Source organism: Trichosurus vulpecula, chromosome 6, assembly GCF_011100635.1.
Source record: "Trichosurus vulpecula isolate mTriVul1 chromosome 6, mTriVul1.pri, whole genome shotgun sequence".
Taxonomy (NCBI): domain Eukaryota; kingdom Metazoa; phylum Chordata; class Mammalia; order Diprotodontia; family Phalangeridae; genus Trichosurus; species Trichosurus vulpecula.
In genome coordinates this window covers 258,009,221-258,068,371 of record NC_050578.1, presented here as the reverse complement: position 1 = coordinate 258,068,371, position 59,151 = coordinate 258,009,221, and the positions used below count along the sequence as shown (strand labels likewise).

The 59,151-nt window shown below is 54.7% G+C and overlaps 3 protein-coding genes across 7 annotated transcripts; 1 reads left to right on the top strand and 2 right to left on the bottom strand.

Annotated features, from left to right (window-relative positions):
* Positions 1 to 4,976: 4,976 nt before the first annotated feature.
* On the top strand, positions 4,977 to 6,447 carry CHRM4 (cholinergic receptor muscarinic 4). Its single transcript, XM_036764784.1, has one exon. It carries the CDS (start codon positions 4,999 to 5,001, stop codon positions 6,445 to 6,447), a length of 1,449 nt encoding a protein of 482 aa, XP_036620679.1. The 5' UTR covers positions 4,977 to 4,998.
* Positions 6,448 to 8,698: 2,251 nt separating this feature from the next.
* On the bottom strand, positions 8,699 to 11,207 carry MDK (midkine). Of its 2 annotated transcripts, none has more exons than XM_036764470.1 (5): positions 10,430 to 10,536; positions 9,956 to 10,035; positions 9,682 to 9,843; positions 9,397 to 9,558; positions 8,699 to 9,107 (listed from the first exon to the last, which is right to left on the bottom strand). In XM_036764470.1, the coding sequence occupies exons 2-5, from the start codon at positions 10,032 to 10,034 to the stop codon at positions 9,082 to 9,084; spliced, it is 429 nt and encodes a 142-aa protein (XP_036620365.1). In that variant the 5' UTR covers position 10,035; positions 10,430 to 10,536; the 3' UTR covers positions 8,699 to 9,081. The 2 variants fall into 2 exon arrangements, with proteins under 2 accessions (XP_036620365.1, XP_036620366.1); XM_036764471.1 differs by lacking the exon at positions 10,430 to 10,536 and adding an exon at positions 11,119 to 11,207 and having other exon boundaries at positions 8,751 to 9,107.
* Positions 11,208 to 11,894: 687 nt separating this feature from the next.
* On the bottom strand, positions 11,895 to 58,399 carry DGKZ (diacylglycerol kinase zeta). Of its 4 annotated transcripts, XM_036762916.1 has the most exons (32): positions 32,669 to 33,493; positions 26,835 to 27,564; positions 26,536 to 26,644; positions 26,005 to 26,100; positions 23,314 to 23,391; positions 22,642 to 22,698; positions 21,998 to 22,066; positions 21,272 to 21,343; positions 21,067 to 21,183; positions 20,911 to 20,982; positions 20,574 to 20,669; positions 20,249 to 20,331; positions 20,068 to 20,128; positions 19,841 to 19,954; positions 19,585 to 19,725; positions 19,232 to 19,310; positions 18,974 to 19,029; positions 18,428 to 18,490; positions 18,213 to 18,286; positions 18,023 to 18,134; positions 17,618 to 17,817; positions 17,361 to 17,461; positions 17,182 to 17,264; positions 17,015 to 17,084; positions 16,857 to 16,897; positions 14,801 to 14,946; positions 14,645 to 14,676; positions 14,111 to 14,154; positions 13,717 to 13,837; positions 13,412 to 13,445; positions 13,156 to 13,255; positions 11,895 to 12,889 (listed from the first exon to the last, which is right to left on the bottom strand). In XM_036762916.1, exons 1-32 carry the CDS (start codon positions 32,733 to 32,735, stop codon positions 12,773 to 12,775), a joined length of 3,435 nt encoding a protein of 1,144 aa, XP_036618811.1. In that variant the 5' UTR covers positions 32,736 to 33,493; the 3' UTR covers positions 11,895 to 12,772. The 4 variants fall into 4 exon arrangements, with proteins under 4 accessions (XP_036618811.1, XP_036618813.1, XP_036618812.1 ...); XM_036762918.1 differs by lacking the exons at positions 26,835 to 27,564; positions 32,669 to 33,493 and adding an exon at positions 58,265 to 58,399; XM_036762917.1 differs by lacking the exons at positions 26,835 to 27,564; positions 32,669 to 33,493 and adding an exon at positions 48,597 to 48,801.
* Between the last annotated feature and the right edge of the window lie 752 nt (positions 58,400 to 59,151).

Sequence of the window (59,151 nt, the reverse complement as noted above, 5' to 3'; positions counted from 1 at the left end):
ACTGAGGCACAGAGGAGGAAGGCAGGAATGGAATGATTACCCACTGAGCACAGATGAGTTATTTTTAGCCTTAAGCCCCTTCCAAGGGGTGAGAAATGGGGAGGGGGCAGGCAGGCAAAGGGAAGCTGGTTCTGCTGCCTCATCCCCGCCCTGAAGCTTCTTGGTGACCCTCATTCCTACTGGCATTTGATCTGAGCAACAGCTCCTGCTTGATGGGAATCCCTGCCCAGTGGAGAAGAGAAGCAGGGTGGGCAGGTAGGCAGGCCCAGGTAGGCCCCTGAGCAGTGACAGGGAGCCAGGGGTTAGAAGCTAAGAAGAGTTGACTTGTGTCCACTTTGCATCGCCTCCTAGGCACATCTCCCTTCTTGTTCTCATCTTCCTCCTTCTCCCACGCTTCAGCCTCTATTCCTCCAGGCTTGGGGTCCCTTTGCTACTCTCCCCACATCGCTTAGGTTAAATTCAGACTCACATTTGGGAGATTCACAGGGTGGGTGATAGCCTTATGGGCACTTATCACACTGTGGTGCTGACCACCACCTGGACTGTGCTCTCCACTCTGCGGCTGGAGGAGGGGGGCACTGACCCCTAGGAGTAGCAGGCCCAGAGGGAGTGCAGCCCCTTGGCACCCAGCCCCCACCCCTGGTCTTGCCCCAGGGGTGGAAGGGGGGAGCCTTCAGGACAAAGCTCTTGTCTTCCCCATCATCGATCAAAAAGGAAACTTAAAGCATAAAACATTAGAGCTGGGAGGGATTTAGAACCTACAGTGTTAGAGTTGGGAAGGGCCGTAAGACAAAGAATGTCAGAGCTGGGATGGGTCTTGTGACATGGAATGTCAGACAGGGAGGGGCCTTAGAACCTAGAATGTCAGAGCAGGGAGGGGCCTTAGAACCTAGAATGTCAGAGCAGGGAGGGGCCTTAGAACCTAGAATGTCAAACAGGGAGGGGCCTTAGAACCTAGAATGTCAAACAGGGAGGGGCCTTAGAACCTAGAATGTCAAACAGGGAGGGGCCTTAGAACCTAGAATGTCAGAGCAGGGAGGGGCCTTAGAACCTAGAATGTCAGAGCAGGGAGGGGCCTTAGAACCTAGAATGTCAGAGCAGGGAGGGGCCTTAGAACCTAGAATGTCAGAGCAGGGAGGGGCCTTAGAACCTAGAATGTAAGACAGGGAGGGGCCTTAGAACCTAGAATGTCAGAGCAGGGAGGGGCCTTAGAACCTAGAATGTCAGAGCAGGGAGGGGCCTTAGAACAGAGAATGTCAGAGCAGGGAGGGGCCTTAGAACCTAGAATGTCAGAGCAGGGAGGGGCCTTAGAACCTAGAATGTAAGACAGGGAGGGGCCTTAGAACCTAGAATGTCAGAGCAGGGAGGGGCCTTAGAACCTAGAATGTCAGAGCAGGGAGGGGCCTTAGAACAGAGAATGTCAGAGCAGGGAGGGGCCTTAGAACCTAGAATGTCAGAGCAGGGAGGGGCCTTAGAACCTAGAATGTCAGAGCAGGGAGGGGCCTTGGAATGAGAATATCAGGGCTGGGAGGGGCCTCAGAACAGAGAATGCTCGAGTAAAACAAGCTTATCAATCCCTTCATTTTATGGATGAGAAAAATTGAGTCCCAGGGACACAGCCATGAGCTGTCCCAAGTCACCCTGGTAGCCCATGGCAGATCCGAGATGGGAGCCCAGACCTCCTGAGTCTCAAGCCTTCCCTCCGTTGGTGGAGGACTGTGGGGAAGGCTTTGCCAGGAGCCTCTGAACACCAGGGTCCTCTTGTGCAGAGTCTCTGCCTTAAGTAGAGGCAGCTTCAGGGATGTTTACAAGTGTAAAGGGCTTCAGCTGCTGCTGGAGCCTTGAGTGTGTGTTTGTGTGAGTGTGACTGAGTGTGTAAGTGTATGTGTGAGTGTGTTTGTATATGTGTGTGTGTGTTTTGTGACAGTGTCTGAGTATATGTGTGAGTGTGCGAGTATGAGTGTGTGTGTGAGTGTATGTGTTGGGGTGACTGAATGTGAGTATATGTCTGTGTGACTGTGTGTCTGTGACCTTGACTGAGGGTGTGAGTATGGAAGCTGCCCCTGCGCGGGCACACGTGTGCCAGGTGTGGGCCTGCTTGCTGCCGCATATGTGAGATGGAGGAGAAAGCCACCCTGAGCTGCCTGTGTTACCGTGGGAGGCAATGGGGGCAGGGCGCCATGGTAGGAAAAGGAAAGTTGTGTGTGGTTTTTGCATTGGAGTCCGAGCTGTAAACGGCCCGCAGCAGGAGGGACGGGGGAGTGGGCTGTCAGCAGCTCCCTGGGAGCCCGTGACCCCCAGGCAAGCTCACAGATGGCTCAGGCAGTGAAGCTGGAGGGAGAGCCCGGCCTGGAATTGACAGGCAGCAGGAAAGGAGTCTGTGTCGGCAGTCTGTCTGGCTCTGGTCTGACATTCAAGGCCCTTCCCACTGCCTGCCCCCCTGCCAGCTGGCTCTCCTCAGGCTAGTGCCCATGGGGGCAAGGGTCAGGACATGGCCATCGGCCACTTGTCTCTGGTCTGGCCTGGGGATGAAGCTCCCTCTGAAGACTGGAAGGTACCTTAAATGCCTTTTAAATACCTTTTAATCCAAATACTCACCCATTTTACAGGCTTAGAGTAGGGAAGGGCTTTTCTCAAAGAGAAAAGGACTATTCCCCAAGCTCTGGATTTTGGTACTTGGGTGACTTTGTACCTCAGTCTCTTCACCTGTAAAATGGAGCTGTTGGATTTAGCCAAGATCTCTTATCTTTTGGTTGCTGGCTCTGGTCACAAAGGCTATGAGCTCCATATTGTGCCTGCTCACTGGGAGCATCCCCAGGCCCTTTTTGTTCTCCCATGCTTTGCACTGGAGAGCTGTCAGCTCCTGAAGCTTCTGCCATTACCAGGTCTATGTACTCACCCCTAGACTCTTCCAAAACGCCCACTGTCTTGTAGACATCTGTACTGGATGTCTGGTGGGCACTTCACGCTCAAGTGTCCTTCCCCTCTTCCCACCGTCCTTCCAGGCCCCCCAGCCCCCCAACCTTGGTGTCCCCCTCTGCCCCTGTCACCACCCACTCCACGGATCAGATCTGCGGCCCAAGGTTGGCACGTCTATGCTCCAGTTTCTCCCACGGCCATGCTCTTCTCACCCCTTGCCTGAACTGAGGTGAGAGCCTCCCAATATGGCTCTCTGCTTCATGTCTCTACCACCCTGTCCCCACTCAGCCGCCATGAATTCCGGTGGGTTCCAGTTACTTCCCAGAGCACATAGAAAATCGCTGGCATTTATGACTGCTTCCTACCCTCCCAGTCTTATACTTCACTCCCCTCCAGACACCATATTGGCCTATTTGCCAATATAGAGGCAGGTAGAAGGCAAAGTGGATAGTCAGGAAGATGCGAGTTCAAATCCAGCCTGACACTTACCAGCTAGGTGACCCTGGACAAGTCACTTTAACCTCTGTCTGCCTGAGTTTCCTCACCTGTAAAACGAGGACATAATAATACCTTGCTCCCAGGATTGTTGTGAGGTCAAATGAGATAATATTTGTTAAGTACCCACCACCTAGAAGGCAATTAATCGATTCTAATTCCCTTCCTCTGGAAGGGCTTGTTCCCTTCCTTTCCTCTTAAATGACACCACGTTTCCCTATTGAACATCTCTGAAGTAGTCTCCTCCTTCATCTCTGGCTTCCCCTTCTGCAGGCGGTCCTCCCTGATCCCTCACTGCCAGTCCCTTCCTTTCTCAGATTGCCTACCATCTCCTCTGCCTGGGTCTTGCATAGACCTGGGTATCTATATTTCATCTTCCCCATCAGAAGGGAAGCCCTTTGGGGGCAGGCACTCTTGCTTTTGTCTTTGTGTGCCCAGCACGCAGTAACTGCTTGTTTTCTGGCTGACTGAAGGGGTTGAAGGAATGAAAGAGCATTTATTCAAAGCACCTACTATGCGCCAGACTCTGCCTGGGAGTCCAAAGCCCAAAAGCGACACCTTCCAGGATCTTACCAGCTAATAAAGAGAGACGACATAGAGAGGGGACGGTGGCCAAAGAAAGTCATCTCCAGAATGGGAAATGGAGGGCATGGGCAGACACGGGAGATCCCCTGGACAGGCCCCTTTCCAGAAGTGATGCCTGGAGGAGCTGATGAGCTGGGACAGGTGAAGAAACTGAGTCTCAGAGAGGGGGGAGTGAGTTGGCCAGGAAGCAGTCAATGAAAGCAGAGTCCCGTAATTCTAAACGTAGTCTCCTGTCTCTGGGATCCTCAGGTCTAGAGACAACACGGCAACCTCCTCATTTTAAAACAAGGAAAGCCAAGTGTGGGTTTGGATCCCGGGCCTGACCCTCACTGGGCCAACTCTTCACTGCACCGTTGCCTCTCCTACAAAATAGAGACGATCATGTTTGAACCATTTAGGTCATGGGGACTTTGTGGAAAAAGCTGTTTGTGTTGTAGAGGGGTGCATGGAAGACTTTTTCATACTCAGGCAGAGCTGGGTTTGAATCCTACCCCAGGCTCTGTGCGACAGGGCCGCAGAGCTAATCGTGTCACTGATCCAGGCCTCAGTGTCCTCATCTCTAAAAAGGTACTACCTCACTGGGGTCATTTCAAGGCTCGAATGAAATCACTTCTGTAAAGTTCTGTTTAAGTGTGACCTGTTATGACTGTCATTATTATAGACAGTAATTAGACAAGGTATCCACCTAGACTGGAAGAGAGAGTTTTCTCACCTGGGAATTCCCTAGATACCAATAAAATCCCTAGCTATTGCTATGCTCCCGTAATTGGTGAAAACATACAAAAATGTCAGCGTAAAACTCAGGAAGGGTGGAGGGGCCAGATTGCGGTGGGGTGGGGGGGGTGTTGGTGGAGGAAGTGAGGGGAGGTTTGGACCCTGATGCCCCACTTCGCGTTCCACTCTTCCACCTCCAACCACCTTTCCCTCTCTCTCCTCAGAGTCGTCTGTGATCCTCATCTGGTGCCATCTCTGGTGCCTGGCCCTAGCCGCTCGGCTAAGATGGCAAACTTCACTCCGGTCAACAGCAGCTTTGGCAACCAGTCTGACCGATCTGTGCAGGCGATGCCCGCGGCTCCCAACCGATACGAGACGGTGGAGATGGTGTTCATCGCCACCGTGACTGGCTCCCTGAGCCTGGTGACGGTCGTGGGCAATATCCTCGTCATGCTCTCCATCAAGGTGAACCGGCAGCTGCAGACGGTCAACAACTACTTCCTGTTCAGCCTGGCCTGCGCCGACCTCATCATTGGGGCATTCTCCATGAATCTCTACACTGTATACATCATTAAGGGTTACTGGCCCCTCGGGGCGGTGGTCTGTGACTTGTGGCTGGCGCTGGACTACGTGGTCAGCAACGCGTCTGTGATGAACCTGCTCATCATCAGCTTTGACCGCTACTTCTGCGTGACCAAGCCCCTCACCTACCCGGCCAGACGCACCACCAAGATGGCGGGCCTCATGATCGCTGCTGCCTGGGTGCTGTCCTTTGTACTCTGGGCTCCGGCCATCCTGTTCTGGCAGTTTGTAGTGGGGGAGCGGACGGTACCAGACAACCAGTGCTTCATCCAGTTCTTGTCCAACCCGGCGGTCACCTTTGGCACGGCCATCGCGGCTTTCTACCTGCCTGTGGTCATCATGACAGTGCTTTACATCCACATCTCCCTGGCTAGCCGCAGCCGAGTCCACAAGCACCGTCCCGAGGGGCCCAAGGAGAAGAAGGCCAAGAGTCTGTCGTTCCTCAGGAGCCCCCTCATGAAGCAGAGCGGCAAGAACCCAAGCCGGAAGCCGGTGGAGTCCGGGAAGGAGGAGATCCGCAACGGAAGGCTGGAGGAGGCACCTCCACCCGTCCTGCTTCCCCCACGTCCCCCTGAGGAGAAAGACACCTCCAATGACTCCAGCTCGGCCAGCGTCACCCAGAACACCAGAGAGAGGCCCCTGACTGAGGGGTCGACGGCTGAGACTGGCTGCAGCCCGTCCACCCCGCTGCCCCCACGCCCACGAGCGCTCAATCCAGCCTCCAAGTGGTCCAAGATACAGATCGTAACAAAGCAGACAGGGAACGAGTGCGTGACGGCCATTGAGATCGTCCCTGCCACGCCTGCGGGCCTGCGCCCGGCCGCCAATGTGGCCCGCAAGTTTGCCAGCATTGCCCGCAATCAGGTGAGGAAGAAGCGGCAGATGGCGGCACGGGAGAGGAAGGTGACGCGGACCATCTTCGCCATCTTGCTGGCCTTCATTGTCACCTGGACGCCCTACAATGTCATGGTGCTGGTCAACACCTTCTGCCAGAGCTGTGTCCCTGACACCGTGTGGTCCATTGGCTACTGGCTCTGCTATGTCAACAGTACCATCAATCCAGCTTGCTATGCCCTCTGCAACGCCACTTTCAAGAAGACCTTCAAGCACTTGCTTCTGTGCCAGTACAGAAACATTGGCACTGCCAGGTAAGTGGGCACGGCTCCGTGGATGGGGACTTCCTACAGCTGGGTCCTGAGCGGTTCCAGGGTGACTCTCTTTGGCCCACTGCCTGTCCCGCTCAGGAGGAGAGAAAAGACTTGGACAGGTGGCACCCTTTCCCCTGTGGCCTAGAAGATGGCCAGGAAAGGTACTGGAGTGTCCCCAGTGTGTGTCCAGAGTCACCAGAGTGGAAGGCCTGGAAGGCTTGGTCCTCACATTATCCCCGTTACCTTGCCTCCAAGGGCAGGGAGTGGGGGATGGGCCCCCCAGCCCCGGGGTCAACTGGGTTGAGCTGCTGGTGGGACCAAAGTGGACTTTGGCTCTAGAGAGGTTCTGTGGATTCTTCTCAGGACTTCAAGAAAGGCCAGGACCCAACAGACCTCTGGTCAGAAGGAGATGGATACCCTTGTTTTGAGATTGGAGGGGTGGGGGTTTTGGGAGGACCTGGAAGAAAGGAAAGTCTGCATCTAGGAAACCAATCTCTGACACTTCACTGAAAACCTGAGACAGTTGGACGTATATACCTGGTGACTGGAAAAGGGCAGTGGGGTGGGTGTGGTGCTGGCCAAGGTGCCAGGAATGTGGCTGCCAGAGGGGAAGGTCTGGCTTGAACCCCAACCAACAGGACTACTGGGTGGGGTGGGGCATAAGAAGGTCGAGGGTTGGCACATGGATGCCTGGTTTCTGGGATGTAGGGGTAGGGAGGGGGAAATCAGGTCCCTTGGCTCTGAGGGTCCGACTATATTGGGAGCAGCCCCCTAACCCCAGCGTGTAAATGGTACTGCTTGCCCTTAACCCACCTGCATGCAGGGTTCAGCCCGACCCTACAGTCTATTCCAGAGGCAGTAAATCCCATCCCCACTTCCCTCTTTGCAGCCTGGCCAGTGGGTGCCCCTTACTCTCTACCAAGGCTGCATGACCTTTGTGGGCTATGTTGTGGATTCCAAACACTAAAAGTCCTTCCAGCTGTCAAGTCCTGTAGGTCTGGAGAGGTAGAGTACCTGAGTCCATCTGCCTGGCCTCCCGTCTCCTCCCTGGCCCTGGCAGCTCCCTCCCCCGCATAGGATTGGCACAGCTTGACAGCTTCATGGTCTAAGTTGAGCCAAAGGGAGGCTCCACCAATTCTTGCCTTCTGTGTTCAGGATGCCGACTCTAGAAACTAACATGCATCTGTTTGAAATGAGAGCCAGGGCAGCCTCTGTGCCCTCAGCATCCCTGGAAATAAGGAAGTGTGGCCTCCTGGTCGGCCTCCCCCTCTTACTCCTGAAACACACTCACATTTGAATGGCACATCCCTCAATAGATGGGAGGCTACTGTGTGTGTGTGTGTGTGTGTGTGTGTGTGTGTGTGTAAGAGACAGAGACACAGAGACAAGAGATGGAGGGAGGAGGGGAAAAGGACAGAGCCCAGGGAAGGTTGGGAGAGGGCAGGAAGAGGAAGAGGAAGGAGAAAACAGGAGAATCAAAGGAGAGGACAGAGAAGAAAGAGAAGGCAGGGAAAGGGAGGAGAGGACAAATGAAGGAAGAGGGGAGAGAGGGGGAAGGAGAGGGGCAGGGGGAAGAGGAGAGACAGAATTAGGGGAAGTAGACACACCTACAGAGTGGAAGTGAGAAAATCTGTCCAACATGGCCACATTGACTTGGGCAGGTCGTTGCTTCTTTGAGCCTCAGTTTCTCTCTCTGTATAATGGGTCCCTTCCAGGTGTGTGCCTGTTTTTCAGTGGGATTGGCTCAGTTTCCATGCTAGCTCCACAAAGGAAATGTCTGGGGCAGGAAGGCTGATCCTTTTGAGGAGTTTGGACACCCAGAGCAGTGCAGAGAAGGAGACCTTGAACTTGGACATGCTGCTGAGAGGTGTGGCTTCACTCCCTTCTATCTCCCCAAGCCCTACCCCTCCACCCAGTGGGGTGTCTGCTTAGAAATCACTGGGGAGAAAAGGCATCAAGAATTTGGGGAGTCAGGGTGGGGCACACGGGGAGAAAGGCTTTGTACATGGTTTTAATTGTTTAAGAGATATTGCTTTTCCCATTAGCCCCATGAATTCTGAGCTCAGCTTGGAAATGGTGGATTAAGGGATCTGGTTCTGTCCTCCCTCTCTGGTCAGCACTCCTGTCCCAGCTTTCTAGATCTCTACCTTCACTCCTTCCTCTCCCTCCTAAACTCCAGAGGATCCTCTTCCCAAATTGCAGCTAACCTAATAGAGAAGGGAGCTTTTATATATTAAAAACAAAAGGCTTTTATTGGAAAAAAAAAAGACTTTATTTTTCTTTTTTTTTAATAAAGGTGATGGCTTGAATAAGGGGCTAGGCTGAAATTGGAGCTCACATCACTGGGATGAGAGGGCGCCAGGGCAGGGAATGGAGGGCCTGGCCCCTCCCTGTCCTCTGAATCTCTCCAGCCCTTCATGCCAAGGCTCAGGGGCAGGGCTGAGAATGGTGGAGGGAAAGTGGGGAGGAGGGCTTCGTGATTGATAAAGCTAATGATAAGAAACAAGGCACCTGGTGTGGAGTAAGTTCTGGGGGGCTTGGGAGGAGAAGGGGGGAAGGTGGAGGAAGGAAGGGGACGAGGCATCTGGGGGTCCCCCAGAGGCAAAGCCCCCTCCCTTGTCAGGTGGTGCTTCGGGGTCTAGTCCTTCCCTTTCCCCTTCTTGGCTGTGAAACAGAAACCAGACTGGGGTTGGTGGTGAGAAGCAATGGTGGGGAGATCTGCCCCTCCTCCTCCCGCTCTGGCCCTGCATCCCCACCCCCACTCATTCCCCACCTCTGCCACCCCCCTCCCCTCCCCTAGCCTCCCCAGCAGAATGGATCTATCCATCTTGGGGGGCGAGGGCTGCTTGGAGGGAAGGGCTAATTCAGGAGGAGCATCTCCAGGTGATGGGGTTCTGACTCGGGGGTCTCCCCCCAGACCCGAACGGGAGGTTGGAGCTGTCTGGACACTGACCTCTGATCTTGGCTTTGGCCTTGAGGGTGCAGGGCTTGGTCACTCGGATAGCCTCCTGGCACTGGGCATTGTACAGGGCCTTCTTCAAGGTGCCCTGGCGGGTCTTGGTGCCGGTGCTGCTGTCACAGGCGCCCCAGCTCTCAAACTTGTATTTGCAGTCAGCTAGAGAAGGTGGAAGGTAGAAGGAGGGCCGGTGCTGGCCCATTCGGTGCCCCGCCTCGGGCCCGCCCCCCGCCCCTCACCCCGCAGGCCCGGTGTCTGGGGGGCGGGGGGCGCTTCCCTTACCTCCGAACTCCTTTTTCCAGTTGCAGGGGACCTTGCACTTGAGGCGCCGGGTCTCGCCCCCGCAGCTGCCCTCTCGGAAGCCGATGCCACAGTCTTTGCTGCTGGGGGTGCAGGGACCCCAGTTCCACTCCTCACACTCGGAATTGCCTTTCTTCCCCTTGTCTGTAACGGGGGCCCGAGGCGGGGTGGCCATTAGCTCCCCAGGGAGGGCTCGTCGCCCGGGGCCCCGAGGAAGGAGCCCACCCCTCCCCCACTTCCCTTAGCTTCCCATCACCTTTCTTGTTCTTCGCAGCCTCCGAGGGCAGGGCCAGGAGGGCCATGAGGGTGAGCACAAGGAAGTTTCGGAGCTGCATCCTGGGGTGGGGGGCGGAGGGGAGGTTCGGGGGTCAGAAGCGTGATGATACTCGGACCCCCCCCCCCCCCCGATCACTGGACGCTCCGGCCCGGTACCGAAGCGCTGTGTATAGCCAAGGGAATGCCCCCCCTCCACTTGGGCGCTGGGCGGAGGGCCTGCTGACCCCTCCCCCACAATGGCCCAAGAGCCCCGGGCTCTCCCCTCTCAGCCCAGGCCCAGCCGGCCAAGGATGCGGGGGGCCCCGGCTGCAGGGGCTCGGCGCGGGAAGGTCCCCCAGACCCCGGGCCTGCCCCGCCCTAGGGGCCCCCTCCTGGGGGGGGGCAGCTGCACCCCTGTCTCGTGCCCTCGTCCGGCCCCCGCGCGGCCCCCTCCCCGGGTCCCTGGCTCGCTCACTCGGCCCCGGCCCCGGCGCTGTCCGCTGCTGCCCGATCGCTCGCTCGCTCGCCGCCTGCTCCGGGCTCCGCTGCCTCCCGCGCCCCGGCCCGTCCCACAGCCCGCTCCGGCTCCTCCCGCCCCAGCCCCTTTTGTCTCCAGAACCGGTCTGAGCCGGTCACATGGGCCCCCGCCCCCTCCCCACCGAGGGGAGGGACTCCGGTCCGCCCCGACCCTCCCCGAGGGGCCAGCCCCCGCCTCCGCCCCTCCAGGGGCCGGCCAGGCCGAGGACGCCCCCAAACTTTACTCCGGAGCGGGGGAAGCTGGGGGATCCCGGACCGAGGCCGCGCTCTTCCCCGTACTCCGGGGGAAACTGAGGTTTCATCTTGAGATGAGGCAGGTTAGGCGGAACCCCGAGCAAGCACGTGTGCTCTCCTGGGGATGTCTGGAGCCCCGAGCGCCTTGGCGGCCACAGTTTCCCCACTTGCGGCATAAGCGGGTGGCGCTGGAGGGCACCTCGGGCCCTTCCCAACTCTACTTGTGTCCCCGCCAACGTCCGTGTGCACCACCCCCCGCCCGAGGTCCCGGGACCCTCGGTGTGTCCGGCTGCACGCCAGCTAGAGACTGTCCTCTCCCACCCCGCCGAGGGGGTACCCAGCTTCCTGTTCCCTTCCAAGCTACCCCAGGAATTTGCTTCCCCTGCCTCTCACCCTCAGTGACCCGGCGAAAACTCCAAGCCGGGGTGGCGGGGTGGCACTGAGGGTGGGGAGCTCACTCCCGCCCCGGCCGTGGCTCCTTTCTCCACCTACACAGCGTAATCCCGCCCCCGTCCCCCGGAGGAAGACCAGGCTAGGGGGTCCGGGCACTTCCGTGGCCCCTCTCCCCTCCTTCGAGGAACACTCGGGCACTGGGTTGTGCCTTGCGAGATTAAGTTTGGACCCTAGGCTTGGGGGGGGGGGCGAGGAAAGACCATCGCCTTGATCAGAAACAAGCAGGCTCCTTTAGCCCTTCGATCATATTAGAGCCGCAAGGGACCCCAGAGATCATTTAATTCAATCCCCTAAATTTACAGACGAGAAGATGTAAGTTCAGGGAGGGAAGAGTGACTGGACCAAGGTCACACAACGATGGCAGAGGCAGCATTTGAATCTAGTTTTCTGGCTCATCTCCACTTTACGGCTGAAGGGAGATTGAAACCTAAACCTTGTCTAAACAGTCCAAGCTGCAGAATGAGAGACTGTGGGCCTCTTCTGAGGCTCAAGAGAGGAAAGGGTCCGGGTCCTGAGGAGTGGAATGGGGCCCAGTCCTGCCCTGAAGTCACAGCCCCCGGGTCTTGCTCCTACAGCCAGGCCTTACCTCTCCAACACAAACCCCTGACCCCACTGCCCTCACCTGTGGCTACTGCCTGGAGGCCCATGCTCACCAGGAGCAGTCTTGGCCTGGGGTGTAGGCCTCCACAACTCCCAGAACAGAAATCAGTTAGGAAAAAAAAAAAACCATCCATTTTACTGAGTTACACCCAGCTGGGCTGTAAACATGACACCATGACAAGCTTCCCTGGGCACCCTCCCCCACCCCCCATGTGCACCTTGGGCAGGGACTGCCCGGTCTGCGATGAAATGGGTTGGCGTGCGAAAGGCAATGGGGGCTGGGGTGGGGGGCCAGGCTCCATCAGGAAGGCTTGGGATCCAGTGGGGGCGAGAAGCCGTAGAGGCCAGCAGCATCGAACCCCTCTCCTCTCCATCTGCCTCTTTCCCCTGCCCTCCTGGGGCTTCTGGCGATACTCCCTGGCCTCCTGCTCCTACTTCTCCAGGCCCAGGCTCACTTCCCTCCAAGTCAGCCTCTCCCCTGCCTTAGGATCTCCCTCCCTCCCTGAAACTCCTAAGGCAGCTGAAGACGGTGTTCAGCCTCCCTGACAGTGGCTGGGATGTGGCCGCAGTCCTGACTCTAGTCTTGGCTGCTGTGGGCAGGGTCACTGGCTCTCCGGGCTGGGCAATGCCCCTCCTTCAGGAAACTGCTCTCCCTCAACCCTCCTGGTCAGGGCTGGAGGCTCGGGCCTCCAGGATAGAGATGGGGCTCAAAAGCCAGGCAAGAGAAACATGCAGAGGATGGGGGCAGGGGTGGGCTGTAGCCCCAGGCTCTGAGTCCAGTCTCTGGGTGCCTCCCTCAAGTCTTGCAGGCCCCAGGTCAGCCACAGGGCTCCTTCCCCAGGTGGGGTCCCCCCACGGTGCTGTCCGCCTGGCCCAGTGGAATGTAGCAGTGTGAACAATTGAGGCCAAGGGCTTGGGCCCCCTCCCCCCCATCCTGGTCATGGAGCAGGGGAGGATCCAGGCCACGCCAGGCTTGCTTCCTGGGGTCACTGGGCTACACGGCCGTCTCCTGATCCTCCCTCTGGATCATCTGGTAGTGCTGACGGTTTTCTAGGTAGGCGGCCAGCTCGGTGTCCTGGGCCTTCTCTGCCCGCTGCCTCGGTGTGTCACCCTGAGGGCCAAAAGCCGGGGAAAGGCGTTAACTCCTAGAATCAGAACCCTGGGCCAGACCCAGGGTGGGACCTGGCAACTAGCCCTGCTTACTTCTGTCTGCCCCTCAGCTCCTTCCCAAAAGCTTAGGTTTCATCAGCCACACATGGTCTCACTATGCAGACTCCTCCCCAATCCCTCAGTCCCAGGCTGGGGGAATCAGCGGCGCCCCCTTCTCCTGCCAGTCCAGCCCTAGCCCTCTCAGCCAGGCCTCCCCATCCTGGGCACCTGCAGATCAGTCTTCATGAGCGAGGCACCCGCCTCCACAATGTAGTGGCAGATTGTGCGTTGCCGCAGGGCCGCTGCCTGATGGAGGGACGTCTCCCCACTGCAAAGGGAGCAGCTGGGTGGGATCCAGGACGAGGCAAGCCCCACCCCCAACTCGCCATGGGCCATCTCCCCCTCCCCACCTTCCTTGAGGAGGGAGCTGCCTGGTGACAGGCAGGGGCCAGAAGCCCAGGTCTAAGGGCACCCAAATACTCACTTCTCTTCTACGGCATCAATGATTTCTGTCGGGGCTAGAACACGAGGGGAGGGAAGGTCAGAGACACACGTTGGGCAGAAAGTGGATGGAAGGGAAAGAGGGAGCCCCACCCTGAGGGTTACAGGGAAATGTAGAGGTCACCGAGTCCAGACTCATCTTACAGAGGAAACTTAGCCCCACAAAGGGGAATCGCTTGCCTACTGTGACAGCAGGAGGAGAGTGGGGAGCTGGAATCTGACCCTAGGCCTCCATCCAGTGTCTTGGCCCTGCTCCCAACCCCTAGCAGTTAGGTCTAGGGCTCTCACCATGGTCCAGGAGATAGCGGACGATCTCCTTGCTCCCAGCTCTGACGGCATGGTGCAAGAGGGTTCGGCCTCGCTCATCCCGGAGCATGAGGTCTCCCCCTGCTCGGTGGAGCTCCTGGAACTGAGGGGACGGGAGGCAGGAGACTGGGGAGCCAGCCTTCCTGGCTCCTTCCTCCCTCTAACCTTCCCTAAAGGGACCAGTGACCTGTCCCCTGGCTATCTTCCTCCCTCCCCAGCCAGTTGTCCCAGACTGTGTTCCCTTCTGGGTGCTGCCAGGGTCAGGGCCTGGCCTGGAGCACACCTGAGAGGGAGGGGACTCCTCCTGGCTCCATCCCATGGTGGCCACAGTTTGGGAGGGGAAGGAGAGCCCATTCTTCTGGGGGAGGAGTGATACCTTACAGAAGTCATTGCTTTCAGCAGCTTCTATCAAGCCTTCACCTACAGGACAAAGCCTTCAGATCACAGGTGGGATAGAGGACTCCTTCATCGACGACCCCCAGCTCCTGCCCACCCTGCCACCCTCCTAAACTACTGGTGTTCAATCTCTTTGCACATCTTTGCATTTATTCACTTCCTCCTCAAGCTGCACAGGTCTGTGTGTGGACTCCTCCCTCCCATAAGAATGGGCTTGCTGGGGAGGGATGGGGGCATTCCTGGTACACAGTAAGGCTTCATGCTTGTCCATGGATTGCATGGGATCTAGGGGAAGGACGGGCGGGTCCAGGAGAGGGTAGGGGGCCTGTACCCACTGGACCTGCAGCCATCTGTTGGTTTTTGGGAGACTGGCTGGTGACAAGGACTTCCTGTCCTCCACCCTCTGCTAGCTTTGCCAATGTGGGCCTCCGGCTCTCCAGCTAAAGGGGGTCCCCCTGCCTGCCATTCTTCACCTCTATGTCCAGAGCCCACACAGAAAGATAAGGCTCCTCACCTTTTGGGGGCATAATGTCCCCTTGGTCTGGCCTGAGAATAGAGAGTAAGACATGACAAGCTGTCATTTGGAGCCAGGATCACTTCCCCCAGCCCACAAGGGCCCCCCCCTTCCCTGCATTCCTAGGGACTCTCTGGACAAGGTGGGGGTGCACACCTGGGCCTGGGGGATGGGGGTGGTGGAGAGGTGGGGCCAGGGCTTTGGGGGGCCTCGAGGGCAGGCCTGGCAGGAGTGCCCAGCAGCTCTGGGTCCAGCACATAGAGTTCATCCTGTGCAATCTCTGTCACGTAGTTAAGATGTTCCTGTAAAGAAGTGTCTAGTCAGGCCCCAGGCCCTCTCCCACTAATAACACGCTGCCATAGGGGGAGTCATGGGACCCACCCCAAAGGGGAAGGCAGGGATAACAGGGCACTCAGCCTGCACCCCTTCCGTCAACTTAAATATAGATTTAATGATATCTTTATTATGAAATAATACCTGTATAAACTTCATGTTTGTGTCTGTGTGTACACACACACACACACACACACCACCCCCCCTCCCCCCCACTTAATAAATGTTTATTCACTGACTGGGCCCTCCTCTTAACACTGTGTATTACAATTTTCTGACTTATCCCCATAAATGGGCCCCTAGGTGGCACCAGAGAGCACGCAGAGCAGGTCCTGGAGTCAGGAAGACTTCCTCCTGAGTTTGAATGCCACCTGATACTGCCTTACTGTGTGACCCTGGGCAAGTCACCTCACCGTTTGCCTCAGTTTCCCCATCTGTAAAATGAGCTGGAGAAGGACATGGCAAATCACCGCTGTATCTCTGCCAAGAAAACCCCAAATGGGGTCATGGAGAGTCGGACACGAGGCAAGGGGCTAGACCACGGCCACCATCCCCATGATAAACTGCGCTTCCTGAAGGCAGGGGTTGTGTCTTACCCCCCTCTGTCCTCCCACAGCCCAAGCACAAGGCTTTATATTCTGCAAGTGCTTAATAAATATTTGGGGGTTTCTGAATCTCCTTCCTCTTCCTCGTCAGGCTTCCCCTAATTATCCCTCCAGATTCTGTCCCCGTGGCCCATTGGCCACCCCCTCCCGGCCTTCCCAACAGCTCGTGCCTGAGCAGGAAGCTCGATGATCCTGAGGCTCCATTAGTGGGGTGCAGGGCAGCGGGATCTGGAACCCGAGGCCCAGGCTCCATTTCTCCAGGACTGTTTCCTTCTAGCTCAGGCTTGCCCTGTGACTACCCTGGGCTGGCCCCAGACTCTCCCTCCCTCCGGTCTCTCTCCTCTCCTGCCTTTCCTCTCCCGGGGCAGACCTTCAGGGCCCACCACTGGCCCCTGTCCAGCCTGGCTGCAGACTTCTCCCATCCTGCTCCCATCGCCCAAGCTGTCCCTGAACCTGGCTTTCAGTTTCCCAACTCCAATCCTTTGCCTAGGCTGCCTCCCTGCCACAGCTCAAAGAACGGCTTTTGTTGGAAGATGGCTTCCCTTACGCTCTCGGCCTTCCCCAAACTAACTCCGACTGTATTTCCTCCTTTCTGCTGGCAAAAGCCAAGCTCTTCAAGGGCAGGGGCAGGTTTGTGTTTGTCTTTGCTTGGCCAGGGGCCTCCAACATGAGGTGCTGACTAGACCCTAAGACCCCCTGACCATCCCCCATCCCCCGCCATGCCTCCTTGGCTCTGGGGGGGGGACCCCAACCCCCACCCCGCCGTGTCCGGCCCTTCTGCCACGAGCTCCGGAGCAGCCTCCAAACGAGTCCCCCTGATTTTCAAGTGTCTCAGTTTCCCTCCCCCACCCCAAAGGAGACCCCTTCCTGCCAGCCTGTTCTCCCCGGGGCTCATCAGAATCCTGCGCAGTGTTTAAGGCTCAGCTCCCTCAGAACCCAGGCAGAGAATCCCTTCCTCCCTCTGGGCCAATGAAGAGAAGAAGCCTTGCTCAGGCTGCCTCTCAGAGGGAACCTTGCATAGATGGGGTCTTTATTCCAGTCCTCCCACATCTCCCCTTCCTGGGGACTCCCTCAGGGACACACCACCCTCCACAGCTGGCCACCTGTTCCCCCGACTACAAGAAGGCCCTGCAGAGGCCTGCGGAGGGAAAGGGGGAGATACTAGGCAGGCTGGGGGTGTCTAAGATAGCACCCCCTCTCCCTTGTGATCACGAGGCTGAGGCAGGATGGGACGGATGGAGGGAGGCTGCCCAGGGGCCCGGCTTTGTACTTGCCTGGGCACGATCTATCCTGTAGAATCGATTGGCTGTAGTAGCTGTGGGACAGAAAGGGGCATGAGGATCTCTGGGGTCTCCACGCCCCCCATCCCTGCCTGAGCTCCCCTGCCAATGAGGGGCAGGGCCCTGGCATCCCTGCCTGGGCAGGAACTCACCATCCAGGAAACACCAATTGGGTGACAGTTTCTGGCCTGACACAGCCTTGGCTCCTGCTCCGTTGGGTTCCTGCTTGGGAATGAGGAGAGGTGAGGGGCTGGGCCTGTGGCCTGGGCATGAAGGAAAGGCTGGGACAGGGAGTGCAGTTTGGGCAAACCCTCCTCACCCCCTGCTGCAGCCTCTCAATGTGGGTCCGGCAGAGCTCCAGGTCGCTGTCCCCTGGCACCACCACAGTGCCCAGCGGCACGGCTGTGGAGACAACAGAGCGGCCCTCAACCTTGGGGCTGGGCCTGGGGCCGTGGCCCCTGTCTCTCCATCCCCCCGACCCTGTCCGGGCTCACGCACAGGCCTCCTTCAGCTGCTCTTTGTCGTAGTGCAAGACCTCGTAGTCATGCATGCTGACCCGCCGTAGCTGGATCCGCAGCTGCTCGGGGACAGGCTGCTGGCTGTGGCATGAGAGGCCAGAGGGAGGGTGATCAGGGCTGGGCAAGCAGTCAGGGAGCCCTGGCCAGGGCGGGGCCAGAGGGAGAGCAATAAGGGGAGGGACAGACGAAGGGGGAGCTAAGTGGGGGCAGGGGGCTGGGGCAGGGGCCATGCCATACTCGCTGTGCAGGGGCACAGAGCTCCTCCGCTTGGCCTTCTGCACCATCGTGGCTTGGTTGCGCAGGGCGATGCGAATGCAGGACGCAGCCAGCTTGCAGGGCTCCCCGTCCACCTGCACTGGGATGGCCTTGGCCGTCGTGAGCACCACCTCCCGGCACTGGGTAAGACGTTCGCCGTGCCCGCCCACCTGGAGGGCAGCCTGTAGGCACAGTAGAGGTCTCTTACCATTGGCCTGGGTCCCTGCCCTTGCCCCTCCGTATCCTGTGATTAAGCTCCCTCCATCTATCATTACTCTCCCCAGGACCGAGCCAGAAACACAGAGGGGGACACAGGTGCACCCTTTGGACAGGCCATGCCACCCGTGCCCACACCCCAGGGCTCTAGGGGCTGAGGGCCCTTCTCACCAGTGATGTCATGGTGAAGCCGATGACCTCGAGGTAGCCATCATCATGCCGCTGGGGCTCAAAGTCATGGTGGTCACCAGGGTGGCCCCAGGGCATGGTGCCTGCACAATACCTGTGAGGGACAGAGACAGTGAGGGGCTGACCCGGGGGCCAGAGGTCAAGGTCAAGGGCTGCTGGCAGTTTCTCTCACCTGGGGATATTCAAGAAGACGATGCACTGGGGCTTCAGGTCCTGGATCTTGGGGGTCAAGTCTGTGCCATCACACTGTAACAGGCTCGGTGTGGGTGAGGGGGTTGGCAGAGGGGCTGCTGCCCTTGCTCCTCAGGGAGAGCCCACCCCAGCTCCCTGGAGGACCATGAGCGGGGTGCCCAGGTGAAGGGCCATGGGGAGGGGAAGGAGACTCACCACCACTCGGATGTGCTTGGCCAAGTCTTTGGAGCTGCCCATGAGGAAGTCAGAAAAGGCCGTCTGTCAACAGCAGAAGGAAGGCGTCACGCCTGCTCCTTGGAGGCCTCCATCCTGGGGAAGCCTGGGGAGCCAGTGCAGGGACCAGGTGGCCAGGAGACCCCTGGGTTGGTGCACTGGACTCAGGAGTCTAGGCTCTGCTATTTCCTGGACATCATCAGCCCAAGTCCTGCTGTCTCTCTTAGCCTCCACTTATCACATGGGGACAGGACTCTTACGCTGCCTACTTCACGGGGTTGTTCCAAATCTTTCAGAGGCACAGAAAAGAGCTGTTTGTCTCATGGACACAGGGGTGGACATTTGGTGAGGGAAGCCTCTGTTGGGGGCAAGACCTAGGAAACAACATGGCCTAGGGACCGTGGCGGGGTCAGCCTCTGGGGGGCCTGAAGCTGATGTGATGAGTGTCCACAACATTGTGCCATAGGCCACCTACAGAGGGATGGTGGAGGGGGGCACTCGAGGGGCACTGCCAAACTGCAGGCTTACCCCAGCATAGAACATCTTGTTCCGAAACCGGCTATTGAATTTTTCTGGATTGGCCTCTATATGAACAGAGAAGACAAAGGTGAGGGTCACTGCGGCCCACAATTCCCTCTCGGAGAAGGGAGGCCCCAGAGTCCTCTCCTACCTGGATCCCCTAGAGCAGGCCTCCTCCTGCCTCTCAGGGGAACACGCTCCACCCCCCTCTTCTCCTGACACTCATTCACCGTATGCCCAGGACAAGGGTATTTGAAAGTCACCAACCTCGAGACTCATGAAATTCTAGGGTGACGTGGGCATCAAAGCCGAGGCTGAAGTAATTGTTAAAGACATCGAGAGGCAGCTGCAAAGAAGGCAAAGGGAGAAGTCTATGTCAGGAAGATATTGCAGTCAGAGAAAGGAAAGCCATCAGGAAACACACATGAACAGCGATGAGCTGGGAGACAGAGCGCGCGCGCGCGCGTGTGTGTGTGTGTGTGTGTGTCTGTGTGTGTCTTGTGTGTGTCTGTGTGCGTGTGTGTCCTCATCCCTGAGAGGCAGGCTAGGGAGCTGCTCCTGTGGAAGGTTGGGGACCCAGGAAGGACACATGGCAGCCCCACCCCCGAGCCCGGGCCAACCCTGTCGGTAGCCCCCTCGTCCCGGTCATCAGGCCCAGCCTCCAGATTGGGCTCTGCTCGCAGGTCCCAGCGGTCCAGCTGCACGACATTGCCCTCCTCCACATGGGACAGGATCTTGGACACTGGCTCATCCGTGTAGCCCTGAGGAACCAGGGAGCAGGAGCGTGGGATGGATGCTGGGCCACAGCCACAGCGACCCTCCTCTCAGCACAACCTTCCTGCCCTTCTTCACACTTGTTCTGCCCCAAGTTCTCACCCCACCCCAGTTGAGGGTCCGGGCCAAATCGTTGCCGGTGCCGAGAGGTAGGATGGCAACAGGTGGTGGTGGCTTCAGGCGCAGCTGGTCCAGGGTGGAAAGGATCCAGCCGACCTGAGCGGGAAGGAGAGGAGAGCTGGCCTCAGGCCTAGGCCCGGCCTCCCCGAGCCTATGTCACCAATCCAATGCCCGGTAGGCGGCTCCCGGAGGTGTGTGCATGAACTCACCGTGCCATCACCCCCACACGCCAGGATTCGAAGGTTGTGCACTTTCCGGTACATCTCCAGCCTGTGGATTAAAGGCAGAGGAGCTGAACAAAGCAGAGAGCAGTGGCCCCAGATGTGCAGAGACCAGTAGCTCTCCAGTGCTCCCACTCGGGTCCTACCCCACAGACACCCAGGTACTCACGCCTCCTTGGGCCCACCCTGGCTCAGGTCAAAGACTTGCCGTGGGTTGAGATACCAGAGAAAGGACTGGATAATCTTAGAACCCTGGGGGAAACAGAAGGTGGGGAAAGGGTCTGGAGAGAAAGAACTGGGGGATGGCAGAGGTAAAAATAGGGAAAAAACTTGGGAATTGGGGTAGTGAGTCCATGTGAGAGGCAGGAACCAGGACTGCATAGAGGACTTGGAGGGGGATTTGCCCCCTTTTACCACCAATGAGCAGCAGTATTTGGGCCCACGGAGAAGGGGCATGACAGGGAGAGGGCTGGGGCTCCCAGGCTGGGCCTCACCTGATTGCCCCCACTCTTAGGGTTTACAAACACCAGCAGGGGCTTCATGAGTGGGGATGGGGTAGGTTTGATGATGAAGGGTTTCCAACGGCCCTCCTGCAACACATTGAAGATGCAGAGAGCTGTCCAGGCCTGTCCCTCCCTCCCAGCAGCCCCCATACCACAGCTGACAGAAGCAGGAGCCCTCGGGCTCAGCCCCTCAACAAGCCTGTCTGCACAACAGATGGCCCAAAAAGCCAGCAGAGGGGCCAGAGCCCCTCTCACAGATGAGGCTTGGAGCAGCAACTTGCCCAAAGTCCACCGTTAGAGTACAGAAGCAAGGTGTGCCCAGCTCTACCTCAGGTCCCTTCTTGCTGGATTTCCTCTTGAAAGACGTCCTCTTCTTCTTTTTGCTGACCTTGAGGGGGTTCTGCAAGAGGGAGGGAGCAGGGGTGTCAGCATCACACCCACAAACCCAAGCCTGGGCCAAAGGCTCAGGAAGGGGCAGCTTCACCTGGGGGCGCCGGGCCCGGAGGATCCAGGTCGGGGGGATGACTACGGCGGCATGGGCCCCTAGGGAGCAGGGCTCTTCGATCTGCTGGATCATGAAACAGGACACTTTGTTGTGGTACTGTGGAGGGAGGACAGAGAAGGACGCTGACTCTGGAAGTCAGGCCTCCTGTGGGCCAGGGTGGGAAGTGGATGGAGGAGCTACTCACTGCCTGCTTACACCACGAGCAGCTGATGGCCACGATCTCTTTGCTGTGGAAAGTGAACTTCTGCTGGAAACCCTGAGGGGAAGTAGGGGAGAGGGCCGTGAGGGGGCGGACCCAGGAAGCGCTTGTGTCCACACTCCCTGGCCACCTCCTCCAGTCTCACCGGAGGCATGGGATGTCAGACTGGAGATGGTTTATGTTTTTGGAATCACATCCCGCATAGAAAGAAACTGAGGCCCCCAGAAAAGAAGTGCTGGGAAGTCGGTCTATAGCACCTACTGTGTGCAGGCACTGTCCTAAGAGCTTTACAGACAGTATCTCACTTAGTCCTCACGTTAACGCCCTGGGATGGGGCTACTGTCATCATCTTCATTTCATAGAGGAGGAAGCTGAGGCAGGCAGAGCATAAGGGACTTGCGCAGTGACACTCAGCTAGCTGGTATCTGAGGCAGGGTTTGAACTTGAGTCTTCCTGCCTGTGGGCCCACTGAGCCTGTGTGTAGGCACTAAGAGGCAGGATTCTGAGCTCTGTTCTCAGTGTCTAGTTGCCACCCTGTCCCAGTGGAGGGGCCCCAGCGCTGCTGTTTAACTCCCACCCCAAGTGGGCCAGACCTACTGTGCGCCCTGAGTGTCCCTCCCTCCCCTGGGAGCTCTATCCAGGAGGACATCCCTGGCCCAGGACTGTGAGCCTGCTTCTGCCAGGCGGGCACAGCCGGGGTGCCCCACACACCTTGCCGCAATGTCGGCACTTGCCATCCTGGCGTCGCCGATGTACCCAGTGGTGACGAACAAAAGTTGGCTGGAGGGGGCGGAGGAGGAAGAAGAGGTCACACCTCTGAGTGGGGCTGGGGGGGTTGCCCCAGCCTCAACCCAAAGGACGGGGGTGGGAGCATCTCATCGCCTGGGCTGCCGATACAGGAGAGGAGGAGGCTGGGGGCACGGTGCAGGGAGATTTGTGGCCCCAGCAAGTCAGAATCAGAGGGGACATCAGAAATCACCACCCCGGGAGGAAATGGGAGGCGAGAGGCCCCAAGCTGCACAAGTAGCAAATTCAGGCTCTCATGCCAGGCCTCTGGTATCTGATTCCACGTGTCCTCAGCTATGCCCGGGGAGCCGAGGCTCTGAGGGAGGCTGTGTTCCCGGGGTGTACCCCTCTTCATTCTGACCAAGGTGTAACCCCAGGTAATCCCCCACCTGGTAGCACTTTGGGGGAGTGTGAGGGTTTCCCCAGGAGGGGTCTCAGGGCCCTGAAATGGGCATCTCAGCTTACACTCTAGACTCAGGAATCCTAAATCTTTCTGCCCTCCAGGCTGGTGGGAGCTGGCAAGCCCCCCGGGTGCCCACTGCAGTTCCCATCCCACCTGAGGTCCTTACCTCCCGCACATTCCTAGACCCTGATTCCCGGAAGGATGGTTTACAGCGGAAGTTAATCTGCAAAGGAGCCCACAAGATAAAAGGGTGAGGACTGGTGGCTGGGCTGGTTCTGGGAGCCTCCAGGCCTCCCAAGAGGGAAGGACGCTGCCCAAACATCCAGCTCTCTGGGCTCTGCCGTCCAGGAAGGAATCTCATTCTCATGCTTATTTGTAGTAAAGCTTCTTGGGGGGCCGAGTTCCAATGGTAACAGGCTGCTTTTGCTCGACCCCTGCACGGTTCATCAAACCAGCAGGGAGGCGGCACAAGGATCGTTCCCTTCTTTTGGCAGATAAGGGAACAGGCCCAGAGAGGGGCTGTCACTGCTGGTCTACACATAAGTCACAGCAAGGGAAGTAGGGGCACAGCTGGGTGCCCCCCCAACCCAGGGGCCAGAAGGGGCCTGGGCTTTGAGCTGCTGCCTCCCCAAGGCCCTCTCATGCTTGGCCCGGCCCTCCTGGCGCACACACACCAGTTTCTCCATCAGTCTTGTTTTCACCCCCTGACATCTGGTCAGTCTCTTCTGCCCTGCACCGGCCGACTCGGCCCCCTTTCTCGGGTCCCAGAGAAGGGGCGGCAGTGGCTGAGGATCCCCAGGCCCAAGCCCCAGTCCCATCCCAGGAGGCCCACAGTCACCTTCTCCAGCTGCCCAATGCAAGGCGTGTGCACAACGATCTTGCAGGCGGCACACTTTCGTCGAGACACTGATTTCTGCTGCAGGAAGGAAGGGCACCGAGGTCAGTGGGACAGAAAGCAACAAACCACGTTTCTACAGCACTTCGTGGCTCGCAAAGCTGTTTCCTCGTGACCGACTTACGGAGTGGGGGGCAGGGTCGTCACTTCCATTTACTGACGACGCCGAGGCTCGAAGGCATGGGGTGGCCTGCCTGGGGTCCCAGGTCCCAGTCTTCCCTCTGGCACTCACTATGTGACCAGACAGGTCCCCTCCCCTCCCATGACGAGGCGCCCTTCCCTCTTACCAAGGCTGAGCCCAAGAGATCCCCATCCCACCGCCTCCAACAGACTGGCGCCTCTGTCATCCCCAGCCTCTCTTGTGGCTGCTTCTCTCCTGCCCACAGACAGGCCTGGCTCCCCGCACTTGACCCTTCTGTCCCCACTGGCTGCTATCACACCTCTTCTGCCTTCTGTAGCTAAACTCCCCGAACAGACCATCCACAACACGGCCTGCCCTCCCTCCTCTTTCCTGTTGCTGTCCAATCACTTTCCAGTCATGTCTGACTCTGGGACCCCATCTGGGGTTTTCCTGGTAAAGATACTGGACTGGTTTGCTGCTTCCTTCTGCTCATTTGACAGGTAAGGAAACTGAGGCAAACAGAGTACAGTGACTGGCCCAGGGTCCCATAGCTAGTACTTACATTGTCTCAGGCCAGGCCTGCACGACACACGGCCCCGAGGGCCATCCTGCTAAAGCAGCTCGTGGGCAGGACGTGGTGCAGGCCTGTCTTAGGCTCATTGGAGCTCAGTGCTCTGTGAACTGTGGGACCCCCTAGCAGCTCTCCGTTTACTCTCCTCTTACCCCTTACCGCCTGGTTCCTGACAAAGCTGCCCTCTCCAATTACCGAGGACCTCAGAAGCCAAAGCCAAAGCCGGCGGCCTCCTCTCAGTCCCCATTCTCCTCGCCCTGTCTGTGGCCCCTGACACTTCTGACCTCTACCTTTCTCTCTCTCTCTGTCCATCTCTCTCCCTCCCTCTCTTCTCTCCGTTCGCCTCTGTGTCTCTCCATCTCTCTCTGTCTCTGTCTCTCTCTCCTGGCCCTCCTCCTTCCTCTCCGAAGGCTCCATCTGTTTCCTTTGCTGGATCCTCCTCCGGATCATGCCCTCTGACCCTGGCTGTCCCTCAGGGCTCTATCCTCTTCTCTTCTCCCTCTATTCTTCACCTCACTTGCTGATCTCATTGGCTCCCATGGATTGAATTGTCATCCCTATGTTGACGATTCACAAACCGTCCTCTCCTGCCCTCCAGCCTCTCATCTCCAACAGCCTTCCAGACATCTTGGACTGCAGGTCCAGGAGACATCTGAAACTCAACGTGTCTAGACCTAAGCTCATTATCTTTCTCCCTGCACCCTGCCCCCATCTCCCCTAGGCCCCTAGAGGCCATCACCACCCTCCCAGCCCCCAAAGTCTGAGGCCAGGCATCACCCTGGACTCCTCCTCCCTCTCTCTCACCACCCCCCAGCCTGGCCAAGCTGGTGCCACAGTGAGGATCTCACCTCTGCAGCGTCTCTCCTCTGACACCATCCCCACTCTGGTGTGGGCCCTCATCCCCTCAGGCCTGGCCTACTACAATAGCTGCTGGGTGGGTCTGCCTGTGTCAAGCCCCTCTACCCCAGTCCACCCTCCATTCAGCCATCACAGTGAAGTGACTGAGCACATTCCTTTCCCCCGCCACTCAATAAACTCCAGGGGCTCCCCGACTCCTCCAGGAACAAGCATAAACTGCTCTGTTTGGCATTCAAAGCTCTTCTAGCCCCCTCTCCAGTCTTCTCACAGTGACATTTGGCTTCCCAGCTATTCCATCTCTTCTCTCTAGGCCTGTGCCTCCTCATCTCTGCCTTCTGGCTTCTTGGGCTCCCTTCAAGTCTGAACTGAAGTCTTACCACCTACAGGAAAGCCTTTCCTAAGCCCTGAATTCTAGGGCTTTCCCTCTTTTAAACATTTCCAATTTATTCTGTATATTCATATTCATAATTGTATTTTGTATATTATCTTGCCCTTTTGTCTTGCTTTGTATCTCTAGTGCTCAGCATGGTGCCTGGCACATAGCAGCAGCTGAATAAATATTGACTGAGGTAAACAGAAGTCAAATGACTTGCCCAAGGTCACACAGCTACAAAGTCTCTGAAGTGAAATCTGCACTCAGGTCTCCTTGATTCTAGGCCCAGTGCTGGATCCACTGTCCCACCAGCTGGCTGCCTCAAAAATACTTTAAATGTTCTACCCTCTACCCTGAAATTCTGGAAGAGGATGGTGGGAAGAGAAGGGAACAGGCATTGATATGGTACCTACTATGTGCTAAGCACTTTTTACAGATACATTGTATTCTCACAAGTACCCCTGTGAAGCAGGTGTGGCTGTCACCCACATTTTACAGCTGAGGAAACTGAGGCTGGGGTGGCTAAGGGTCTTGCCAGGGTGCCAGCGCTCTGGGCCCGGCAGCGCCCCCTGCTGGCCGCTCTCTGGCCAGCAGGCACCGTCTTTTCTACTATTCAGGGAGTGCCAAGGAAGAGAAGCCAGGCCTGCTCCATTCCTCCCTGGGTCATGGTGCCCCCCAACATGGGTGTCCCCTTCGCTCCGCTCCACTCACCAGCATCTTGGCGACACAGTACTGCTCCCCAACGTAGCAGAAATCCCCAGATACATTGGTGTCGAACCAGATGTGCTCCCCGTAGGTGGCGGTTTCCTGCGGGTCAGGCAGGCCTGTGAGCAGCTCCTTGAGCCCCCTCCCTCCCAGGTTCCCCACCCCCACCCCGGGCACATCCTGCTTGTCCATAACACCGCAGCCCAGGCCTTCCCTCCCCTCTGCAGCCTCTCACCTTCAATACCCTCAATTTCCAAACTATGAAAAAGCCTCAGAGAAAAAATGACCTGCCTCGACTCACTTCCTCCACATAAGTTTCCCAGGCAGAGGCTGGGCTAGTTGTCTCCTTGCATACAGAAAGTACTCAATAAATGCTGGGCTACCTGGTTGGTGTCCTGAGCCGGGGGAGCATCAAGGACGCAGCGACTGGAGACTGAACGCTGTCTCCTTCTGGATGCTGCAGCCCCTGACCTCGCTGACCCAAGGGCCCCTCCTGTCCTCTTCTTCCCATCCCACCCCAAACTGCCCATTACTCACACTCCAGTCCACGGTGCTTCGAATCTGCCTCTCGGGCTCACTGCCGGGGGCTCCAGGGCTTGGGTTTGGAGGTGCCAGATGTTGGAGACCTGACTTGGCAATGGCTTTCCTGAAAAGAAGAGCCCATCTAAGAACTCAAGGAAAGAGAGAGCATCCTTCTCTTCCCTCCTCCCTGGCCCCAGGCTGGAAGGAGGGGCAGAGACAAGACCTGGGGCATGGTTGGATGGGCCCAGTTCTCAGAATACAGCCCCGGCCTACAGCCTGGCTGCTCTGCCTGTCCTGACAGCCGCTATACCTACGAGAGCAGAGTGCTCCAGGCCTCTGGTCCGGCCGCCTTGCGTTTCAGAGCCACTTGCCGCCTACGGGACAGAGGGCGCAGGTGGCCCAGCAGAAGTGGGCTGGCAGAGGCGCCGGGGACAAGGTGCTGCCCTGGGGGCCGGTACTGGCTGAGACGTCGATAGTAGCCCTGTAGGCCCCAGATGGTGCGCTCATACATCCCATCAGCGGGGAGCAGGGGTGAAGATTTTCGGCGTCGACGTAGACATCGGGGTATGTGAAGCCGGGGTCTGATGCCCAAGTGCTGGGACCTGGAGGCAGCCAGCTCCTTGCCATCTGGCTGAGGGGTCCTCAGCCCCAGTGGCCCTACCTCTTCCTCCTCTGCTTCATTCTTCCCCACAAGACCAGTGAGGAGCAGGGGGGTCCCCAGAAGGTGAGTGTCAACAGCAGTTGGTGCCAAACTCTGGGGTGGGCCTCGCTCCACAGTCAAATGGGGGTTGTGGCTCGGGGGTACGGTGCTGGAACAGCGCCGGGAAGCCCTCACGCCGCAGCTAAGGAGGCAGCCCTGAAGCTGTGAACTGGAGCGTCGCTGCTGGGCCAGGGAGGAGGAAGGCTGGCCAGCCGGGGATCGCCGTCGGACCTTGCCTGTAGGGAGGGCTACCCCGCTCCCCCGCCGCTGCCCACTGAGGCTTGCCCCTGGCCCCTTCCTCCTGAAGTGTCTCCTAAAGAAGGTCTCCATGGTGGGAGTGGCGGCTGTTGGGCACAGAAACCGGCCGTCAGAGGCTTATGGCATGCTCCTACTCTTGGGGCCCAGCAGCAGGGTCTTCACTACACCTTTAGGCCCCGCACTGGAGACTAGGTAGAGGCAAGTGCATGGTACCCTGGGTAACCACAACCAACTGTGGCGGGGAGCTAAGAAGGAAACCTCATCTGCCCTCCAAGCGCCGCTGGGTTTGTACAGAAAGGGCTACAAAATGGGGGCGCTAATGTGGCTTAGTAGCAGCCATGTGGATAGTGCCGAAGCGGAGACCTGAGTGCAAGCTGCTGCCAGCCCAAGTCAGGAGGGCTGTCAATGAGCGCCAAGAAAGCCAGGGCTGGCTCAACTCCAGATGGAGCCACCAGGGACCTCTCACTGCACATTCCCAGCAAGGAGAGGGGGAGACTCCAGCTTCCTCTGACTAAGCAGGGCCTGGAAGGCCACATCCCACTAGGACTGGGGACCTGTCTGCAATGGAGAAGGGTCCGGGGTGGGAGGAGATAATCTTTGTAGAGGCCCTGGTACAGCGCCTAGCCCAAAGTAACAAACACTCCTTCTCTTCCCTTCCCTTCTCTTCCCCATTCTGAGCTCTTAACTATGGGTCTTGGGCCAATCACTCAACCTCTTGAGGGAAATGAGGGAGGCAGATGAGATACTCTCTGATGACTGTTTCAGACCCAATGATCTCTAACGATTATATAAGGTTTTCCAAACCCCTCAAGTCTGTTTCTCCCCAGGCCACTGAGCCTAGGAAGAGGATCTAGCAGAACTTGGGCCCTGGACATGGCCAACTTCTACAGTTCTCCAAAGCAGCAGCCTCAGGTGGCCTGGCCCTGGAAGGCCATGGGCTTGACCCCCACAGAAGGCTGTCTTCATGGGTATCTACCCTCTCATGGAGGATGGATGCTTTATCCGGGTGCCAGGCAGAGCAAAGGTGAGTGCATGGATGAAGGTGGAGAATGAGCCCTGGGCTCAGCCATAGGTACCAGTAGGAAAGGGTACCAGGGCAAAGCTGGGCCTAGGATGGGCGGGGGCAGGGAGAACCTGCTCCTTCTCCTGTTCATGCTGGTACTGTGCACAGTGCAGGGCATGGGACAGATGCAAAGGCCAGAGGCAAAGGGGGAGTCAGAAGATAATGCCTGGACTAGGCCTAGTCCTCGTTTGTAGTCTCACACATGTAATCAGTTTGGGGTAGTTCCACCAGCCTTGGGCGTCTCCTGGCACTAATGTCTATCTCTTCATTCTCACTAGCACTTGTGGGGGGGTGGGCAGTGGGGGGAGAGAGACTGTTGGCAATCAAAGTTGCCTGACCAGGTAAAAGCTTTTTTTTTTTGAGTGGGGGGAACAAAACCTGCATCTGCTCCTCCTTAAGGTCTATTCTTGGGAATAACCTGAGGGAAGTAGTACATGTGAATGAGACTATTAATAACGATTTCTGAGCTCCCAGGAATAAAGGAGCCTGGGAAGTATCAGCCCCTATAATAATGTGGCCATTCTTTATTAACAATGCCTTCCAGCCTCCACAGGGAAATAAAAGAGCTTTCTGGGAATCAGCCCAACTGGGACAACTTCCCCACATAAGGCAGACAGCCAGCTCTGGTAAGGGGTGATGAAAACTCCCTTCCCCACAAGTCCCCTCTTCCTTAAGCCGGCCCCCTAGGGACAGGAGAGAACAGGACCGGCAGCTGTCTCCACTTAACTCCAGCAGTAAAGGGTTCACTTCCAATCAGCACCGTTCTCCCCTAGGCCTGGAGTGGACACAGGGATCTGCACTAGGGCAGGGATGACCCTGGGACCTCTTCTTGTGTGCAGGCTACAAGCCAATCCCCAGACTGGAATGAAGGGTCCAGAGCATGGTGGACCCCGCCTTGGCTTCCTACTCTCCCCTGCCCAGCCACACAGGCTCCAGGCCCTCTTCCTTTTTCTTTCTACATTCTCTGCCTTGATCAGCTTCCATGGGTTCAATGATGTCTAGGAAGATGATCCTCAGGCCCCTAAAGCCACCTTGAGCGTAGCTGCATCACCAGCCACCTCTCAGACATCTCATAGGCACCTCAGACTCAGACGCAAAGCAAACTCAGAATCTGTTCCCTCCAACCTCACCCTTCCTCCCAGCTTCCCAAGTCCTCCTGAGGACAGTACCATCCCTCAACAGAACTTCAGCAGTGTCCCAAACTTGTCTTTCTCCCTTGGCCCACACAGCCCATCAGGTTCCATTTTGGTCCTGTCTCCTCCATGTCCCCTTCTCTCTCGGCCATCACTCTTGTTCAGGCTCTTCTCCTGGACCTCTGCAATGGTCTCTCTGCCCCCGTTTCCTCCCAAGCCCATCTATGTTGTGCTCAGCTGCCAAAGTTTGATTGGGTCATCCCAGTACTCAAACTCCAGGGACTTCCTTTGTCTGGCCTTCTGGCCAAGCCTGGCCCCCTTTCCAGTCTTCTAACATACCATTTCCCTCCACAGACTCCAAGGTCAAGGCACGCTGGCCCACTGGCTGGTCTTCACTCCCAATGCTCCTTCTCTTGTGTCTGGGCCTCTGTACTGGGAACACTCCCCGCCCCCACCCCAGGCTCCTTCCAACTTGGCCCAGATGCCATCATCTGGCTGCTGGAGGCTTTTCTCAGGCTCTCTGGATGCCAGTGTTTGAGACATCTCCTCTGAGGGTACCTTGCATGCACTCAAAACGTACCTCAGAGACACAATTTGTGTACACACGTCTCTACCATTAGACTATAAACTCTTTGGAAAAGGGCTCCTCCTTTGTTCTGTGCCTGGCTCACCATACAGGTTTCGTAGATGCCTGATGACTGACCCATGAGCCGGCCAGCTTATCGCCTCAGCATGGGAGCCACTGTGTTACCCCCCAACCCTTCTCTGCCTTGGAGGCCCAGCCCGGAGCTGCCTCCTCCCTTCGCTCTCTCTCTCCCTTGGCTGGACGGCCTCTCCCGATGAGTGTTCTGAGAAGATTCTCTAATATCCCCCGATATAGGCTTGAAGGGCTTTACATTTATTATCTCATTTACCCCTTCCTACAATCCTGTGAAGAGCTATTATTAACTCCGTTTTATGGATAAGCAAACTGAGGCAGACCAGGTTAGCTGACTTGCCCGGGGTCACACAGCCAGTAAGTATCAGAAGCAGGACTGCCCCTGCATTCAACCCTGGCTTCTCCCTACAGACTGCAGTTCTCCGATGGCAGGGGCCACCCCACGTTTCTAAAGCCAGTGCCCTGCCTGGGGTACTGCTTAGTAACTGCTTCTGAGGGTCCTGGCCTTTGCCCCCAGCTCCTTCCCGGGGCCTTTCCTGTGGCTCTTACCACCTGTCAGACTGGCAATCCTCCCATGGGGTGTCAGCTTTCTGCTGTCCTGTGACAACTGCCCATACTGGAGGAGATTAGTCACCCTGATGGACCTCCTGATGCCAGTGTCACCAGAAAACAAGGGCCGCAGTCTGTGTGTGTGGGGGAAGGGGGGAAGACAGGCCCTTGGGCACTTTGTAAAGCCTCGCTGGTCAGCTCCTCCAGAGCCACAACTGCCTTTGGCCTTTATCTCCCCAGCCCTGAACATAGTGCCTGACACATAGTAGGCACTTCATAGATGCTTGCTGATGGACTGAAGGGAGGGCCTGGCTGGAACGCCAATCACTGGGCACTGAGATGCCCACCTTCCCCACCCCCATTCTGCTGGCAATGCCTTTGTTGTCAGCCATCCTGTGGACACACAGGGCTCACAGCTATTCAGTAATACTCATCCCACAGTGATGGGGCCTGGGATGACAAAGTCTAAGATACTAACAAACTCCCCCAAAGGCCGCCTTTTCCTTAGGAGAGAGCACAGTAGTGAGAGGCCCGCCGTCACAGGCACAGGGCCCTCGGGCTTCTCTCTGGTCCCCACAGACACCCCTGTCCCCTGCTTAGCCATCTCTGGATCAGTTTCCTCTCTGGCTCTTTTAGCAAACCACTTTCCAGAGGCCTCTGACCAGTCTGGACCAAGGCCTCACCTTCTGCTGGGATGCTGGGCAGAGCTCAGCAGACCTCCAACCGTGCCTCAGTCCTCCTCGCCTTTTTATTTTTATGGCAGCTACGTTGAATGTATAAAGGTCACTAGGCTCCAAGGCTGTGGTAAGCCAGACTGTGTGGGGGCCCCATAGCCTGAAGGCATGAGGGAGAGCAAAAGGGCTAAGCCAAGGAACCTCAAAGGCCTCAAAGCTGCAGTGAGGGAACACGTCCCCTTGATTCTCTGTAGACCTAAGAGGGGTGTACCTGGGACAGAGCAGAGACCAAGCCAGGTGGGAGATGGGAGCCTAGATAACCCTCACCCCGTGAGCCCCAAAGGCCTAGGCCCATGACCTGGTCCACCTAGGGACAGACTCTCATAGTCTCTTATAGGTGCAGTCAGGCTCCGTACAAAGTCACACCCTCAGCATCCCTACCTTTATCCCCAGGACCTGGAAGAAGGATGGCAGGGCTGGCCAGAGATCCCAGGCAGGGAGGAAGGGGGCTCCTGGGCCCTCTCTCAGACTGGCTCACTGGATAAACAAACAGTTCAGAGGGGAGAGCTGCTAGGAGGCTGTAAAAACCTCATCAAGGTCTCTCATTCCAGAAACAGATGAATTTCCAGTACAGCATACATTTCAGTCCCTGGCCAATACTGACTGGGCCTCTCAATGAGGATCCTGAGCTGGGGAGAAGCTTAAAGGTCTCATTCAGCTTCTCCAGAAGCCAGTGTCCCTGTGGCTCTCTGCTATCTCCTGGGCTTTCCCACTAAAGCCAAGGTGGGAGGGGAGAGGGAAGAAGGAAAGGGAAGTGTGAATGTGAAGGGTAGTCCCAGCCCACTACATGAGGAAGAAGGCCTGGCAGCCTGGGCACCTGGGTATTTGCTCATGCCACAAAGTGCCAGCCTCTGCAGCCTGCTACATATGCATCGCCGCCAGCTGATTCCCTTCAAAGAATTCCAGTGTCTCCCTAATCCTGGCTACAGTGTTTCCCATGCTCTGTGCCCTCCAAAGCACTGGGCAGGGCTGCCCACCAAGTAAGAAAGAAGCCAAAGACCTTCCACCTGAGAGACTTAAGGGGGCTTCAGATCATTTAGTCCCACCACTCACTGGATGCAAAACCTCCCTCTCCAGCATTCTGGGCAGCAGCTGCTGCTTGAGATGAAGCTCCTTCCATTGTTCAGATTAATCTCCCTAGGACGGAGGGCCTAAGCAGAGACCAGAAGAAGACCAACAGACATTTCCCTTCCTCCTTAGGCAACTAGTCTTCTTCCAGAAGCCCTGATCCCCATGGAAGAGGCATATTATATCCCCCAGGGGACGCCGGCTCTGCGCCAACATTCAGCTGCTCAGCTCCCACAGGCCTCAGGTGGAAGGCTGGGAAAGTCCGAGACAGGGGAGAGCAAAGACATTATAGGCCTCAGACATGATAAAACATGAGAAAGCCCCAAAAGGTAAAGGGATTTGTCGAAGGTCAGAGAAGGACTAAGAAGCAGAGCTGGAATTTGGGTGCAGCTCCTCGGATTCCCAATCTGCTCAGTTTTTCATGATGCCAGGTAGAGGCTACCAAGCCCCCGGCTGGGGAGTGGAGGAGGCCATGGCACAGCCAAAAGGGAGGGCCTTCATCTCCTGGGGCACGGCAGGAAGGAGGCCTCCCTTATCAGCCCCCAGAATCGGTGTGCTCATGGGGTGGGAGGGAAGGAAGGAGCACCACTCCTCAGCCCAGGCTGCTTTCATTAGGAAACCTCTCGCCCGGAGCAAACCAGAAGGCACCAGGGAGCTGGCAGAACAACAGGATGGGTGGTAAGGCTCTGGGAAGAGGGGAAGGGAGTTGTCCGGCTGGGTTAATATTTACCCTCGGTCAAGGGATGGCTCTTTTGGACTCCCTGCCTAGGATCACGGGGGCACAGAGGGCCTTCCTTCAACAGTTATCTCCCAGACCCTCCCCGGCACCTCACCACATTGTGCCCAGTGCCCCTCACCCCAGCCCCAACCCCAGGCTAGGAGGCCCCACACAGCCAATACAGGGATCCAGGAGGGAAGGACAGGGAAGGGACTGAGTCCCCTTTTGACCTGATCTGAAGGCAGGGAGAGCAGTAAGCAGGGGCTCCAGGTCCTGCGGGCAAGCCGTGAGGCTCCAGGCAGCAGCCCTCTCTCTGGCAAGTCCTAGTTTGGAGGCAGCAGTCCTACTCCCCGCCCTCTCGTCACCCCTTCCCCCTCCTCTTCCCCCTCTCCCTGCTGCCTAAGACAGCCGTTATGAAAATAACCCCACTGGTAACCAAATGCACTTCCTCTCAATAGGGCTGGCTCCCAGCCCCCATGCGCACACCCCAGCCTCTCCTCCCTGCTCACCCACCCAAAGGGGCAGATTGGCAGGCAGGCAGAGACAGACAGATACAAACACACCAGCCTCTCCTCCCTGCTCACCCACCCAGAGGGGCAGATAGACAGGTGGGGGGGGGGGAGAGAGAGGGAGAGAGAGAGAGACAGAGAGAGAGAGAGAGAGAGAGAGAGAGAGAGAGACACACACACCCCTCCCCTCCCTCTTCACTCACCCAGAGGGGCAGATAGGCTGGCAGGCAGAGACAGACAGACACAAACACACCAGCCTCTCCTCCCTGTTCACCCACCCAGAGGGGCAGATGTACAGACAGACAGACAGACAGACAGACGCGCGCGCGCGCGCGCACACACACACACAGGATCTCTCCTTCCTCTTCACTCATCCAACTGTTCCAAAGAAAAGTGTGTTGGGGTTCCTTGTGTTCTGAGGAAAGGGCCGCTCCCCCTCCATGTCCCTGCTCCCTGGCCTTTCATTCAATACTATCGCTATTCCACAGGTATACCCCCAAAATGGTTGGGGGGGTGGTTTGGGAGAGGCCCAGACCCAGAATCAGAGGTGGTCTGTGAATAAAAACATTTCCCTGCCCTTGACTCTCCCCCCACCATATTTACAGAGAGGTTTACTAAGGGACATCTGCGGACTATTAGACTGAGGTCTCTCTCCCTGCTGTAGGACAAGGAAGAGTTCTCCACAAAGGGAAAGGACCCCTTGATGTTGGGACATTTAGGGGCTGGAGCTCTGCACTCATCTCATGACCCACTAAAAGGGAGCTTTCAACAGCACTCAAATGAAGATTTGGGGGGGGTCTGTTCATTTTTGCCTAGCCCTATGACTGCACCCACTGACGGTGATGCAGATGGGTGGGTGGCTGCTGGGCCTTGGGTCCCACAGCCAGGAGGTATCACAGAAGGGACCTGGGCCTAACTCAGAGGCTCTCTTCCAGCCCTCAGCCACTGGGGCCTCTGCCCTGCTCCTCCTTCCCCCAAGTGATACCCCCAGGGTCTATCTCTGGCACTGCAGTTTAGAAAGGGCTTTGTTCACAATAGCTCTTTGAGATGAGGAATGGGAGTTACCATGGCACCCATTTTACAGATCAGGGATTGCTGCTGCCGTTCAGTCATGTCTGACCATACTGGCAAAGATACTCCAGTGGAGTAAGGCAAACAGAGGTTAAGTGACTTGCCCAGGGTGACACAGCCCCATGGCTCTGCTCAGCCCATTCTCTAGGCCTAGAAGGCCTCTCACCTGGGCATATTTTTTTTTTCAATCCTTTAAGGCCTGGCTCAAGTCTTACCTGTTCTTTGATGTCTCTCCTAAATAGTTAAGGTCATGGGATATGTGCCTCTTTTAAATCCCAGGAGCCTCATTTACTGTTTGAACCATTAACTTGATGCATCTTTGTTATCTTTCCATTTGTACCCCTTTCCTCACCCCCCCACCCCCAATTAGATGGCAAACTTGGGGAGGGCAGTGTCTTAGGAAAGACTGTGCGGCATGTTAAAAAGACCATTGGACTTGAAGTTGAGAGAAACTTGGAATGAAATCCAGCCCTAACACTCATTAACTATATGACCTTGGGCAAGCCAGCAAACCTAAGAACCTGATTTTTCTTATCTCTTTATAAGAGAGAGACAGAGAAAGAGAGAGAGAGGAGTGAGACAGAGACAGACAGACAGACACACACACACACACACACACACACACACACACAGAGCTATACCATCTAGAGGACAACTCACCTCACTGGGTTGGGGTGATGACGTAACATATAGAAAGCCCCAGGTGAATCATACACATTGCTACTGAGCTTATCCTGCATCCCACAGACCTTAGCACAGGGCTAGGCTTTGATGAAGAGCTGCTCAGCTTAGAGTCTAAACACCCAGGCCAGGAAGCACTGAAGCAAACCGACCTTACTAAGCTGCACTGTGTGCTGTGCACCGTCTTAGGCTAGGGGCTGGCAGGGTGGGGAAGGGACTAGGTTAAGAAATATTCCTTCCCTCTTGGAGTTCAGAGAAGGGAGTAGCTGAGATATCTACCCAGGGGCTGCAACAGGCAAGACTAGATGATGTGACTGAGGGACAGCTTGAAGAGAAAGAAGGGCTCCAACTGTAATGTCTCCACCAAGCCGGCAGGGTGAATGAGTCTGGGGCCCCAGGCACACAGAGCCATCTCCTTCCCTTCATACTCTGCCCACCCCCTGCCCCCCAAACAAGCTGGGAGATGTCATGGAGCAAGCAGCATGGAAAGAGCACTGGTCTGGGGTCACAAGATCCAACTGACGGGGGTAGGCACTTCACCTGAGACTGTTTCCCCATGCACCTTCCAGGGTTGTTGTGAAGAAAGCACTTTGGCCTACAGACACGGGTCATTCTGATATCAGGGAGGACCATCTCCCTCCACAATGTAGCTCCAATTTCAGAGAGTAAAATCCCAGGTCCTTGACATCAGGATGGAGACAGCCTTTTTGTCCAGGCCCCTTGCCCTCCAATCTCAAAAGCCGAAGCTCAAAGAACCTTTACCTTTGTTTCCCCCTCAGAGGATAGAGTGTGTGTGTGTGTGTGTGTGTGTGTGTGTGTGTGTGTGTGTGTGTGTGTGTGTGTGTGTATGACTAGACCTCACCCCTTAGCCTCCTTTCAAGGCTTATTTCAAGTGCTACTGGTCTTTACTGACCTCTCTCCCGGCTGGTGCCCCTGCCCCAATCAGTGCTGGAGGCGGGGAGCAGAGATGGTTTCCTACATTCCTGATCTCCCTTATCAGTGAATGTTTCAAGCGTCTGGTGGAGTGCAGACTCCTTGAGAACTCCACTATGTGAGGTCTGGCCTCCTCATCCCACCCAAACGGCTTTCTCCCCAGAGTTACTAATGATGTCTTTGCCAAATTTAATGGCTTTTTCTTGACCTCTACCATCTCTTAACATTGATGGTCACCATGTCCTCCTTGCCATTCTCTTCTTTCTAGGCTTCTCTCTGTGACCTCACTGTCTCCTGGACTTCCTCCTACCTAACTGCTCTTTCTTGATCTCTGCAGGATCTTCATCCAGATCATGCCTGGGTGACCCAAAAGGCTTTATTCCGGGCCCTCTTCTCTCCTCCATCCAGATTGTTTCACTGAGTGATCTCATCAGCTCCCATGGATTCAACTAGCATATCTCTGCGGATGATTCTCAAATCTACGTAGCCTGACCTCCAGTCTCACATCTCCAATGAGATGCCTATTAGGCATCTCAAACTGGAAGTCCTGTAGACATCTTAAACTCAACAAAGCTGAACTTCCCCCCCTCAACCCTTCCCCCTTCCAAACATCCCCATTACTGTCAGGGGCACTATCTTCCTGAGTCCCCCAGACCAGGGGTCATCTTTGACTCTAGGGGTCAGCCTGGACTCTTCCAATAGCCTGGTGGTTGGTCTGCATGCCCCAAGTCTCTCCCTACTCCAGTCCATCTTCTCCCCAGTTGCCAAAGTGTCAGGATTGAACGACAAATTCTTCTGTTTGGCACTCCACGCCCTTCCTAAGCCAGCCCCTTTGAGTTCTTCTACCTTACTCTACCATGTCCTCGGCTATACAGTGACCAGTTCTCTCAAGAGGACTCCCTCTCCTGCCTCCAGGCATTTTTAGGGCTCTCCCCTAGGCCTGCAATGCTCGCCTTCATTTCTGCCTCCTGCCTTTCCTCAAGTCTCACCTTCCACCAGGAGCCTTTCCCAATTCCTTCCCTGTGAGGAAGGATTACTGCTTGTTTGGATGCAGTTCTTTGCATGTTGTTTGTGAGGTCCTTGGGGGCAGGGACCCTCCTTTGTCTCCCCAGAATATAGCATGGTACTTGGCTCTTAAAAAATGTCTACTGATCGACTAGCCCTGGCCTTAGCACAGCGTTTAACAAATGCTCGCTGAATCACGGACCTCTTTTTTTAGCCCTGAAGCTCTGCAGAGAGTATCCCAAAAGACACTGTTTCTTTATATTCACCATCCTGCCCAAGCCTCTGCATCGTTTAATTCCTGAATCAAAATCCCTAGTCCAATAGCCAAAAAGTCTCAAGGCAGAGGCAGAGATAGCCCCCACTTTCTCTGGGAAAGGTGCAGGGCCACTGAAGCCTTCTTGGCCACCAGCCTGACAGTAAAGAACGATGTTGGTGATGCACCAGTCTCAAACACCCAGCACCCAGTACCCTGGTTGGCTCATTCCATTCCTTTTTGGTCAGCATAATATGAAGAAGCCCACTGGTCCCCATTGGCTGTCTCAGCCATACCGGCCCAGGGTTACTGATTGATGAAGGACAATGATATCCATATCTCCTCCATCTTCTCCCAAGCTGACCTGTGGATCCCCTCACTTCTCTTGTGTCCATACCCGCCTACTCTCCACCTCTCCAGTTTTCTCTCATGGCCAGCACAGCCTTCCATTCCCCATCTGCCAGAAGCCACCTTGATCCCTCTGATCCCTCATTCAAAATTCATCTCCTCCCTTTCTGCACCTTTGCTCATGTTATAGTAGAAAGGCTGAACATGTAGTCAAAACATGTGGGTTTGAATCCAGGCTCTGCGGGTCTGCAGGCAAAGTCACTGCCCTGGGCCTCAATTTCCTTATCTGTAAAATTCGGGTAATGATCTTTAAGAGAACAGGTAGAGAGGTAAGAGCCCTGGATCTGCAGGCAAAGGACGTGGGGCAAGCTGTGCCACCTGCTTCCTCCCTTCCCTTTTCTGGGCCTCGGTTCCCTCATCCGGAGGGGGCAACATCCTGATGTGAGGCCCACCCGCCAGCCTCAGAACACTCACGGTACTGACAGGCTAGTACAGAAGCTTGGGCACACCAAAGGCCCAGACTGTCCCCGCTGTTAGCTCAGCTAGACTGAAATCGTTGGGGGCACACAGGCTTCTGTCTTCCTCATCCTCTCATCCGATTCAGCCCCCAGAGCACTGGTGTGCACAGACAATGTGCTGCGGAGATGGTTGTCACTGCTGCCAGGTCTTGGCAGATTAGACTGAGGGGGCCCCCACGCCGCCCCCCCCCACCTCCATAGCCCTTCAGATGACAAAGGGCTTTGCTCGTCAGTGGGGTAGGCTGTGTAAGTATGAGCAGCTTACATTTACAGATGGAAAAACCTCAAAAAATAAAGAGACTCCCCTGGGACTACACCCCACAAGTTTCAGGGTGCCAGGCCCAAACCCAGGCCTTTGGCTCCAATATTGCCACCTACTGCCTCTTCCACCAACACTTTCTTCCAGTCTCCCTTGAGCTGCTCTAAAGGGGGGGGGCGGGCAACAAAGCCCCCATGATGCTCTGGTGCCAAAAAGCACGTGGGGAAAAAAAAACTTTGCCCCTTGGGGAACTCCTTACAAGGGGTAGAGAGGGAGAAGGCAACAGCAGGGAGGCACCTGGCTGGGCCCCAGGAGCAGAAAGCAGCTGGGCCCTTTTCACAACCACCCCCTCATCTGTAAAATGTCAGCGAGTGAAGCTTGAGGTAGGGGGTGGGAGATAGGGAGGCGCTGGCGTCTGGGTGGCAGGAGCCCAAGGCTCTGTGGAGGCTATTTTTAATCCTACTGTGATAAGTCATCTGTGTTTAGTGAGGTCCCCTGCTTAGAGATGACCCAACCGGAGCTGTACCTGGCTGAAGACTGAGGCCCACACACAACCCTGGACTCCTTCCTTTCACAGTCATAAAATGTCTGTGTTAGAAGGCACCCAAGAGGCCAGCTGGGCCATCCCCCAAATCCTATGGAGGAAGAGATCAAGGTGAAGGGAATGCAGATAGCTTGCCAAGGTCACTCACACATTAATGATATCGCTCCTCAAGCAGGCCTGGGAGGTGTTCCACTGCCTGGCCTCCTCCTGGCACCTTCCTCCTGAAGAGCAGAGGCCCTTCGCAACAAAGGCCTCAACCCTTTGCTCCAGGGTCAGCAGACAAACATTGAAGGTCCTATAGCATTCCTCCTGAGCCATCTTGGAGACTGCCTACTTGGGCCTACTGCCTCCCCCTCTCCCCACCCCCACCGCCATCCCACCTCTTCCTGCCATCTTTTCATAATCATTTTGTCAGGCACCACATTGTGCCAGGGTACTGAATGAGGGCTCAGACACAAAAACAAGAATGAACAATCCTGGCCTTCTGGGGACTTACATTTTACTGGAGGAAATAACATGTACACAAGGAGAAGAAATAAAGTCATTTTTTCGAGGGAAAGGCACGAATAATTGGGAGGATTAAGAATGAGCTCCTGAAAGAGGCTGCACTTGATCTGAGCTTTTAAAGAAGTTAGGGGACCTAAGGGGCAGGGGAAAGGAGGGAATGGGGGGGCAGTCTATGCAAAGGCATGGAGGTGGGAGATGAGACGTCATGTAGGAGTAAAAGCAGACCATTTAGGCATCTCTCACCCCTGAAATGACTCTTCTTCTCTGACAGTGATATGAGTAGGATTCCCCTGGTAACTTAAGGTCTTTGGAGTAGCTCCTGGACTCAAAGAACATTAGAAATGGAGGGGATCAATCATCTGGCTCAACTCTCTTGTTTTACAAATGAAGAAACCAAGGCCCAGAGAGGGGGGTGACCACCACCCCCCACCCCGGCCCCAATGTAACAGACAGGATGACACCCACGTGAAAAGAGCCCTCTGGAGCTCAGCCTCGGGAGCCAGCTAGTCCAACGTGAATTGGGAAAAGTGGTCATGGAGCCTTCCAGAGGCTTTGGAGGAGGAGGAGGAGGAGGAGGGACCTGGCGTCTCCCAAGACAGGCCATTCCAGTTATGGGGACCTCTGACTGAGCAAGATTTTTTTCTGACTTCAACAAGCCTCACTTGCCTCCTCATCACTCCGACTTCAAGCAGTCTGATATTCTTTCCCCTGGGAGCAGTACAACAAGTCAGTAGCACCTAGAGGGATTTGTGTACGTGTGAGCTTGGGATCTGGTGGGGAGAGGGAATGAGCCCCTTTCCCACTCCAGCCAGACACACAGACCCAGATGTTCATGTGACTCACCAAACAGCTCTGCGCTGGCCCCATTCTTTGAACTTTACCTAAACCACAGAGGCTTCTCTACCAAATGGGGGAATGGGGTAAGCTTGCATACTTCCTTGCCTCATATGCTCACCCCCTGCACTCTCTTTTGGCCTAAAGTGGCCCCCCGAGGCATCTCAGCTGATAGGGAAGTGAAGGGGAAGGGAAGGGGATCCCAGGGACACAAGATGACCATCTATGACTACTGCGCCAATGAGATGAGGGAGAAAAGGCACAAGGGCTCAATATTTCAAACAGGATGCTGACCCCAAAGGTGGCCTGTTCTGGGGAACTCTATGAACATCAACCACCACAGGGATTAGCCTCCTGGAGACCCTTCAAAGCCACCTTTTACGCAGGAGACACTTGGTCTGCTCAGTTAAGCTGGGAGAAGGAAGAGAGGAAGAGTTCACACAACAAGTCCTTGGATACTTATCCTCCCTGGCACGTGAAGCCATGATGGGACCTTGGTGAATCAAAGGTGGGTACACAGACAGACGAGAATTATATATTCACAGCCAGTCACAATCTTCATCTCCCCACTCACTTACCTTTATGTAAAAGCCTGGAATATGGGGAAGGCTTCCTCCCATACCCACCCCCCTTCCCTGGCACCCTCTAGGTTCTGCCAGACTCCCACAGATCTAAGGGAGAGATATGATGGCAGAAGAAAGGAAGTGTGGGGGAAGAGAGGGGAGACAGGAGAGAGAGAGAGAGGGAGGTAGGAAGAGGAGAAAGAAAAGAAAGGGAGACAAAAGTGAGGAAGGGGGGAGTGAGAAGAGAGAGGAAAGAAAGGGAGAGGGAGAAGGAAGAAAGGGAGAGGGAGAGAGAGAAAAGAAGGAGGGAGAACAGAGGGCAGGGAGAGGGACAAACAGAGGAAGAAAGGGAGAGATGGAGAGAGACAAAAGAGAGGGAGAAGAAGGGGAGAGAGAAAAAGAGGGGAGAGGGAGGAGGGGCCAGCCAGGATTGGTGCTCCTTGGGAAGCTTGGTGGGACAAAGAAAGGCAGCCGGATGTAATAGAAAAAGCCCAGGGAAACCGGGAAATGTGAGCTCTAGTCCCAGCTTTGCTATTTCCTGTGTGACCGTGGACAAGTTCATGACCTCTGGAGGTCTGTTTCCTCCTCGTTCCAATGAGAAGCTGGCTTAGAGGGTGCTAAGGCCTTCTCTAGCTCTCTGCAGGCACTCAGCAGTGAGGCTCTCCCATAACTCTCTTCCTCCAAGGATCAGATCAAGTGCCCCCAACTCATCACTGGGCATCTATTTTGTATGTAACCCATATTTACTTTTCTGTGAATGTGTGGTGTCCCTCTAGTAGAATAGAAGCTCCCTGAGGACACGGACTCTCTTGCTTTTGCATTGGTCTCTTTGGTGCCTAGTACAGTGCCATGCCTGGCATGCAGCAAGTGCTTGTGGACTGACCAATATGCTTTCCCCCTTTTTATTATAAATTTAATCAAACACAACTATTTCAATATCCCACCAACAAACAAGAGGATTGTTCATGGCACTGTGGCCTTGTGCTGTGCGATGATATTTTTAAAAGCATCATTCCATTTAACAAGACAGTTATAAGACTGCCATGTTCTGACGTTCTGTGTTCTATGTTCTCTGACATCCTCTATTTCTACACTGCAGACTGGATCTGGCCGGCTCCTCTGTGACAGTTCAAGAGGTCCCGAAGTTCAGAAGAGTGAGGTGGAGGCAGCAGTTTTGGTGAGCCGGCTTGTTTAGTTCTAACCCACAGCCCTCTGTGTTCAGAGAAATGCTACTGGCCATCTCCTGAACTTGGCGGGTCTCAGATACCAGCTCCAGGAGGAGGGGGAGGAGCAGCATCCCTGCCCATGAACCTTGGATCTTACAGGGGCCAATGTCGCCCCCTTGTGTCTTCCTGGCATTGAGCAGGGCAGGTGCCCTAGCGCATAGCTCAGGCATGGTTGCTTCCTTTAAAGCTTCCTGTGGTCCCATCTTCGTGTGGGATAAGATTGGAGACCCAGTGCAGTCAGATGCCGGGGTGTCCCTAAACAGTGACACCTGAGCTGGGCAGACCATCGAGGAATTAGCCTGCCCCTCTGTGTACCTGAGTGATTCCTGATCTCAATGCTGGGGGGGATGGCGGGGGGCACTCTCTTCACTGACAGATTGCAACCCACTATAATTTCCCTGTGTCCAACCCGATGCCAAGCTAAACAGGCTATCAGCAGGCCCTAAAATTGGTATGACCACCCATTTATGACCATGCCTTCCAGAGATGGCTATAGGTTTAAGAGAAAAATCAGCTCTGTCAAGCACCAGAGAAGAAAGCCCCCCAAGAAGGAGCACTATGGGCAGACCTGAATTTCAACCCAGACACAGACACTTAATAGCTGTGTGACCCTGCTCACCTAGCCCCTGTGTCTCAGTTTCCTCATCTGTAACCAGGGATCCTAATAGCACCTAGCTCCCAGGGTTGTTGTGAGGATACACAGTCATACTTGTACAACACTCCTCTCTGTTCTTCCTCAGGGCCTTGGGGAGCCTCAAAAGAGGTGGCTGTCCACACAACATCGTTTTATCGAGAGTCTCCTCTCCGATGGGAAAGTGACAACTTGAAAGTCCCCAGAATGCCCCATGAATAGAGGGGCCTGGGGTCCAAAAGGAGATTCTCAGAGCTTGTCGATCTGGCTGTCTCACGGCTTGACCTCAGATGTTTCTTGCACACAGGCCAGAAGCATCTGCACACGTCCTGATGCCCTGTGTTCACTAGCTCCCCTCAGGACCCTGATGGCTGCCTCCCTCAGGCCTCAGGGAGTCTTCCCCAAGGCCAGGACCAGGCCTTGCAGGACCAAGACTAGGAGCTGGTCTTTGGTGCTCAGCTGGCATTTGCTCAGGCCCAGACCTCTGCAGGGCTCTAAGGTGGATGAAGCCCTTTCCAGCCTTGTGGGAAGGCACCACCCTCTATGCTGGCTCCCAGAGTCAGCAGCCATGTCCCGTCCCCCGCTTTACTTTAGACTCCCTGCTTCCTGTAGAAAGTGCCAGAGTGGACCAGCACGGTACGATAATGATGCCAACTACAACAACCAGCACCCACATGTGTGCAGTGCCTTAAAGCTGACAGGAGGGCTTTCCCCAGGGCCTGCTAGGGCAGGCAGCATGCATTTTATCATCCTGACTTTCACATGAACAAACTACAGATCAGACATGAAGACCCTTGCCAAGGGCCATAGAGTTCAAATGCAGGTCTCCGGCCTCCAAACCAAGGGCCTTGGCCCAAGAGGTCTGGATTCTGGTCCCTGTTCTGCTGCTAATCTGTTACATGACCCCTCCTCACTCTAGGCCTTTTCCTCACCCTTAAAATAACAAGGCTAGACTGGTCAGTCTAAGGCTCCTTCCAGCCCTCAAAGGCCGGGCTATGAGGGCAAGTGGCAGCTGGATCTAGTCAGCTCTGCACCCCCTCTTTCCCCAGAGGCCCCAGAATCACAGGCTGCCTGCTCCACCTCCTTATTTTCCCTAGGTACATGGGAGCAGCCAGGCCAGGCTAAAAGCCTTCAAGAACAGTTGCTACAGATGTCTAATCTCCCCTCCTGGCTTCTCTTCCTTCTGTGTTCAGCCTGATGAGAATCCAAGTGCCCATTTACAGGGTCACAGGCGCTAGAGCTGGAAAGGATACTGCAGTTCCATCTGGCCCAAGTCTCCCCAGGTAAGTGAGGCCCAGAGAGGGAAGTAACCTATCCAAGATCATGCAGGTGGTAAGGAAAGGGCCAAGTCTTAAAGCCAGGGTCTCTGACTCCCGATTCTGGATTTTTCCACATTGCGGCCTCACTGCCAGGCACCCTGGGGCACCCAATAAAAAGGAAAGGAAGAGGCAAAGAGAACAAGCATTTATATATAGCACCTATGCTATGCCAGGAACTGTGCCAACTACTCAACAAACATTATCTCATTTGAGATAATAATAAATAAAAGCCTTCTCTCCTCCACAGAGAGCAGGTTACTCAGGTGGCTGGACAACAGGCCCCTCCCTCACGGCCACCCACTTGAGATCACAAAATGGTGGCGCTCCAGGAGACTGGGCATCCCAGTACCCAGTTCTATGCCAGGCACGAAGCAGGGAAGTCCAATGCCTTCATGTGCTAGATAAGGAGACTAGGGCCTGGGACAGAAAGTGACTTACCCAAACTCACACAGCTAGAAAGGGACAGAACCAGGACTCTAAGCCAGCTCTGGAGCCACTGACTCCAGCCAGGATGTTCCCCATTATGCCATGGCTGCCTTTTGGAGAGGTGGCTGACCTCATCCCTGCTTCTGAGATCCAAGAGCACTCTCTTGGCCAGCTAGCCTTAGCACCAAATAGATGAGATCAGCACTGAAAAAGTTAAAAAGACACAGCCTCCAGCTGCCCCAGGAGCCTCAGATTTGGAGACATTACCAAGGGCTGAGGAAGAGACAACAGACAGCTGGGCTCCCAGGGCAGCAATGAGTGTCTCCTGTGTCTGGAGGAGCCAGGACTTAGTGTAAGGTGCTGGCAAATGGTGATGCCCCTGGGGTATAAAACCAGCTAATCCACAGGCAGCATGACCTCCAATTCAGAGACAAGGCCAGAGGAAGGAAGACCCAGCCACCCCACTGGGCCCACTGGCAAGCATAGGAAGGGTCCCTCCAGACCATCTCTGCATAAGTTAACACTGAGGGCAATGACCTCAGGTTGTGGGAAGTGGCCTTCAGTGGGACAAGGCCAGCCACCAGAGCTGGAAGTGTGAGATGAGGCGAGGGGTGATAGGCCAGTCCCTCTGTCCTTCCAGGCTGGGCAGGTGGAGATTGGGAACTGCATTCCCAGATATCAAGATGATTTGAGAGCACAGAGGTTGGCTGCAAGGGGAGAGAGAGGGCAACACTCAAGATACCTAGGAGTTGGGCTGGCACCTGGCGTGGCGTCGTAGCAAGAGCACTGGATTTGGAGTCAGAAGATCTGGGTTTGAATCTTGATTCTGTAACTTTTACCTGGGATCTTGGGAAAGACACTGCATACCTCTCTGGGCTTCAGTTTTGTGTCCAGCTGGACTAGGGGCTTTGGTCACCCCCAGGCAGACTACGAGGAAGTCTGGCTTCAGTGGAAAGAGGGCTGAACTTGGAAATGGGAGAAACCTAGGTTTGAACGCTGCCTCTGCACTTACTGACAACTGATGACATGACTTAATTTCTCGGAGCCTAGGTTTCTTGTCTGTGGAATAGGGGAATGCTGATGCAGGACATACCCCCCTAGCACTGTGAGGCTTAATGAGAATTCGTGTCAAGCCCTTTGAAAACCTCCGGCCGCTCATGTCAGTGACCTCTACTATTTCACCTCTCAATTCTCTGAGCCTAGGATAGCTCTAGCAAATCTCCGTCCCACCCCTCTTCCCTGCCTTCTTCCTCCTTCTGTGCTCTGCTTTTATCCTCAGCTCAGGGGTTCATGTCTACAGCCAAAATCGGTGTTGCAGGAAACAGCCAGAGAAAGAGAATCGAGGGGATGATGGGGGTGAGATCTAAAAGCTGGGGGCACCGAGGGGCCAAGGCCTGTTTTCCCTGGGCCTATCACCTATGGTAAAAGGAAGCCAGAAACAGTAACGATGCTCGCTAAGCATGACACAGTCAGTTTCAGTGACACTAACCCTACTGGATATCTCCCAAATTGAATCGATGACCAACCCTGAGAGGAGGAAGAGAATATCAGGAAAACAAGGCCGCGGTGAGGGAAGAGGGAGGATGACTGGCCCAGCTGCCCCAGAATGATGGGTACTGCATCACAGTGTGCTCTGCCCTGTCCTTTCCCATCATGCACTTCAGCCTCCCCCAAAGAGCTCCTGACACCCCCCATTCCTGCAGTCTGCCCTTCTCCACTCTGCCTGCAGCCTTTCTCTAGCTGGGCCTTTCTTTGTCCATCTACACAAAGCAGAGCCTCATGTCTGTCTGCAGTGGCCCCTCTGGCACACAGAAGAGTGACCCCGCACAGATCCCAGGAAGGGGCTGGAAACTCACATCCCTGGCCCCTGTCCCAGTGGCTGGTGCGTGCTGGAGATGGAGATACGGCTGCACAGGCCGTGGCAGGTTGGTGAGAAGCGGAAAGTGCTCCTAGCTTCTCCTTCTCCCTTTTACTAGAAATCACCACAGCGCTGAAACCTGTGTCCAGCACACAAGCCTCTGACTCGGATTAACAATGGTACCTTACTGGTCCATACTGAATCCCTAAGATTTGGGCAAGGGGGGAGCTTCAGTGTATGGTCAGTGGAAAGTCACCCGATTAGACTTGCCCTCAGCCAATCCCAGATGTGAGGTGCCTTTTCTCAACATAAGGCAGGAGATTATTGGGGGTAAAGTCTGTCAAAGCTGAGTACAAGGAAACCCGGGCAATAGGGCTGAGACAGGACTTCAGCCAAGCAATCCCTGGGCAGAGTCTAGCAGTGTCCTGATGGGAGCCAAAGAGGCTTGGTATTGACCCTTCTCCCACCTTAAAGCAATAAGCAATGCCCAGGTGGCCCTGAAAGCACCAACTGCTGTCACTTACTGAGCCCCTCCAACTCCCCAGCCTGCCCTGATCCTCACACCCAAGGCCCACGCACAACCCAGTCACAGGTACGACAGCCAAGGAGCAGGGACCAAATGGAGCAAAAGGCAGAAGGACCCTGAGTGGCCACGTGCCCAAGTCAGAGATCGAAATGGATGATCAGAAGAGAGCTCAGGCAAGGGGATGACTTCTAATAGGGTGGGGGTGACAAGAGGTTGGGTGAGGGGGAAACAAGAAGCCCCAGGCTGGGCTCCTAAGGAGTGACTATCCCCTGCAGAAAAGCGGCTCTGCCTCATTCTTGGACAGGAAGAAGACCAATGGAGACTATATCTTTCCCCCCACCTCCTCCAAAAAAACAAACCAAACCAGACCCTGCCATAATCATCAATGTATCTGGTAGAAAGAAATCTGAAGGTCTCATACTGAGCTCTGGAAGCTTAAGTGAAAAAGTGCCAACAGCTAGGCAGCTTGAGATCTGGGGGAATCCTGCCCAGAGGGTTCCAGAAATGGACAGAAGAAGCCACAAGGAGATGACTGTCCAAAGAGGGCCACAGGATGGGGCCGGCAGTGCGGCTTTCAAAGGGATGCATGAGCATGAGGGCAGTGGTGACAGCGACCAGAAGAAGCCAGGGGGATGGAGGTGAGAGGCAACCAGGACGGGGAGGTATCATGAGGACAGGACAACAGCCAAAGGATTCCAGGGAAACAGGGACAAGAGATGACCAGAATGGGAGTGTGCCAAGAGGATATGGGCAGGAGGTGATAGTGACCATAAGATGTCAGGGCGATGGGGGACAGGAGGTGACAACGCCCAGGGGATGGTGGCAGGACATGACAATGACTAGAGGATGCCAGGGAATAAAGGCAGGTGGTAACAACAGCCCAGAAGATGCCAGGTTGATGGGGGCAATAGATGACAATGACCAAGGATGCCAGGGGGATGGAGGCAGGAGCTGACAACCACCGGGAATGCTAGGGTGACAGGGGCAGGAGAAGATGCCAGGACGATGGGGGCAGTAGGTGACAACGACCGGGGATGCCAGGGTGACGGGGCAGGAGGTGACCATAGCCAGGGAGGGGGTGCCACGCCGATGGGCAGGGGTTGCCATGGCGACGGGCCGAGGCCGAGCGGCCCAGGGGTTGCCATGGGGACGGCGGGGCGGGCAGGGTCCGAGCGCTCGCTCACCTGTGGCCGAAGAGCCGCAGCCCCGGGAAGCGCCTCTTGCTGAGCCGCCGCGGCGCCTTGTCGGGCTCGGGGTCGCGGGCCCCCTCCGAGCCGCTGGACGAGGCCGAGGCCGAAGCCGAGTCCGAGCCGCTGCTCCGGGCCTCGGCTCCGCCGCCGCCGCCACCGCCGTCGGGGGGCTCCATGCGGCCCTAGCCCCGGGCGGCGCGGGGCCGGCGGGAGACGCCCATGGCGCGCCGGCCTCGGTCCCTCCGTCCGGTCCGCCCGTGGGTCAGCGCCCCGCCGCCGCCGCCGTCGGGACGGCCGCGGGGGCCATCGGGGCTCCTCCACCCGGCCGGAGGCACACGAGCAGCAGCGCCGCCGCCGCCCGGACTCCAGGAAGTGCCGCCGGGGGCGGAGGGAGCGAACGAGCGACAGCACGAGAAGGAACGAGGCTGCGCGCAGGACCCCGCCGAGCTGCCCGTGCCGCTGCCTGCGCCCGGCGCCCCGCCCCCTAGCCGGCCCCGCCCCCTAGCCGGCCCGCCCCCGCCCCCGCGCGGCACCTCCGCCCCGCCCTGGCCGAGCCGGCTCCGCCCCCGCGCCCAAAGCGGCGGCGCCCCACGTGGGGGCGCCGTTCTCCGGGAGGGCCGCGAACGTCCCACCGTCCCCATTACACGAATGCACTAACACACGGCCGCCCCTCCCCCTTTGCACGTCCCTACTCAGCATCCCTTAGCTCTCCGCACAGACACACGACCGGCGCTCCCTCCCCCGCCCCGGCTTCTACACGAAGCATAGGCTGCCCCCTAGTGGCGAGTGCTGGCTTCTCCCTCCTCCAGCCCTTGGTTTGCAGCTCCCTGCCCCGCCCCCACCTGGAATGGAAGCGCCTCGAGGGCAGGGACCTTTTCATTCTGGTCTCCGTGGCTCACAGTAAAGGCCTGCGGAGTCGGTAAGAAGAGGCTTTAGAGGTCAAATCCAGCCCCATCATGTTACAGATGAGGAAACTGAGGCTCACAGTAAACTCACTTCCCAGAGTCAGAAGGAGCTTTCAAACCCAGCTCTTCCCAAGGATAGGGGTTAGGGCTCTGAATCAACGTCCTGATTGCCTCAATCGGCAAGCATTTATTAAGCGCCTACTATGTGCCAGCCCCAATGTTAGATGCTGGAGATGCCAAGGCCAAAGTCGCCTCGGGCATTTGAAGCCCTGCACAACCCTACCCCACCCCCTTCCAATCTTCTCCTACTTTGCTCCCCTCCTAGAATTCAAACCGCCCTGGCCTTCTCTCTATTCCTCAAGTCTGGAACCATCTCTGTCCTCGTCTCCAGCTCCTCGCTTCCTCCAAGACTCAGCTCAAATCCCACCTTCTTGGGATTTCGCAGCTTTAGGGTTACGGCAGGAGTCGGAATTCAAACCCAGGCCCTTCGACTCTAAATCTAGCCTTTATTCTCTCTTTCACACTGGCTCCTTAATGAATACGAAATAAAACAAGCATTTCCATGGCATAGCATAATAGCTGGGTCAAAAAAAGTCCACCTCTCCCTCTTGGTATATAAAAGGGAACTGAGCTGAGCTGGTGTTCAGGCTCTGTCCTTTCGAATTTCAGACCAAAATGCGCCACACCGGGTGGGAGTTTTCTCCCTCCTCCCCAGAGGAGCAGAAAATTCTACCTATGACAAGGTGCCTGCCTCTGCTGGCCCAAGAAGAGAGCCGATGCATCTCCTGAGCTCCTGGCTGTCTCCTGCGGTTGGTTCCTTTTCTGAGCGCGTCAGAGATAAGAATTCTTGTCTTTCCATGTGTGTTCTAGAGCTCCCAAGAGATGGAGAATTCCTGAGTTCCACGGCCTTGAAGAAGGACAATGACTGCCCTGTGGCTAAAGGCCTAAAGCTGGGGGAGGGGGGGTAGGAAAGGGAAGAGATTGGTGGCCCCTTGCCCCTCTGCCCCTTTGCCGTTGCTCTGAGGGGCTTGGATGGTGCGGGTTGGAGGGGAATGGGCAGTACTTGTTCAAGCAACCGCAGCCCATTTCCTCAAAGAAGTCTAATGGGCACGAATGGGCTTCATGCTTCTGTGTTTGCTTATGAGCTCCTGGGAGTCCGCTGGCATCACATCCAATTTCTGCAGTGGGTGAAGTAAAAGTTGGCCTATACCTGATAGCCATGTTGTACACAGAGTGTCTGCAGAGGAGTTGAGACCCAGTTACCTACTTTTAGGGAAATCTAAACATGAGCCCTATCTAAGCTTTGTTTTTGACATCTCTGGAGGGGCCGTGAGCCAGCGAGAGAAGCTGACCCATTAGGGTCTCAGACCTAGTTCAAGTGAGCCCAGAGTTCTTGGGGTGGTGAAGGGAGGGTGGGGGAGACACAACTAGGTGACGTACCAACTCCTACACAATGACTCCTTAGACATACATACCCATACACACCCATTCACAGTCACAACACCTTTTCCCTTACACAGTTACACTCATAAACACACCCAGGAATATACAAAACAGAAATATACATGGCTCTTAAATAAATTCACACTCACACCCGACGCTCCTTCATCTTCCTGATACCATGTTCACACGTATAACTGCTTGGAAGTTTGGTCTGGTCTGCATTTGGGAGGACCTAATCACTTTGCAAAAACAACTAAGAAATCCTTTGGTGTGTAATTCACCGACGATGTCCCTATGAATTTGCCCAACCATTTTGATAAATAATTTGGAATCGCATGAGAAGTCACAAAATGCTTCGTGCCTTTTAAGCCCGTGAAGTGGGTTTGTACTCCAAAAGAGTTCAAAGAAATATGGAAAGATGTGTAGGAAGTGATGCTGGGTGAAGAAAGCAGAAACAAACCATATGTACAATTACTTGTACTCAACCTCAGTTCCCTCCTCTAAAATAGGGATAATGATAAACCCTACCTCTCAGGATAGTTGCAAGGATTAACAAAGAGAGTATTTGCAAAACACTATATAACTGTTAGCTTTTATACGCTGGTAGACTCACGACATCACCAACATGGAAACTTCCTCCACTTTCTCATCAAACGATTCCTTTTCAAGCCCTCCCATGAATCCAGCCCAGAGCTCTTCCATACAAGGAAGGACCTTCCTCTCAATTTTTGGCCATTATGTGGGGGCTTCTGTATCACTCTCACTGAGTATCCTTCCCTTTCGCCACACTACTGGTATTCCTCGGATGGAAGAGCAACTATTTATTGTTGAGACTAGGTTACACAACTGGATGGACAATCCATGGAACCAATCCTTCAAGACCTATAGCTTAGATAAACGTATAAAGAGTTGATGGTCAATGAACTAGGCCCAGAATGGAAGAGGATAGAAGACTAGATTTGGCAACTTGTGTGGCATTTTCAGTGGCTTCAAGCTTTGCCCTGAAACAAGGTCCTAGTCGTCTAGGCCACAAAAGTTAAAGAGAAGATAGTGCCATAGTTCAATGTTCTTCTGGCTTCCACAAAGTCCTTTTCAGATCCCCTGTGTAACTCTTGAAGGCTATGCCATTGGGTCACGAGCCAACGAGGTTCTAAGATGCTGGAAAGGCCCTCAAAATGGCCCTGGTAATAAAGTATATCTTCTCTCTGAGGACCAGCTTAGTTAGGTACAGAGAGGCTCAACACCTAGGTCTGGCCAGTTGGTGATGAACCCTTTAACCATGGCAACCCCTGAAACAAACAAGACAAAATGGACCCCTTCTGCTTTGGCAGTGACGGGATCAAAGTATAAAAGAAAAAGTGGGGGAGGGAGTCAGACAGTGGTGTTGAAAACACAAGGGGTTTTGACCCTGGCTAGTGACTGCTGGCATATCTGAATCCCATCAGTTGTGTCACTTTCACTATAAACAAAATCAGATGACAAAGGAAGTCACATTGAAAGGGAAATCACTGGTTCCTCAGGAAGAAGAAAGTCAAGAAGTTGGTGGAGTTGGTTTCATTGCATGGCCAAAGGTAACAAGAAACATCATTTCAGGGGACGGCAAGACTGTGTTTGTATCACAGTGTTTGTGACGGCACTTACAAAAAGACCAGAATGAAAATAAGGACCATTTGTGTGCCAAAATTGGAGGCAGGGGATGAAGAGGTACTGGCCTTCTAAAAAGAAACCAGCAAGCTCCTCCAAGTAAGCAATGCATACTTTAATACTTGACGATGTTATGGGAGAGCTGTCTCCTCTCTGAGTTTCTGTGGTGGGTCACTACTGCCACTTGTGTATTTACCACAATGCAGAAATTATGGAGGTAAAAAGCTAGGTTTTCTTATTATACTCAAGCATAGGGTTCAGGCCTCAGAAAAAATCTGGACAATCTTGAGGATTCCGACAAGGCTTCTCATAGGCAAAATCAGGTCACAGTGACAGAGAAATAATTCATTTACATATTGCAAACTTGCACATTCCTCTTAGGCCACAAAAGTTAAAGAGAAGATAGTGCCATAGTCCAAAACTTCCTTCAATGTCATAAACTTAGTTAAACAGAGTCATATTCTCATACATCCCCTAAGGAAACAACCTCATCAAACAAACTCCACAGGTAAACTAATGTAAGGTAACTGATCAAACTGCATTTAGAGTAGACTGAGGAAGAGGATTTGTCAAGGAATCTGGGACAACTAAGATTCCTCTGGCTTCTTATCTAAGGAATATGTAAGGATCTTAAGGGACATGTCACATCCCCAGGGACAGCTTTTGTTTAGGTGAGGTTAATATTTAAATACTTTTTGTTAACCAAAAATTGCAGGAGGAACAGCCCAGAGTCCCAAATAATAAAGATAAATTAAAAATTGCCATAACAATGATTTCAATACTAGGTGGGCAAAGAAAAGTGTCTGCCAGAGCCAGCTCTAACACTTGAATTTACACCTCAGAAATCAGCAATTGCTACAAATCAGGGCTTGATTTATTTATTTTTGTTGATTTAAGACTTAAGGGATTATTAATAATGAAAATTAAGCTCATGCACACATGATTGTTTTTTTTTTTCTTCTGGAGAGCCTGGTTGTTAAACATTTTCTGGCACATCTACTGCTCTATAAACATTGCTTGAGCACAGTAGGAGTAGGTCTGGGTGATGAAATCATCTCCAGACTGGAGACCTGGTGACTGGAGGTTGCTAATAATAATAATAATGATAACTGGCATTTATATAGTGCTTTATGGTTTGTAAAGTGCTTTACACCCATTGTCTCATTTGAGCCTCACAATACCCATGGGCATAGGGGATGGTAGAGAAAAATATGCTAGGAAATATTTCAGGAAAAGGAAATAAGATAAGACGAAGATTTACAGATAATACAAAAGCATCTCACCTATGTACATAATGTTAGACCACCAACTTATTAAAGCAAAGACCAAAATCAATTAGGGTAAAGAACAGAAATTAGAAGATATGACATTCGACTTAGAAAACTCCATCCTGACCTATTTAGATTAGCTATTAACAAAAAAAAGGGAAATGGATAAAAGAGCAGAACCTGACTGCAACTCTCATAATTTCCTCTGCAAGTTTAACTATTATAAGTCTAGTGCCATAATTAGGAGACCAAAAGAGCTTAGAATATGTCTTCTTACAAACTTCTCTTGCCTTATAAGTATAGAGATGTGACAGCCAAAGGCAATGTCAATTCAAAATATAAACTCATTCATAAAATCCTATGGAGGGAGATAGTGGAGGACTATGAGCAGTATAAGTTCAATAAACAGAAGCAATGGAGGGAAAACAAGTTTACAGAAAGCTTGGCAAGAGACCAAATTGTCCCAAGGGAATTAAAGATGAAACCGGAAGGAGAACAAGAAACAGTCAAAAATAGAAACGATCTATGAAAATTTCAAAGCAAACAATTTTTTTCCCTTAATGACAATGGGGACACAAAACCAGTCCCCAGTTTACTGCATTAGGGACCAGGGTTTAGAAATGGTACAAAAAAAAATAAAGGTGAGAAAAGCACCTAGACCAGACCACAATCCACACTCGAGGCAACACAGCTTTGGGGACAACTTGACTTCTCTACCTCAAAGAGGAGAGGAGACCAAACACTTGGGGAAAATCATGGACCTTATTACTCAAATGCTGTTAATCAATTCAGGACATCCCTCCCATGATATCACAACTCCTCCATGCTTGCCCATCTCAAGATAGCATGGAATAGTGTAGGCCGCTGGATGTGGAGTCAGGAAAACATGAGTTCAAATCCTACCTGAGACACTTATTAGCTCTGAGGCTACAGGCAAATCATTTAACTTCTGGGCCTCAGTTTATTTATGGGTAAAATGCGGGAGCTGGCTTCTAAGGTTCCTTCTGGCTCTAAATCTATACTCCTCTGATTTTGTCCTTGGACCTTTTTATTAACAAAAAAAGGCAACTGGGAAAATATAAAGAAAATTGTTGACCTACGCGCCCAATTCAAATCCTGACAAGAATAATTTATACAAGTGTATCAAGGACGTCCTCGATGATGCAAAATGACCAGGCTGATATTGTCTAACAGATTGTTCTTTACAGTCATACAACTGACTGAAAGGTGTCAAGAATACAAATGGCTACCATGTTTGTTTGTTTGTTGACTATTTAAAAAGCACTTGGTTTGGGAGAGTGAAGCATCTCTTTAAGTGATCTTCTCTGCTATGGTGTCAACATCATACAGTATTCACTGAAATACATAACAACAGAGGCAACTTCTTTGAAAGATCCTCCGATTATAACTATCGTGAAAAAACAGATTAAAAATAGTTCCTAGGATTAAAAAAGAAAAAGAAAAAACAGGCAAATACAAGCTCGCTATGTGGGCTATGTCCAGCAGAGTCCAAAAGGAGGCTGGATTCCCCATACATGTGAAATTCTCCAGATGAACTTAAGCCCTGAGACACCGCACAGTCACTCCAATGGGTACAGTTTAGCAAGCCACGTGGAGGAAGCAAGTGAAGAAGGCCTAGTGTTCTTTCTCTGATATATAGCTAGATGGACAACCCCCAGAGGGGGCCCATCAACATATATACCTTGGACAGATACTGCAATTGGACAATAAGTTGAAGACAGAATTAAGGGGGTATAAGAAAGCAGGCCAGGTTGCCTTTGGGAAACTCTGTGGTGCTTTCAATGACGCCTAGTTTCTCCCCGAAACAAAGCACCATCTTAACATCACTCCTTGTTTAAACTGAATTTTATTTTATTTTTAGATCTTTATTCCCTAATTCCACACCCCTTCACATGAGAGATCAAACAATGAAATAAATAATTCCTGTTATAAATACATAGTCAGGCAAAACAAATTCTCACATTGGCCGTGTCCAAAAAAGAAAATCTGTCTCTGTGCTGAGTTCATCAGCTCCCTCAATTAACATCAGTATTCTTCCAGTGATACAGCGTGGCTTTGCTATAGCCTCAAAAGAATGAAAGCTTAGGGTCAACCAAATGGCAATGGTAAATGTGAGTTGGCATCGCTAACGCAGAATCATTGTAAAGGCTATTAGAATGATAGATGTCTGGCTACCAAGTGGGGCTGGCCATGAGTGGATATTGAGGGATAAGCGATGGACAGTTTGGCAATCCTGATGGGAATCCCATGGATGTGCTCCAAATGTGAAGAGATTGAGAACAGAGGTTCTTAACCTTTCTGTGTGTGTCAAGAACCGCTATTAAAACCTATGGATCCTTTCTCAGAAAAAAATAATTCAAAATGGGAGGAAATGCTAAAATTTCAGTCAGAGGCTAGTGAAAATAAAGATGCAGGGGTTTTATTCCCCTTCCAAGTTCATGGGCCCCCTGAAATCCATCAGTGGACCAAGCCCCTGTTCAGAGGAAGGCCACTAGCATTTGGCGGATGCTTGTGAAGTATCTACAGGAGGCCATGGACAAGAATCACACCCAATGAGAAGGCCCACAGAGGTCACCATGTGCATCACGTGCTGGGGGAGGGAGGAGATCTGCAGGAATGAGGCCACAGAGACCTTAAAAGGACTAAAATAGTTTTCTGCCAATTCTAAGCAGCCTTGAATCATGAAAATGCCACAACCTCAAGAGGTCAAAACTGCAGCTCGATGCAAGGGGCAATGGGGAGCTCCATGGTGGGTAGGCATAGGTTTCAGCATATCACAATGAAGAAAGTGCATGCACACAATTGCTGTAACTATAAACCCCTGTTTAATGGAAGGTAACTCTAAATGGCTACAAAATTCAGATAAAAACCGTGGCCCAGCTAACTTATCTCACACATGGTCCTTTCCTTTAACAATCTGGAAACCACTGAAGTATAAGGTCACGTGAATAACCGGTCTCACTCACTTTTTAATTTTTTTTTTGGTTTAGCTTTTTCTAAAATTGTACATTGTGGGAAATTTAATTGTGAACGTGATAGGATTTGGCAGGATGTGACAAACTGACATGTATCAATTTTTTAGGAGAGACCAGAAAGAACCTATTTATATGCTCGGTTACTGCCATTGTTAATATCAAAGCCGTCACACACGCACAAACTGCATTCACACATGCAAAGAAGGGTTTCTTACCCTTTACACATACATACACACATCCCCGCCTCTCTCCCTCTCCACATCCTCATTTCATACATTCAGAGTTTGAGAGGACCTCAAAGGCCACCTAGTCTAATCTTATTTTGGAGGAGAAAATTGAATCTCAGAAAAATGACGCGCCCAGAGTTAGCCAGCCAGGAAGTGTCCGGCTTGCCCCATCACAGAGTTCTGGACTAGCATCTGATCCATATTTGGGGTCATGCTTTGGAGGAGCCAGTGCCTTAGCTTCACGTGGGGGGATTTGGGTGAACGATCGGAATTCTGGCCTTCCAGAAAGCCTCTTGTGGGTACTACAAGACGGCTTTACATTACAAGGTCCCCCAGGGTCTTCGCGGCAGGCATGCGCTTGGAGCCTGGGGCGCCTCTCCCCTATCCCTACCCCCAACCAGGGGCCTTCCCAGATGGGTTCACTTGCTCCTTAGCAAAGCCACATCCTGTGTTACCTCTAACTTTTGCCCTCCACCTCTTTGTGGTTCTCACCAGCTTATTTCCCAGCAGCATGATCCTTCTGGGGGACTAGCACCCTAGCACGGTCTCTTTGAGCTCTCGTGACCAAAGGAAGCCCTGGCTGGGATGGGCTGGAGGGAGGGAGATGCCCCCCAGCCAAGCAGATGGGCAGCCGGCAAAGGCCCTGAGCATTTGCAGGGCCATGGGCTCACGTGAGGAAGTTACACAATAGCCCCACTCGGCTGTTTTTTCCTGAGATCACAGTGGGGGACTAAAGCCGGTGGCCGTGCAAGGAAGACCTGGCTCGGGAGGCAGAGGCCCGGGTTCAGTTCTAGGCTCTGTAGTTACTAGGTGTGCCGAGGTGTGACCTCGGCAAGTGGCTTTATTTCACTGAGCCTCGGAGCCCTTCTGGATAACGTAGGAGTCGGACCCTTCCAGCCTTGGATCTTCCAATCTCGTGACCCCTCCCCCGAGACACCCTGGAGGATCGCAGCCCACATCACTCTTTTTCTGGGCAAGCAGACCAGCTTTGCTGGCTGCCCCCTCCGCGCCCCAAAGCACAGGATGCGGGGACCTCTAAGGAACGTCCTCCCTCCCAGGACAATCCCCGCCCAGGTTACTTCACCAGTTCGGGCTTCACCCGTCGTCCAGGGCTAGGCAGGCGCCTGGTGCCCACTGGGACCTAAGGGCAGCCCTCTCCCGATTCCCGCGGGTACCTACTGGGTGTCGGGGACCTCGGCGGGCATCTGCGGGACGTCCCAGGAGCGGTAGCGCCACATCTGCCTGGCTGCTCCCGCCTCCTCATGGTGCGGGCTCAGCCACCCTGGGGCTGCATCCCGTCCTCCCCCAGCGCCTCCTCCGCCCCCGTTGTTGCTGCCGCCGCCGCCGCTGCCGCCTCTGCCTCTGCAGCCCCCACCCCTGCCACCCCCGGCACTCTCATCCTGCCCCCGCTGCAGCAGCGGCAGTGGCGACACTCTTCCTCTTTCGGCACTTCCTGAGCAGGGGGCCGGCACCGTAGGAGGCCAGCCGCCCCATCGAGGGCTGACCACAGGCCCCCCTCTGCCTCCTTCTCACTCGGCGTCCGTCGGGGCCAGGCGGTAGAAAAGCGGCTCCGACCCCGCCGGGCAGGTGAGGACAAGCCCTCTGCACAACAAAGAGGGTTCTCTACCCCGTGAGACAGTGCCCGGGGCCAAAGCAGCTGGAGGAGCTGCTACCTGCCCAGCCCTGCCCAGCCCAGCCCAGCCCTGCCCAGCCAACCCATGAAACGTTTGGGCAAACGGCTAGGGTCTCCTTAAGCCACCCATCACCTGGGCCCCTCTCCTTCCAACCTTGAATGCCTTGGGTGGAGGTGCCGCTCACTCAGTCTCCCCACGCTCCCCAGGAGGTCTCTGGGTAAAAGTGCCATTCACTCTCCCCCCACTTCCCAGGAGGTCTCCCCGTCAGGTCGGGATCTATGAGCCTAGGCATCCAGAAACCATAGGATTTGGGGCCCACCATTCTCCCTCCTTCCCTCATAGGCCAGAAGATTCAGAACTCGTATGTGATCTCAGAGGCCATCCACTTCAACTCCATCCTTTTACAGATGAAGGAAGAAAGGGAGACCTGGG

Coding starts and splice junctions, on each gene's coding strand:
- CHRM4 (XM_036764784.1), top strand. CDS start 4,999: ATGGCAAACTTCACTCCGGTCAACAGCAGCTTTGGCAACCAGTCTGAC.
- MDK (XM_036764471.1), bottom strand. CDS start 10,034: ATGCAGCTCCGAAACTTCCTTGTGCTCACCCTCATGGCCCTCCTGGCC. Junction 9,559..9,681: donor CTGGAAAAAGGAGTTCGGAG/GTAAGGGAAGCG, acceptor CACCTTCTCTAG/CTGACTGCAAATACAAGTTT. Junction 9,108..9,396: donor GGCCAAAGCCAAGATCAGAG/GTCAGTGTCCAG, acceptor TCTGTTTCACAG/CCAAGAAGGGGAAAGGGAAG.
- DGKZ (XM_036762916.1), bottom strand. CDS start 32,735: ATGGAAGGAGCTTCATCTCAAGCAGCAGCTGCTGCCCAGAATGCTGGA. Junction 26,645..26,834: donor GCCTGGAGCACTCTGCTCTC/GTAGGTATAGCG, acceptor TCTTCTTTTCAG/GAAAGCCATTGCCAAGTCAG. Junction 14,947..16,856: donor ACAGGATAGATCGTGCCCAG/GCAAGTACAAAG, acceptor ACTTCTTTACAG/GAACATCTTAACTACGTGAC.